Source organism: Macaca fascicularis, chromosome 16, assembly GCF_037993035.2.
Source record: "Macaca fascicularis isolate 582-1 chromosome 16, T2T-MFA8v1.1".
NCBI classification, from domain to species: Eukaryota; Metazoa; Chordata; class Mammalia; order Primates; family Cercopithecidae; genus Macaca; species Macaca fascicularis.
This window is the reverse complement of record NC_088390.1, coordinates 56,449,442-56,502,416: the sequence shown is the minus strand read 5'-3', so window position 1 is coordinate 56,502,416 and position 52,975 is coordinate 56,449,442. Positions and strand designations below refer to the sequence as shown.

The window sequence follows — 52,975 nt, the reverse complement described above, 5'->3', positions numbered from 1 at the left end:
AGGTCAGGAGATCGAGACCATCCTGGTGAACATGGTGAAACCCCGTCTCTACTAAAAAATACAAAAAACTAGCCAGGCGAGGTGGCGGCGCCTGTAGTCCCAGCTACTCGGGAGGCTGAGGCAGGAGAATGGCGTGAACCCGGGAGGCGGAGCTTGCAGTGAGCTGAGATCCGGCCACTGCAACTCCAGCCCGGGAGACAGAGCGAGACTCCGTCTCAAAAAAAAAAAAAAAATATATATATTCTTATCCTCATTTTACAGATGAGGAAACTGAGGCTCAGAGAGATTAAGTAATTTGCCCAAGGTCACACAGCTAGGAAGCTGCAGAGCTGAGATTTGAATGTAGGCTTTAACCACTGTGCTATGGCCCATTCTCTAATATTGATTGCATGCTACTCATTCAGTCAGTCATCAACTATTACTGACTACCGTGTTGTGCCCAACTCTGCACAGGCCCCTGGGAGGGCTCTTCCCTGCCCCCTCCTCCTGACCTAGCCTGGTGTGTGCCAAATGGTAGATGGGGGCTGTGCCTGCTGTCACTCTCCTTCTTTTCCAGAGGTTCTCCTCCTCCGCAAGCTGGCACATGTGGATACTGGCTCTGTTTGCCTTTGACCCCTAGTGAAAGAAAATACTGAGGTAACACCTGAATGGGGAGCATGGAGACAAGGAGATGCAAATGGGGTGCCAGATGGGGCCAGGGCAGGGATGGGGGATAGGGTAGGGGGTGAGGGGAGGTCTGGGAGCAGGAATCTCTCTTTGCTTCTGGCTGCATTTTAATCATATACCTATTCTTTTTCTTTTCTTTCTTTCTTTTTTATTTTTATTTTTTAGATGGAGTCTCATTCTGTCACCCAGGCTGGAGTGCAGTGGCTAGATCTCGGCTCACTGCAACCTTTGCCTCCCAGGTTCAAGCAATTCTCCTGTCTCAGCCTCCAGAGTAGCTGGGACTACAGGTGCGTGCCACCATGCCCGACTAATTTTTTGTATTTTTAGTAGAGATGGGACTTCCCCATGTTGGTCAGACTGGTCTCGAACCCCTGATCTCAGGTGATCCACCGGCTTCGGCCTCCGAAAGTGCTGGGATTACAGGCATGAGCCATCGCGCCCAGCCTCATATCTATTCTTTATCACTCCATTTCAGATCTTCTTCCATATATGGCTCTGCATGTCTCTATTTTTCTGTCTCCTGTCTTTCCCTGTCTCCTCACTGCTTTTCATCTGGGTATAGACCCCTGTGGGGACAACAAATCAGAGCATGGTCACCAATATGGACATCTATGTCTGAGCAGGGCCCACTCTCCGGTGGACCACCGGTCATCCTCAAGCCTTCTTCCCAGGCTCTCCTTGTCCCTGAATACTAATATCTAAAGGTCAGCCCAGCTACCACCAGTGGGCATGTAATATGTCCTGTCTCCCCTGCAGATTGGAGGAAGAAGCCGTGTCCCTCCCATCAGACAGAGGGGCTCCTTAAAGGTAGGCATTGCATCCACTTGTTCAGACAGAGAGCTCTCTGAAATCAGGGAGTGTGTCTCCCATACCAGATTGGGGTTCCTTGAGGGTAAAACATAGGTTTCCCCATCAGACTAGGAGCAGGCCTGTGTCACCTCCTTCCTCTAGATTCTCCTGGTCTCCAGCTGGGGCTCTGCTGGAAAGTAGAGGAAGTATTTAGCAAGGATGAAGGTATGATGCCCTCCCCACCATCCATCTCTCCCTCCAAACCTGTTCAAACTGGAACTTTAACATTCACCCCCAATCCAGTAAACTCAACTTCCTTAAGTCCCTCTTCAGTCCTGTCCCCTCTTTCCCAAATGCGTTCTTACTTCCCTGAGGCAGCCAGAGATAAGGAAAGACAGGAATATGAATATCCAGCATTCCACAAAGAATCCTACAGGGAGGGATATTGCCCAATCACCAATGCCTTGCATCCCAGTTCTACCCAAGATCCAAGCTTGATCTCCTCCCCAAAGACTTCCGGAATCAGGTCACCAACATGGACATCTGAACTTCCTGAATCAGGTCACCGTCTTTCTTCTCATCTCTGAACGTATTTGGAGCTCATTTGTCTGACGGTTTTTGAATGCTATTTTTTTTTTTAAATAAACTTTTACAATTTGGATTTAATAATGTTAGATTTACAGAAAAGTTGCAAAGGAAGTAAAGAAAGCTCCCATATATCCCTTATCCAGTTTCCTTAATGTTGACATCCTACATCATCATGGAACCTTTGCCAAAATGAAGACGTCAACACTGGTGCGTTACTGTGAGCTAAACTCCAGACTTTATTGGGATTTCACAAATTTTTCTCCTAAAGTCCCTTTTCTGTTCCAGCATTCCATCCAGGATATCACATTGCATTTGGTGTTTGTGTCTCCGTGGTCTCCTCTGGTTCTTGAGAGTTTCTCAGTGTCTCCTTGTTTTTCATGACTGAAGTTTCAAGGAGTACTGGTCAGGTATTCCACAGAATGTCCTGCTGTTAGTTTTCAGCAGTAAAAGCCTTTCCTCAAAACCTTCTGCAGAGCCCTAGTCTGTGAACAGAAAACAGTGGAGTTGCCCTGGTCACAGCAGGGATGAGAAATGATCCCCTGAATATGAATCTCCATGGAACCCCCTGAGAATTACGAGAAACTCCCAGGACACCATGGAACCCAGTTTGAAAACCATTAATTTAGGCCAAGCTCTGTTCAGTACTTGGTTTTGTGCTATAAAACTCTAGACGGGGAATTATAAACTAGGTCTTACATACTTCTGGTGAGAGGGCCACCACAATTTTTTTTTTTTTTTTTTTTTTTTTTTTTTTTTTTTTTTGAGACAGAGCCTCACTCTGTTGCCCAGGCTGGAGTGCAGTGGCACAGTCTCAGCTCACTGCAACCTCCGCCTCCCAGGCTCAAGTGATTCTCCTGTCTCAGCCTCCTGAGCGGCTGGGATTACAGGCATGCGCTACCATACCCAGCTAATTTTTGTATTTTTAGTAGAGATGGGGTTTCACCCTGTTGGCCAAGCTGATCTCGAACTCCTGACTTTAGGTAATCCACTCAACTTGGTCTCCCAAAGTGCTGGGATTACAGGCGTGAGCCACCACGCCCAGCCCACACATTTTCAAGAAGGCTACAGTGGCTGGAGAGATCTGTGAAATCTGCCTTTCTTCAGCCTGTATTGTGGGTGCCCCTGCAGGATGGCAACACCCATTTCCCCAGCTGAATGCTGGAGTTCGCTGCCTTGATATTCCTCCCCAAGTTTCACCCTCAGGCAAAGGGAGTCTGCAGGTCTCGCTCCCGCCCTGGGGGGCAGTCGTCCTAGGGCTGGTTGTTGTAAGGGTATAAAACCCTCAAGGCAGGGACAACTCCCAGGGGTTACCTCAGCTCCAGAATTCCTTGTGGGGTCGACTGAGGCCTTTGTTGTGAATCCACTGCAGTGAATTATCTGTCTCTGCCCAGTCCTACAGCAGTCACTACCCCCAAAATTTCTACACATAAAACTCCACCTGAGAGTCTGTTTCCCGGGACCTCACCTAAGACAGCTGGTGCCAGGAGTGGCCTAAAGAAGCCGACTGTGGGCTGGGCGCGGTGGCTCACACCTGTAATCCCAGTGTGAGATTTTGGGAGGCCAAGGCAGAAGGATAGCTTGAGCTCAAGAGTTTGAGACCGGCCCAAACAACATAGCGAGACCTCATCTCTATTAAAAAACAAAAACAAAAACAAAAACAAAAAACTGGGCATGGTGGCTCATGCCTGTGATCACAGAACTTTGGGAGGCCAAGGCAGGCAGATCACTTGAGCTCAGGAGTTCAAGATCAGCCTGGCCAACATGGTGAAACCCCGTCTCTACTAAAAACAAAAATTAGCTGAGCATAGTGGCACACACCTATAATCCCAACTACATGGGAGGCTGAGGTATGAGAACCTCTTGACCCAAGTGGCAGAGGTTGCAGTGAGCCAAGATGGTGCCACTGCACACCAGCCTGGGCAACAGAGTGAGACGCAGTCTTAAAAAAAAAAAAAAATTAGCCAGATGTGGTGGCACACACCTGTAGTCTCAGCTACTCAGGAGGCTGACGTAGGAGGAGCTTGGGAGAGCGAGGCTGTAGTGAGCCGTGATCATGCCACTGCACTCTAGCCTGGGTGACAGAGTAAGGTGCTGTCTCAAAAAAAAAAAAAAAAAAAAGAGAGAGAGAGAGAGAGAGAGAACAGGCTCTGAATCACCCACCAGCCAGCTTTACACTAAATACAGTAGAAATTCTAGAACTGTCATAGCAGACAGTAGAAGATAGGATCAAAAAGCTCAGAGAAGTGGGCATGCTAGAGTGGATATATTATGTAAAAACCAAACAATTCACCAAATAGTTTCTAGAGGATGACGGCGGACCAGTGCAAACACAACTGAGTATTAGCCCCAATGGCGGCTGCTGGACCAGGAGTCATACCTTTGCTAAAGCAGATGAACATGTCTCAGGTGCATAGTATGTAGGCATTGATCTGAAGAATGCATTCTTTTTCATCCTTATCAGAAAGAAATAGAAACAATTTGCATTCACTTGGAAAGGACAGCAATATACATTTAAGGTCTTGTCTTAGGGTATATTAACCCTCCCACTCTGTCATAAAAGTCTGAAGGCACCTGGATCATCTGGACATTCTGCAGAATAGTGCATTGGTCTACTCTTCTTTTTCTTCTTTTTCTTTTCTTCTTCTTCTCTTTTTTTTTTTTTTAGGTGGATTTTTCCTCTTCTTGCCCATGCTGGAGTGCAATCGTGTGGTCTTGGCTCAGTGTACCTCTGCCTTCCGGGTTCAAGTGATTCTCCTGCCTCAGACTCCCAAGTAGCTGAGATTACAGGCATGCACCACCATGCTTGGCTAATTTTTTTGTATTTTTAGTAGAGACAGGGTTTCACCATGTCAGTCAGGCTGTTCTCGAACTGCTGACCTCAGGTCATCCACCTGCCTCGGCCTCCCAAAGTGCTGGGATTACAGGCGTGAGCCATGGCGCCCAGCTGCATTGGTCTACTCTTCAGATGACATCATGTTAATTGGACCAGAAAAGTGCCAAGGAGCCTTGGTAAGTGCATGCATTCCAGGGGATGGGAAGAAAAAAACCCTACAAAGATTTAGGGTCTTATTAACATCAGTGAAATCTTTAGTGGTTTGGTAGTCGGAAGCATGACTAGACATCCACTCCAAAGAAAAGGAGAAATTCTTGCCCAACAGATAAGAAAGCACATCTGGTAGGCCTCCTTCGACTCTGGAGAAAACATGTTCTACATTTGGGAATATGTTTACAGGTGACATTAAAGGCTGTCAAATGTGAATGAGATGCAGAGCAACAAAGAGTTGTTCAACAGTTCTGGGTGTAGTGCAAATGGTCCTGCCACTTGGACCCTAAGACCCACAGATCCTATGGCATTGGAGGTATTTGTGGCATCAAAAAAGGCTGACAACGCAATAGGAGAATCACAATGCAGACCTCTAGAGTTCTGGAGGGTAATTCACTAGTCAAAAACAGCTTATGGCATGCTACAAGACCCTGGTAGAAACAGAACACTTAACCAGGGGGCATCAGGGGACCAGAGCCACTCATCATAAGCTGAGTCCTGACAGACCCTGCATCTTCCCATGAGTATCCTCCAGACTGAGCTGTCCAGGTTTCTGCTCATTACATGTCCTGAGTCTCTCTTGATGCCCCTTATGTGTCTATCAAGGTCCCTCCCACTTAACATGTCACTTGGCCAAGGATGCACTCTTCCAGCTCTAGGTGGCCAGAGACCAGGGTAACAGGATGATTCCCCCCACCCCACTACATTTCATGATTCAGACAACAGTTAATGGCTATAGAATTTTCCTAAAGTGTGGTTCATGGACCACTGGAGGGTCCCTAAAGGTATACAAGTGGTCCATAGGAAACCTCTAAGGCAAAAAAGGATGGAATTGCTCTACTCATAAATCTGAAATGCAAAATTGATTAACTAATTAAGATTCTTAGCCGGGCGCGGTGGCTCACGCCTGTAATCCCAGCACTTTGGGAGGCCGAGGCGGGCGGATCACGAGGTCAGGAGATCGAGACCATCCTGGCTAACACGGTGAAACCCCGTCTCTACTAAAAATGCAAAAAATTAGCCGGGCGAGGCGGCGGGCGCCTGTAGTCCCAGCTACTCGGGAGGCTGAGGCAGGAGAATGGCGTGAACCCGGGAGGCGGAGCTTGCAGTGAGCCGATCGCGCCATTGCACTCCAGCCTGGGCGATTAAGCGAGACTCTGTCTCAAAAAAAAAAAAAAAAAAAAAAAAAAAGATTCTTGCAACAATTCCCTCTTGTACATCTATCTATCTATCTATCTATCTATCTATCTATCTATCTCAGATACAAGGTCTCACTCTGTCACTCAGAGAGTGCATGGTGTGATCACAGCTCACTACAGTCTTGAACTGTGTTCAAATTACCCTCCTGCCTCAACCTCCTGAGTAGCTGGGACTACAGGCGCAGGCCACCATGCTCAGCTAATCCTTACATTTTTTTTTTTTTTTTTTTTTTTTTTTTGGAGATGAGCTCTCACTATGTTACCCAGGCTGGTCTTGAACTCTTGGGCTCAAGTAATCCTCCCGCCTCAGCTTCCCAAAGCACTGAGATTCCAGGCGTGAGCCCCTGTGCCCAGCCCCATTTTGTTCTTAATAACTGTCACATTCTCCAACATTGTGCATCCTCCAGTTTGAATTTGGCTGATCTAGCTTGGGCAGATCATCTCCAGAGATATATTTTCATGACACTTAAGGGTTTTTGGTTATTATTTTTGTGATGTGTAATATCCTCAACCCAAATAATAAGCCAATGATTCAAAAGTGGTTAATTAAAGCCTGAGAAGAGTGATGAAAATAGTAACCCAAATACTACAACTGAGAATGGTGTTATAAAAGTAAATGCGTAGTGTCCAGGCATATGGCTGGGCTAAAAAAGAAAAGGAAGAAAGAAGAAAAGTAAACACACAATGAACAAGCATCTAGTTCAAAAATCTGTAAAATCTCTAAGAACTGGGACACGTCTGACAATTTCACACAAGCAGCTGAAAAGTGTAAATAGTGAGTACGATGTTGAAGATCTGAAACTAAACTTTACTGGACTGGTGATCTATTCCATTTTAATCCCCAGTGAGTTGTATGTTATGAAACTTTGTCAAATAGTGGCATAAAGCCATCAAGATTTTCACATCATTTTCAAACACAGCACAGTGACCTTTCTGGTAAACCATCAGAGACTTTTCTTTTTTTTCCAGAACAAGAGCAAAATAAGCTTTCCAGGACAAAATTAATGGATTTTCCCCCAGTAAAGGCAGGAAGAAAAACAAAATGACAGAGGCAGCATTTAAAAGTACACTCCTCTTAGTAAAACACAGCTACAAAGTAATACTGTCTGAGAAGATTGTAACACAGCTGTGTTATTAACGATACACATTTCTCTCACAGAGAATGAAAAACCAACTTTTGGCAAATTTCCTTTATCAAATGACAGTGTTAGATATCACACAGTATCAATTGCAAATATGAGAAAATTGTTTGATTTTAATAAATCCGGCTATCATATCCTCCTCATTTAAAAATGTAAGTTTTTGCCCAGTGATAATTTGTCTAATACCAAAATTTTAAAAAAAGATAATGACATTTTATTCCTCTAAGATGAGGTTTGAACTGTCAGTTATTACATACGTTGTCATCTGAGCAAGCTGTTTAAGATCTTAGAACTGATCTTCAGTGGCCTAGTCAATGACTTAAGGAAATGGTTTCATTTCATCTCTTTTTTCAAACATTCTTGAGGCCCCATGTGAAGTTGGCTAAAAATCAATGATGTGCTGCTGGGTCTGGTGGCTCATGCCTGAAATTCCAGCATTTGGGAGGCCAAAGCGGGTAAATTGTTTGAGTCCAGGAGTTCAAGACCAATCAGGGCAACATGGCAAAACCTTGTCTCTACAAAAAGTTCAAACAAAATTATCCAGACATGGTGGTGCATGCCTGTGGTTCCAGCTACTGGGGTGGGGTGGTGGGGAGCTGAGGTGGGAGGATCACTTGAGCCTGGGAGGCGGAGGCTGCAGTGAGCTGAGATCATGCCACTTCTCTCCAGCCTGGGCAACAGAGTGAGACTCTCAAAAAACAAAACAAAACCAAAAAACCCCCCATTTCTTCTAAGGCCACTCAAGGCCACTTCTGAGATCCTGAGTGACTTGCTCAAATGGCAATATATTCAATATCTGTATTGTCCAGACATCATCAATTACAATGTTTATTGTTGAGGAGCAAGTTAGCAGAATTTTTTTTTTTTTTTGACACCAAGTCTCAATCTGTCTCCCAAGCTGGAGTGCAGTGGCACCATCTCGGCTCACTGCAAGCTCCGCCTCCCGGGTACCAGCGATTCTCCTGTCTCGCCCTCCCGAGTAGCTGGGACTACAGGCGCATGCCACCATGCCCGGGTGATTATTTTTATTTTTAGTAGAGACGGGGTTTCACCATGTTAGCCAGGATAGTCTCGATCTACTGACTTCGTGATCTGCCCACCTCAGCCTCCCAAAGTGCTGGGATAACAGGCATGAGCCACCATGCTGGCATTAGCAGAATTTCTTAAAACCAAACAGCAGTATGACTGCTCCATTTTGATTTTGATTCTTTTTCAGCACTTGGTGATTTTTGTTTCTGAGCAGGAGAAAGGAATCGGTGACATATTATTAAGACTATTTAAAAACCACATCCAAACATTACATCAGAACTTAAAGAATTCTTTCCGGAGTCAAATTCAACCAAAGAAAGGATTATGGCTCTGCTTGCTCCCCCCAACCCCCGCCCCCCGCTCCCTCAGTGAAATACTCAGTCTTCTGGCTTTTGGAAGCTTTGTACCTGTTGACCTAACGTCCGAGAGAGGTGAGAGCAGTCTTCAGGAAGAAACAGGTCTGTGATTTCTGAATCCTTGTTTGGTCTGAATCCAGAACCATCTGTCAGAGCCACCAAACACTTGCTGCCATTTCTAATAACCTATAATTGTGGTTTAGGATTTTTCTAATTTGGTACGAATAAGGAATAAGAAAAGAAACTGACAGGATATGAAAACTCCTTATGGCTCCTACTGTCACACAGGGCGCAGACGTACTAGCAGAAATTTTCAGAAGGTATCATCACCCTCCCTGATATGTAACAATTATCCTTCATGTTACTTTTTACACAGTTGCATTTCAAAAATGATTTTAGAAATGCACTGTTGTTTTTAAACTTATTTAAAGTGGGTGGTTGACGTGTGAGCTCAATGCCCAGTAAGGGCTGCTGATGTTGAATGTGAGAAACACTCCTGTTACTGCCGAGGCTGCATTCCATGGCAGATAAAGAAATCCCACAGGGAATCCAGGGAGGCCCCTAGGATCCTGTGAGCCCTGCTTGTCCAGCGCAGCCCTGCTGTGTCAACTGAGCTGACCCTTGTCACAGCCTTCTGGTGGGTCACTAGCTCTTGCTCACACAAAAGCAATGCTCTGCTCCATGTCCAACAGCTCTGTCCCAGCTGTTCTGCTCAAAGTCCAGTGAAGGAAATGCTAGTAGCCCCATTTTACAGATGAGAACCCAGAAGCTCAGAGAGCTTCTCCCCAAAGCCACCCGGCTTGGAGGGGAGAGGCTAGGAGAGGACCCAGAAACTTTTTATGCCCCTTGCCCCAAAGACCCTTTCCCCCAGACTTAGACGTCTGCAAAACGACCTAAAGGACAGTGTCCAGAAAGCTCTGGTTTACTTAGGACTTAGGTTCAGACGCCTGCTTACATTGTCTCAATCTTTACAGCAATCTTCACAATGAGATACATGGGTCATTAGCTCTGCTTTACAGATGAGGAAGCTGAGGTTCAGAGAGGTTAAGTCACTTGCCCTTGGTCCTATTGCAAATGAGTGGCGACTTCTGCTTCAAACTGAGGTCTGGCAGCCAAGTGTGGGCTTTTAACTCCCCGCTGCAAAATGGCCATCAAATGGGGTTCTCCCTGTAAAATCTCTCCACCCATGGATTCTCCCCAAGCGCCCTCTCCTTCCTCCTGCCTTGCAGTCTCTGCGAACTCCTGCCACAGCCTCCCAGCTCCTCTCCCTGCTCCCTCCCTCCTAGGGCCCAAATCTTTCTCCGAAAGGCAGCAGCCAGAGTGGTCTTGCCACCGGGTGCCTCATCCTTCCTCCCGACTCTGCCTCCTGCGCGGTGGTCCCCTCCCACTGGGGAGGACCCGAGCTCCCCCGTCACCCCCAGGCCCTGCCGATCAGGACGCTCAGGACTAGCTAACGTGCGGGCCAGGCATCGCGGCTGATGCTCTCACTGCCCTCTGGCCTTCTAGCCACCTCCATCTGCCTGCACTCGGCTCCTGGGGCCCGAGGCTCCGGGCATCCTGCCCAGCGCGGACCCTACTCTGCTCTGCCTGGAACAGGCCCTTCTCTGCCTACCATCCCACCCCCGGCTCTCCCCTAGGCGTTTCTGGCTACCCTTCTCTTCAAGGACTCGCCTTGGGTCCCTGGCCGCCCCGCTGCGGGGTCTCTCCCAGGCTCTGCTCTGTCCCTCCCAGCGCCCCGCTCTGCCTGGCTGCCCAATCCCATCCCACCCTCCTGAGGATCCTCTCTTGGAGGACTGGGGTACAACTGTCAGATTCATCCCGGCTCCTAGCACAGTGCCTGGCGCACAGAAGGAGCAGTGCAGTCGCGCTATGAGAGCTTGGCCTGCGGGCTCAGACTTCCAGTTCAAATCCCAGCCGCTCCTTTTCCCAGCGGTGTGACTGTGGACAAGTTACTTCCCTTCTCTGTGCCTCAGTTTCCTCATCTCTAAAATGGGGATCATAGATCTTGTTCATAAGCTTGTGAGAACCTAAAGTAGGTAGAACAGTGCCTGGTAGAAGTAAGCAAGTAGCATGAATTAGATCAATTATCATTCCTCAAGTAAACTTGTTAGTTTACTTTCCTTCTCAGCCCACTTCCCTCTCCTGAGGACCTCATGTGCCTCTGAAAGTCTGCCCCTACCCCTCCCCGCTCGCTCAAGAGAGGTTTCAAAACCCAAGGGGTGGATTCTGTCTTCCACCACATCCCCCATACCAGGGAAGCTGTGCCATCTCCCAGCTCTAGTTCAGACATTCTAAAACTCAGAGAGTTCTGGAAAGAGCTGTGGACTTGGAGAGAAAAGCCCTGTCTCCTGGTCCTGGCTCTGCCCGCCAAATAGCTATGTGACTTTGGACAGGTTGCTTTACCTCTCTGAGCCTTACTTTTTACTCTTGTGAAGTGGGAATAATCCCAGCCCCACCTCCCCCATAGGGTTGTCCTGATGCTCAATTGCACAATCTGGAGACAGGGTATTTTGTCAACCAAGGCAGGGTGAAGAAATGCAGGGTCTGGTAACCACAGGGTTGGAAGGGAAGACCAGGGACAGGCCTGCAGGCGTCTCTGGTCAGGGATGTGCCAAGGGCGTGGCCACTGGGCTCCGGGCTGGGTAGCAAACTGTTATGAGGCCGTGCTGATTGGGAATAAGCCTGGGTCCAGGCTTTGTCCAAAGTCACTCAAAGACTTCTGCTTGGTCACTGTCTCCCTGCCACCTGCTCTCGCCACTTCTCCAAAGCACCTTCAAATGCTTCTCAGGTCCCCAGAACGCCCACTGGATCCTGATACCCAGAGGCCCTGCCAAGTCTGACTGTCAGCCGCAGCTCTCCCCACCCCTTTCCCACTCTCAACTCCAGCTCAGCTGAATTAGGAATTTCCTAATATTAGTCATGATTTTTTCAGTTGCAAGTGCCAACAGCTTAACTCAAAGTTGCTTAAATAGAAAATTAAAGATATTTGGCTTATTTAACCAAAAAGGTCAGTATAGTTGGATGTATGGGCTGAAATAAGATCAAGAAGATTCAGTTTCTCTACCTCTTCTTTTGCTTTTCTCTGAAAGAGCTTTTTTCTTGGACAGCTTGGCTCTGTGTGGTGGTCTCAGGCAGCTGCCTCAGGCTTATTTTCTAAAAGCTAAGCAACCCCAGGAGAAAAACAGAACCTCTTTCACAATAGTTTCAAGGAGGGGAAAAAAATCCCAAGATTTGCCAGGCATGGTGGCTCACGCTTGTAATCCCAGCACTTTGGGAGGCCGAGGTGGGAAGATCACCTTAGGTCAGGAATTCAAAATCAGCCTGGCCAACATGGCGAAACCCCATATCTGCTTAATATACAAAAGTTAGCCGGGGGTGGTGGCAGGCGCCTGTAATCCCAGCTACTCGTGAGGCTGAGGCAGGAGAATTGCTTGAACCAGGGACGTGGAGGTTGCAATGAGGCGAGATTGTGCCACTGCATTTCAGCCTGGGTGACAGAGCATCTGTCTCAAAAAAAAAAAAAAAAAAAAAAAATCCCAAGATTGGCCTGTATTGGATGGACTTAAGTCATGTACCCTTCTCTAAACCAGTGACCATGGCCGGCGGATAAAATATGCTGGTTGACTTGGGCATGTGCCTACACCAGCAATGCATCGACCAAGAGTGGGGGAAGGGCAGTTCCCTAAAATAAAGTCTGGATGCTGTTTCTGGAAGAAGCAGAAACAAATGCTAAGGCAGGTAGAAACACTCAATGTCCAAAACATTCTACCCCTTGGCTGCTAGCATATATACACACACGTGCTTTTCCCATACACGTAATTTTTGTAAACTTTTTTGTTGCCATTTTTTTTCTTTTTATTTGGAAATAATTTCAAGTTTATAGAAAGGTTCCAAGAATAGTGCAAAGCAGTTTTGTTTCCTAAAACATTTGATGGTAATTGCCAACACGATGTTCCATCACCCACGAATACTCTGGTGTGTAAATCCTACAATAATGTTCTCTTAAGTAGCCACAATGCAACCATAAAAATATAAATACTTTGCTACAATTTATTTATGTTGTGCCATTTGTCCCAAATATCCTTTGTCACAAAAAGACCCAATCCGGTATCATACAGTGCATTTGTTTTCAGTCTTTCCTTGCTGTTCATGGCCTTGTAAATTTTGAAGATCGCAGGTCGTGATTTTGTAGAGTGTCTCTTGGTTTGGGTTTGTCTGATGTTTCCTCATGATTAGATTCAAGTTATGAACTTTGGGTAGGAATATCACAGAAGTGATGCCATGTTCTTCTCACTGCATCGTATTGGGTGGTGCATGATTTCGATTTGCCCCGTTACTGATGATGTTAACTTTGAACACTTGATTAAGGTGGCATCTACAAGGTCTAGCCACTGTAAAGTTACTCCTTTTCCCATTGTTTTCTGTGGGGAGGATCTCAGACTATATAAAGTCCCATTCCTTATCCAACCTGTACCCATTAGTTTAATTTAATTTTTTTTTTTTTTTTTTTTTGAGATGCAGTCTTACTCTGTTGCCCAGGCTGGAGTGCAGTGGCATGATCTTGGCTCGCTACAACCTCCACATCTCAGGTTCAAGCAATTCTCCTGACTCAGCCTCCTAAGTAAAGTAGCTGAGATTACAGGCACATGCCACAATGCCCAGCTAATTTTTGTATTTTTAGTAAAGATGAGGTTTCACCATGTTGGCAAGGCTGGTCTCGAACTCCTGACCTCAAGTGATCTGCCCATCTTGGCTTCCCAAAGTGCTGGGATTACAGGCATGAGCCACCACATCCAGCCTGCACCCATTAATTTTAGAATCCATTGAGGGCTCTTGCCTGAAATATTTTTTAAATTATATTTGTTGCTGTCTTAGTTTGGACTGCTACAACAAAGTGCCATAGACTGGGTGGCTTATAAATAATAGACATTTATGTCTCATGGTTCTGGAGTCATGGTGCCAGCACAGTCAGGTTCTGGTGAAGGCCCTTTTCTGGGTTGCAGATGGCTTCTTATTGCATCTTCACATAACAGAAAGAGAGCTTGAGAGCTATCTGGGGTCTCTTTTGTAAGGCACTAATCCCATTAATGAGAGCTCCACCCTCATGACCTAATGTATTAGTTCATTCTCTCACTGTTAATAAAGACACACACAAGACTGTGTAATTTATAAAGAAGAAGAGCTTTAATGGACTCACAGTTTCACATGGCTGGGGAGGCCTCACAGTCTTACATGGTAGCAGGCAAGACAGCATATGCAGGGGAACTTCCCTTTATAAAACCATCAGATCTCATGAGATTTATTCACTATCATGAGAATAGCATTGGGGAAAAACCTGCCCCCATGATTCAGTTACTTCCTACCGGGTCCCTCCCACAACATGAGGGGATTATGGGAACTACACTTCAAGATGAGATTTGGGTGGGGATACAGTCAAACCATATCATTCTTCCCCTTCCCCCTCCCAAATATCATGTCTTCACATTTCAAAACACAATCGTGCCTTTCCAACAGTCCCCCAAAGTCTTAACTCATTTTAGCATTAACCCAAAAGTCCAAGTCCAAAGTCTTATCTGAGACAAGGCAAGTCCCTTCTGCCTATGAGCCTGTAAAATTGAAAGCAAGTTAGTTGCTTCCTAGATACAATAGAGATACAGGCATTGGGTAAATATACCCATTCCAAATGGGAGAAATTGGCCAAAACAAAGGGAATACAGGCCCCATCCAAGTCTGAAATCCAATAGGGCAATCATTAAACCTTAAAGTTGCAAAATTATCTCCTTTGACTTGATGTCTCACATGAGGGTGTGCTGATGCAAGGGGTGGGCTCCCATGGCTTTGGGCCACTCCACCCCTGTAGCTTTGCAGGGTACAGCTGCCCTCCCAGCTGCTTTCATGGGCTGGCATTGAGTGCCTGCAGCTTTTCCAGGTGCATGGTGCAAGCTGTCAGTGGATCTACCATTCTGGGGTCTGGAGGTTGGTGGCCCTCTTCTCACAGCTCCACTAGGCACTGCCCAAGTGGTGACTCTGTGTGTTGTCTCCAACCCCACATTTTCCTTCTGCACTGCCCTAGCAGAGGTTCTCTATGAGGGCTCTGCCCCTGCAGCAAACTTTTGCCTGGACATCCAGGCATTTCCATACATCCTCTGAAATCTAGGCAGAGGTTCCAAAACATCAGTTCTTGACTTCTGTGCACCCGCAGGCACAACACCATGTGGAAGCTGCCAAGGCTTGGGGCTTGCACCCTCTGAAGCCACAGCCTGAGCTATACTTTGGCCCCTTTTAGCCACAGCTGGAGCAGCTGAGACACAGGGCACCAAGTCCCTAGGCTGCACACAGCAGAGCATCCTGGGCCCAAGAAAAGCATTTTTTCCTCCTCAGCCTCCAGACCTGTGATGGGAGGGACTGCTGCAAAAGTCTCTGACATGCCCTGGAAGCATCTTCCCCATTGTCTTGGTGATTAACATTCAGCTCCTTGTTACTTAAGCAAATTTCTGCAGCAGGCTCGAATTTCTTCCCAGAAAATGGGTTTTTATTTTCTATTGCTTAGTCAGGTTGCAAACTTTCCAAACTTGTAAGCTCTGCTTCCTCTTCAATGCTTTGCTGTTTAATAATTTCTTCCAGTAGATTCCCTAAATCATCTCTCTCACATTCAAAGTTCCACAGATCTCTAGGGCAGGGGCAAAATGCTGCCAGTCTCTTTGCTAAAACATAACAAGAGTCACCTTTGCTCCAGTTCCCAACAAGTTCCTTATCTCCCGCCACCTCAGCCTGGATTTTATTGTCCATATCAGCATTTTGGTCAAAGCTATTTCACAATTCCCTAGTTCTGCCCGCCAAAAAGGCTTCAAAGTAGTAACATCCCAATGAGCACCTAACACTTACATTTTGATTTCTAGGTATCATTTTCCACTAAAAGGAGGCAGAACTTTTCTGAGAAATGGTTGGTTTCAAAATGACATCTTATATATTGCCTGGGACATTTTGTGACAGAAAGTAAGGAACTGCTCAAAGAATGATGGTGACTATTTAAGTCATCTTAAGCTCCCATAATAAAACACCACAGATGGAAGGCTAACATAACAGTCATTTATTTTCTCACAGTTTTGAAGGCTAGAAGTCCAAGGTGAAGACGTTGAGAGGGTTGGGTTCTCTGAGGCCTCTCTCCTTGGCTTGCAGATGGTGGTCTTCTTGCTGTGTCTGCACATGACCTGTCTCTGTGCTTACATCCTCCTGGTGTCTCTTTCTCTTCTTATAAGGACACTAGTTCTATTGGACTGAGGTCATATACTTATGGCCTCTTTTAACCTTAATTACCTCTTTAAAGGCTATATCTTCAAATATAGTCAGATTGGGGATTAATCCTTCAACATAGGAATGCTGGAGGGAGGGGACATAATTCACTTCATAGCAGGGATGAATTAAAAAACACACAGAAGCCAGCTTGAAGAGGTCTCACTGGCTGCATCTGAACAACTTGAGCATTAAAATAATAACCTTAATACTGACAGAAAGAGAGAGAAGGAAAATAAAAGAAAAGAGAAGAAAGAAGGAAGGAAGGAGAAGAAGAAAAGGAAAGAAAGAAAGAAGAAAGGAAGGAAGGAAGGGAAGAAAGAAAGAAGAAAGAGAGAGAGGAAGGAAGGAAGGAAAGAAGGAAGGAAAGAAGAAAGGAAGGAAGGAAAGAAGGAAAGACAAAGCTTTTTCAGTAAGTAGAATGACAGAAGGAATGATGGAATTAGATAATTATCATATGGGACCAGGCACAGTGGCTCATGCCTGTAATCCCAGCACTTTGGGAGGCTGAGGTGGGTGTATCACCTGAGGTCAAAAGCTAACAGCCTGGCCAACATGACGAAAACCCGTCTCTACTAAAAACACAAAAATTGGCCAGGCGTGGTGGTGAGCGCCTGTAATCCCAGCTACTTGGAAGACTGAAGCAGGAGAATCACTTGAACCTGGGAGGCAGAGGTTGCAGTGAGCCAAGACTGCACCATTGCACTCCAGCCTGGGCAACAGAGCGAGATTCTGTCTCAAAAAAAAAAAAAAAAGATAATAATCATTTGGCATCTGTCATGGATTGAATATTAGTGCCCCCCTAATATCCATCTGTTAAAATGCCAGCTCCCAAAGTGATCATATTAGGAGGTGGGGCATTTGGGAGGTTATTAGGTGATATGGTTTGTCTGTGTCCTCACCCAAATCTCATCTTGAATTGTAGTTCCCATAATCCCCACATGTCGTGGAAGGGACCCAATGGGAGGTAATTGAATCATGGGGCAGGTTTTTCCTGTGCTGTTCTCATGATAGTGAACATATCTCACAAGATGGTTTTATAAAGGGCAGTTCCCCTGAGTACACCCTCTTGCCTGCCGCCATGTGAGATGTGCCTTCATTCCTCCTTCTCCTTCCACCATGATTATGACACCTTCCCAGCCATGTGGACTCTTGGACTTATACCAGTGGTTGGCAGGGGCTCTTGGGTCTTCAGCCACAGACTGAAGGCTACATTGTTGGCTTCCCTACTTTTGAGATTTTGGGACTTAGACTGGCTTCCTTTATCCTCAGCTCTCAGACAACCTATTGTGGAACTTCACCTTATGATCACGTGAGTCAGTTTGCCTTAATAAACTCCCTTTCATATATACATCTATCCTATTTGTCCTGTCCCTCTAGAGAGCCCTGACTAATACAGGAATACACAATCATACACATATTCACAGCTACATTTCTTTATTTACCTGTATATATTGAAAACTATGGATTCCTACAGATGACTCCAAATCCAGTCCAATACCACAGGGTTCATTCTAGTTTTCTCCATTTCCCTATTTGTAACATCTTTCTCCAACAATGAGAAACCTGGCTTCTATTATCCTTAATATATACACTTATTTGATGAATCCCCCTCTTTGTAACCACTCTCTACCACTGTCCATCTCTGCTGCCACTTCCTTTTCAGGTGGATGCCCTCCTTACTCTTCTTAGGCTCTGGTACCCCCAACGTGCCCACCCCAACCCCTACATGTAGAATCCTTTTTTTTTTTTTTTAAATGAGACTGAGTCTCACTCTGTCACCCAGGCTGGAGTGCGTGGTGCAATTTCGGCTCACTGCAACCTCTGCCTCCCAGGTCCAAGTGATTCTTGTGCCTCAGCCTCCTGAGTAGCTGGAATTACAGGCACATGCCACCATGCCCAGCTAATTTTTGTATTTTTGATAGAGACAAGGTTTTGCCATGATAGCCAGGCTGGTTTTGAACTCCTGGCATCAAGAAATTCACCTGCCTTGGCTTCCCAAAGTGCTGGGATTACTGGTGTGAGCCACTGTGCCTGGCCTAGAATCCTTCTTAACTCTCCTTTGGCTCTGATTTCCCATGCCAGGCCATCCCCACGTAGGGACGCTCTCCTCAATTACAAGGGTCTGATAAACTGCATGGGACCGTTCCAATGCGTGGATGCCTTCATCGCAGTCAAGTTGACTGATCATACCAGCTATCCCCTCCCCCTCCCTCCCACTCTCTTCACCATGGGTGCCGACCTGGCTCTGGCCTACCTAATGACTTCAGGGCTGAACTGTTCCAGTAAGGAAAGATAGGAAAGAGTATGCAAAGGAAGGAAAGGGAAGGGAGGGGAAGAAGGAAGGAGAAAAAGAGAGGAAGAACAATTTTTATGTGGATATATATTATACTTACTATAAAGTATACAAATCTTAAGTGTATATTAAGTTCATACCTCAACAAACCTTTACAAAGTGAACAATCCATGTGACAGCCAACCGGATGAAGATATGGAACATTACCCACACCTCAGATGTCTCCCTCATACCCCATCCAGTTCCTGCCCTCTCCCAGATAACCAGCTTCTATCACTATGGAATACGTTGGCTTATTTTTAACTTGACATAAATGGAAACATATAGTATATTCTTGTGGCTTTGCGGTATTTGTGAGATCCATCCATGCCATTGCATGTGGCAGTGCCTTGCCCTTTGCCTTTGCCACATCCTATTCCACAGAATGAATATACCACAACTTCTATATGCCCACTCTATTACTGATGGTCCATTTGTTTGTTCGAGTTTTTGTTTTGTTTGTTTTTTGATAGACAGGGTCTTGCTCTGTGGCCAAGACTGGAGTGCAGTGGTGCAATCATATCTCACTGCAGCCTCAACCTTCCAGCCTCAAATGATCCTCCCACCTCAGCCTCCTGGGTAGAAGAGACCACAGGTGCATGCCACCACATCTGGCTAATTTTTTTTTTTTTTTTTGGTAAAAACAGGAGTCTCACTGTGTTGCCCAGGCTGGTCTCAAACTCCTGGCTCAAGTGACCTTCCCACCTCAACCTTTCAAGGTGTTGGGATTATAGGCATAAGCCACCGTGACTGGCCCTCTTCAAGTTTTTTTTTTACCATTAGAAGTAACATGGTTACAAACACACTTGCACATGCTCCTTTAATGCATATATAGGTGCACTTCTATTTGGCATATACTTGAAAGTGAAATTGCTGGGTTGCAGAGAATGCATATTCAGCTTTAGTAGTTATTGCCACAGTTTTTTCTAAAGTGGTTGCACAAATTTACACTCCTCCCATCCATATGAGAGTCCCAGTGGCCCCATCCTTATTAATAGCATTGTCTGTCTTTTAATTTTTAGCCATTCTAGTGAATATGTAGTAGTATTTCATTGTGGTATTATATTTGCATTTTCTGATAAATATGTTGAATACCTTTTCATATGTTTATTAGCCAATTAGATATCTTATTTTGTGAAAAGCATATTGAGTCTTTTGCCCATTTTCTTAAAAAATTGGATTGTCAAAGTTTTTTATTTTATAATATATTTTAAATATATTCTGGACACAAGTCCTTTGCTAAATACATACATTGAAAATATCTACAGGGCGCGGTGACTCATGTCTGTAATCCCAGTGCTTTGGGAGGCCAAGGCGGGCATATTGCTTGAGTCCAGGAGTTCAAGACCAGTCTGGGCAACACAGCGAAACCCTGTCTCTACTAAAAATAAAACAATTATTTAGGTATGGTGGTGTGTGCCTGTGGTTCCAGCTACTCAGGAGGAGACTGAGGTGGGAGAATCACCTGAGTCCAGAAAGTTGAGGCTGCAGTGAGCTGTGTACTCCAGCCTGGGCAACAGAGCGAGACCTTGTCTCAAAAAGAAAGAAGGGAGGAAGGAAGGAAGGAAGGAAGAAAGGAAGCAAAGAAGGAAGGAAGGAAGGAAGGAAGGAAGGAAGGAAGGAAGGGAGAGGAAGGAGGGAGGGGAGAGAGAGAGAAAGAAGAAAGAAAAAGATATAGAAGAAAGAAAGAAAAAGAAAGAAAAGGAAGGAAGGAAAGAAAGAAGGAAGGAAAAAAGGAAGGGAGGGAGGAAGGAAGGAGAGAAAGAAAGAAACTGAAGGAAAGAAAGAAAAAAGGAACAGAAGGAAGGATAAAAGGAAGGGAGGGAGGAAGGAAGGGAAGGAGGAAAGAAGGAAGGACAGAAAGATAAAAAGAAAGAAAAAGAAAGAAAGAAAGAAAAGAAGAAAGAGAAAGAAAGAAAGAAAGAAAAAGAAAGAAAAGAAGGAAGCAAGAAAAGAAGGAAGAAGAAATGAAGGAAGGAAGGAAGGAAGGAAACATCTTTCACTCTGTGGCTTGCCTTTTCACTCAGTGATGTCTTTTGATGAACAGATGTCCTAATTTTACAGAAATCCAATTTATTAGTGTTTTCCTTGTGGTTAGTTGTGTGTGTACGTGGGTCTTGTTTAAGAATTATGTGTCTAATACCAACATCATGAACATATTCCCCTTTGTTAGTCTCTGTATTCTTTTGCAATTCACAATTACTTTTTAAAAATGTACTTCTAATTTTTACCAAAGGTGTATGTGTGCATAATTTAATTTAGACGCCAGGAATCTATGGGGCAGGTTAAAAAAGGGCAGCTGTCCCGTTCTTCATACTGTCTCCTTCTCCCCAGTGCCAGTGATCTTCAATGCAATCAGCTATTTTTTATATAGATATTCTCTAAATAACTTGCTTTCATTATGACTTCTTGATATTTCAGTTTAGGAAATCATCTTTTGACTTCCCAGTATGGAAGATGAGGATTTAGTTCTCTCTCAATCTCTCTCTCTCTCTCTCTCTGTGTCTCTCTCTCTCTCTCTCTCTTTTTTAAGACAGAATCTTGCTCTGTCACCCAGGCTGGAATGCAGTGGCGCAATCCAGGCTCACTGCAACCTCTGCCTCCCAGGTTCAAGTGATTCTCATGTCTCAGCCTCCCAAGTAGCTGGGATTACAGGCAAATGCCACCATGCCCAGCTAATTTTTGTATTTTTAGTAGAGACGGGGTTTTGCCATGTTGGCCAGGCTGGGCTCGAACTCCCAGCCTCAGGTGATCTGCCTGCCTCAGCCTCCCAAAGTGCTGAGATTACAGGTGTGAGCCACTGTGCCTGGCCAATTTAGTTCTCTTTGACTCCTCACCTTTACCACATTCAGTCACACTTCCAGTCATACCAGCCTCCCAATGTGGTTGCATGATAATTTTGTTTAGCCAATATTCAATGTGGACCTTACTATAACTACATAATAGTCATTCTTATCTGAGCTGTGTCATGTGCTATGATCACTTTTGCTCTTTGTTCTTCTGGAGTTCATGCTTATCTTGTGTTGTTGCTGATGTTCATTTAGTCTTCCATGTAATTACCACCATGTCAATCCCAGTGGTCCAAATCCCCTGTTAGGATATTCAGACACATCAAGAATTCTGTTCGTTTCCTTTTCTTGAAATAATCTCTTCTGAAGGCTTTCCATCCATCCTAATCCCAATTGGTTGCTCTCCAGCCCAGGTGAACAGCCCTCAAGCTGTAATCTCCTGCACCATCCTTCCAAGATTGGATTCCCCCATTTCCTGAAGCCCACGTCTTCCTCTTTTGTGTTTTATTCTCTTGTTTTTTTAGGAGCTCATCTTCCAATAGATTTGTGAGAAGGTGTACATCTGAAAATGTCTTTAAGCTACCCTTACATTTGAATGATAAATTTACTGGGTATAAAAATTTAGGTGACAAATGCTTTTTTTTTCAGAATTTAGAAGTCTGTTTCCATTGTTCTTCACATTTTGATTAATAATCTACCTAGAACGAACTTTTCTATATGGTCTAAGGTAGTAGTCAAAGTTCACTTTTTCCCACATAAATATTAAATGTATGCAGTATCATTTGTTGAAAAGGTCATTCTTTCCTTATGTCATTTCACTGGACCGTATAGATGTGGGTCTGTTTCTGAACTCTTTGTTGTGTCGCATTGGTCTATTTGTCTGTAAGTTTGCCGATACCAACTGTTTTCACTACTAGAGTTTTGTAATAAGTCTCACTAACAGGTAGTTTAAGTCCTTCATTTTTGTACTTATTTATGATGATTAGTTTTGGCCTTTTGCATTTCCCTATACATTTTAGAATCAGCTTGTCGATTTCCACCAAAATGTAATCCCAGCACTTTGGGAGGCTGACGCAGGTGGATCACTTCAGGTCAGGAGTTGGAGACCAGGCTGGCCAACATGGTGAAACCCTGTCTCTACTAAAAATACAAAAACTAGCTGGGCATGGTGGTGGATGCTGGTAATCCAAGCTACACGGAAGGCTGAGGTGGGAGAATCACTTGAACCTGGCAGGTGGAGGTTGCAGTGAGCCAAGATTCTGCACTGCACTCCAGCCTGGGTGACAGAGGGAGACTCCATCTCAATAAATAAATAAACAAACAAATAAATAAATAAACAAACACAGAAAAGAAAAGAAAAGAAAAGAAAAAGAAAAGAACCTTCAAGGATTAAAAACTTTTTTACAAAATAGATTTATTGAGATGTAATTCACATACCACATAATTCACCCATGTAAATAAGTGTATAATTCAATAGATTTTTGATATATTTACAGAGTTGTACAGCTGTCACCACAATCAATTTTACAATATTTTCATCACCCTCTAAGAAAACCTCCATATCCATCAATAGTCACTCCGTTTTCTCTCCCACTCTACCCCCAAGCCTAGACAATCACTAATTCTATTTTTCTGTCTTTATAGATAAGCTTGTTCTGGATATTTCATATAAATGGAATCATAAACATGTGGTCTTTTTAAAATTTTTTTTTGGAGATGGAGTCTCACCTCGTTGCCCAGGCTGGAGTGCAGTGGTGTGATCTTGGCTCACTGCAAGCTCCGCCTACCAGGTTCACATCATTCTCCTGCCTCAGCCTCCTGAGTAGCTGGGACTACAGGCACCCGCCACCATGCCCTGCTAATGTTTTGTATTTTTAGTAGAGACGGAGTGTCACCGTGTTAGCCAGGGTGGTTTCGATCTCCTGACCTCATAATCTGCCCGCCTAGGCCTCCCAAAGTGCTGGGATTACAGGCGTGAGCCACTGCGCCCGGCCAAACATGTGGTCTTTTGTGAGTAGCTTCTTTCATGTGGCATAATGTTTGCAAAGTTGATCTATGTTGTAGCTCCTGTCAGTACTTCAATCTTGCTCACGATTGAGTAATATTTCATTCCATGGATATACCACATTTCTTTATCTATTCATCTGTTTTTTCCACATTTGGGCTATTATGCATAATGCTACTTTGAACATTCATGCACAAATTTTTGTATGAACATGTTTTCCTCGAATATATACCTAGGATTAGAATTGTTGGGCCACAAGTAACCTTATGTTTATCCTTTGTAGAAAATGTACAACTGTTTTCCAAAGAAGTTATACCATTTCACATTCCTACCAGCAGGAAATGAGGTTATATTAGGTTGTATTGAATCTGTAGGTCAATTGAGGTGAGAATTGGCCACGTTATAATATGACACTAGCAATCTATGAACACAGTGTATCTCTCTGTATTTTTTAAAAGGTCTTTGTCCTCTTTCATTAATATTCTATAGTTTTCTTATAAAATCATGAGCATAGGCCAGGTGTGGTGGGTCGTGCTTGTAATCCCGGCACTTTGGAAGGCCGAGGCTGGGAAGATTGCTTGAACCCAGGAATCTGAGATCAGCTGGGCAACATAGTGAGACCTCATCTCTAGTTAAAAAAAAAAAAAAAAATATGAGAATATTTTGTCAGATTTATTCCTAGGTGTTTGGGATTTGATTTTTTTTCATTGACTTTTTTTTCATTCTCTAATTGCTATTGCCCACTTATGGAAATTTTTCAATGTCAACCTTGTTTCCAGGAACCTTGCTAAATTTATTAACTTATAGCATATCTGTAGTTTTAGGGTTTTGTTTGTTTGTTTTTTGAGACAAAGTCTTGCTTTGTTGTCCAGGCTGGAGTTCAGTGGTGCAATCACGGCTCACTGCAGCCTCAACCTCCTGGGCCCAAGTGATCCTCCCACCTCAGTCTCCCAAGTAGCTAGGATCACAGGCATGCAACCACCACCCTTGGCGAATTTTTTAATTTTTTGTAGTCTCCCTATATTGCACAGGCTGGTCTAAAATTCCTGGCTACAAGTGATTATCCTGCCTTGGCCTCTCAAAGCACCGAGATTTCAGGCGTGAGTCACTGGACCCGGCACTTAGTTTTTAAAAATGTTCTACCTACACAATCATGTTATCAATGAAGAGCCACAGTTTTATTTTTTTCTTTTCAAACTTTACCCTTTTTACTTCTTTTTCTTGCCTTATTGCACTGGCTAGGACTCCCATACAATATGGAACAGAAATGGTGGTGGTGGACATCCTCAATTTGTTCCAGTCTCAAAGGGATCATTTTTAATACTTTATGCCATAAAATGTAAAGTTTGCTGTGTTTTTAAAATTTACTATCAGATTAAGAAAATTTCCTTTTATTCTTACCTTGCTAAGAATTCTTATCATGAATAAATGTTGAATTGTTATGAATTGCTTTTTAAACATCTACTGAAATATGATTTTGCTCCTTTATACTTTTAATGCAGTGACTTATATAACTGATTTTCAAATGTGAAGTCAACCTTACATTTCTGGAATGAATTAAAATTTGTCATGATGCATTATCATTTTTTATTTAGTACTGAATTTGATTTGCTATTATTTTTGTTTAGGATTTTGTGTCTACGTTTTGACAGAAATTGTTCCGCAATTATCATTTTGTGTAATGTCCTAGTTCAGTTTTAATATCAAGGTTATGCTGCCCTCATCCAAAAAGTTAGGAAGTGTTCTTTCTATTCTCTGAAGGAGTTTGTGTTAAACTGGTGTTATTTCTTTATTTAATGTTCGGAAGAATTAAGCAGCTAAACCATCTGGAAGTGTTTTTTGTAGGAAAATGTTTAATTGCTGATACAATTTTTCTAATAGATAGAGGATTATACATAGTGTTCCATAAGATTTGTTGTGTTTTTCAAAAATGTTGACCACTTTATCCAAAATTTCTAATTTATTAGCACAGAGTCATTATAGTGTCATAATATCTCAATTGCCTGTAGGATGTACACTGGATAGATTCACAGCAAAACTGAGCAGAAGGGTTCTTCTGCCCCTCCTGGTGCTGCTTGTGTGCTCATTTGGTGAGGATCTGGTACCTCTTTTGTGAAGCAGCAGCTGAGGACACTCCGGCGCTCGCCATGGCCGATGAAAAGCCCGAGGAAGGAGTCAAGACTGAGAACAAATGATTATATTAATTTGAAGGTGGTGGGGCAGGATGGTTCTGTGGTGAAGTTTAAGATTAAGACGCATATACCACTCAGTAAACTAATAAAAGCCTATTGTGAACGACAGGGTTTGTCAATGAGGCAGATCAGATTCTGATCTGACGGGCAACCAATCAATGAAACAGACACACCTGCACAGTTGGAACTGGAGGCTGAAGATACAGTTGATGTGTTCCAGCAGCAGACGGGAGGTATCTACTGAGAAGGGAAACTGCTTTTTTTTTTTTTTTTTTTTTGATGGAGTTTTGCTCTTATTGCTCAGGCTAGAGTGCAGTGGCGCAATCTCGGCTTACTGCAACCTCCACCTTCCAGTTTCAAGCAATTCTCCTGCCTCAGCCTCCCAAGTCGCTGGGATTACAGGCGTGTGCCACCACGCCCAGCTAATTTTTTTGTATTTTTAGTAGAGACGGGGTTTCATCATGTTGTCCAGGCTGGTCTCGAACTACTGACCTCGTGATCCACCCACCTCGGCCTCCCAAAGTGCTGGGATTACAGGCGTGAGCCACCGCACCTGGCCCGAATCTGCTTCTTTACTCCAGCACTCAGTTCTTTAAAGACCAAGATTACAAGATTACATTCTGAATTAGAAAATTGCAATTTGGTTCCACCGAATCCTGACTATTACAATACAGTTTTCTCTATTCTTTGATTTCCCCCTTCCCCATTCCTTTATGTACATAAAGTAACTGATATATGTGCACAAGCGTGCTGCATTTTAAAAAACTGAACAGCCAATGGTATGTTTTGATTGGCATCAAGTGGAGACGGGATGGGGAAAAATACGGATTCTGTGAAAATATCCCCTTTCTCCATTAGTTGCATGTTCATTCAACTTCTACCTTTATATTCCAGTAAGTTATTTTGCTCTCACTGTTTTAACAACAACAACAACAAACAAAAAAAAACACACACACACATAAAAATCCTTGCATACCTTGTTCAGTTGGAGAATTTTAATGTTTTTCATTTGTCATTATAAAGCCAAGGACAATTTTATAACTTTTTTGTACATAGCTGTTACATGTAGGGCAATCTATCTTTAAGTAGGGAGAAATTACTCTAAAAAAAAAAAAAAAAAAGGAATCCTCGATAGTTTTCCCTTCAAGTGTCTTGTTGTTTAAATAAACTTATTGTTTTTTTTAAAAAAAAACTAAGCAGAAGGCATAGAGATTTCCATAAACCCCTTGTCCCCACATAGTCTCTGCTACTATCAAAATAGTACATTTGGGCCGGGAGCAGTGGCTCACACCTGTAATCCCAGAACTTTGGGAGGCTGAGGTGTGTGGATCACCTGAGGTCGGGAGTTCAAGACCAGCCTGGCCAATGTGGTGAAACCCCATCTCTACTAATAATACAAAAATTAGCTGGGCGTAGTGGTGCATGCCCATAATCCCAGCTACTTGGGAGGCTGAGGCAGGAGAATCACTTGAACCCAGGAGACGGAGGTGGCAGCAAGCTGAGATGGTGCCGTTGCACTCCTGGGCAACAAGAGCGAAACTCTGTCTTTGAAAAAAAAAAAAAAAGGTACATTTGTTGCAACAGATGAACTTACATTGATACATTATTATCACCCAAAGACCATAGTTTACATTAGGGTTCACTCTTGGTGTTGAGTATTCTGAGTTTGGACAAATGTATATGATATAATCCACCATTGTAGCATCATACAGAATAGTGTCACTGCCCTAAAAATCCTCTGTGCTCTGCCTGTTCATCCTTCTCTCTCTCCACCCCTGGCAACCACTGATCTTTTACTATCCTCAAAGTTTTGCCTTTGCCAGAATGCCATGTAGTTGGAATCATACAGTAGGTAGCTTTTCCAGATTGGCTTCTTTCATCTAGAAATATGCATTTAAGTTTCCTTCATGTCTTTTCACGGCCTGATAGCTCATCTCTCTTTAGCACTGAATAACATTCCATTGTATGAATGCACTGCAATTTATTTATCCATTCACCTACAGAAAAACATCCTAATTGCTTCCACGTTTTGGCAATCACAAATAAAGCTGCTATAAACATTCATGTGCAGGTTTTTTCTGTGTAGACATAAGTTTTAAACTCATTTGGATAAATACCAAGGGACAAAATTGCTAGATTGCATGATAAGAATGCCTTTAGTTTTGTAAGAAACCGCCAAACTGTCTTTCAAAGTCGCTGTACCATTTTGCATTCCCATCAGCAACAAATGAAAGTTCCTGTTCCACATCCTTGCCAACATTTGGTCTTGTGAGTGTTTTGGATTTGGGCCATCCTAATATGTATGTAGTGGTATCTCATTGTTGTTTTAATTTGTAATTCCCTAATGACATATGATGTTAAGCATCTTTTCTTATATATAATTGCCATCTGTATGTCTTCTTGGTGAAGTGTGTGTTTAGATCTTTTGCCCATTTTTTAATTGGATTGTTTGTTTTCTTATGGTTGTGTGTTAAGAGTTCTTTGTGTATTTTGGATAAGTCGTTTATCAAATGTGTCTTTTGCAAATATTTTCTCCCCGTCTGTCGATTGTCTTCTCATTCTCTTAACAGTGTCTTTTGCAGAGCAGAAGTTTTTCATTTTAATTAAGTCCCTCTTATCAATCTTTTCGTCCATGAATCAAGGCTTCGGTGTTTTATCTAAAAAGTAATCCCAAGGTCATCTAGGCTTTCTCCCGTGTTATCTTCTGTGAATTGAAGATATATAGTTTTGCATTTTATTTTTTCTTCACTTTTGAAGGATAATTTCACAGGTCCCAGAATTCCAGGTAGGTGGCTTTTCCTCTCACAACACTTTTTAAATACAATCATGCATCACTTAGCAACAGGGATAATTTGAAGAAATGCATCATTGGGTGATTTCATCGTTGTGCAAACATCATAGAGGGAACTTACACAGAGCTAAATAACAGAGCCTACTATACACCCAGGCTGTGTGAGATAGCCTGTTGCTCCTGGGCTACGAACCCGTACAGCATGTTATCATACTGAATGCTGTAGGTGACTGTAACACAATGCAAGTGTTTGTGTATCTAAACATATCTCAATGTAGAATACCTACAGTGAAGGTATGGTGTGATAATCTTATGGGACCACCGTACGATTGTATGTGGTCCATCATTGACCGAAATATCTTTATGCAGTGCATGATTCTATTTTACTCCACTCTGTTCTTGCTTACGTGGTTTTTGAGGAGATGCCAGATGTAATTGTTATCTTTGCTCCTCTATGAGGAAGTTGTTTTTTTTCCTCTGGTTTCTCTCAAGATTTTGCATTTATCTTTGATTTTCTGCAGCTTGCCTAGGATATGCCTAGATGTAATTTTTTTTTTTCTTTTATCCTGCCTCGTATTCTCAAATTCTTCCCGGATCTGTAGATTGGTGTCTGACTTTAAGTTGGGAAATTCTCAGTCATTGTGGCTTCAAATATTTCTTCTGTTCCTTTATTGCTTCTCCTTCTGGTATTCCCATTATGTGTATGTTACACCCTTTGCAATTGTCCCACAGTTCTTGGATATTCTGTTATGGGCTTTTTGTGCGCGTGTGGTGTGTGTGTGTGCGCGCACGTGCATGTGTGTGTGTGTTTTCAGTCTTCAGAAAGAAGAGTGTTTTCTCTTCTGTTTTGGGGGGTTTCTGTTGACATATTCTCAAGCTCAGAGATTCTCTCCTCAGCTGTGTCCAGCCTACTGACGAGCCCATCAAAGGCATTCACCGTTTCTGTTATGGTGTTTTTGATCTCTAACATTTTCTTCTGGTTCTTTCTTAGAATTCCCATCTTTCTGTCTACATTATCCATCTGGCCTTGCATGCTGTACGCTTTATCCATTAGCACCCTTAGCATATATATATATATATATATTTTTTTTTTTTTTGAGACCAGAGTCTAGCTCTGTCGCCCAGGCTGGAGTGCAGTGGCACAATCTCATCAGCTCACTGCAACCTCTGCCTCCCAGGTTCAAGCAATTCTCCTGGCTTAGCCTCCCAAGTAGCTGGGATTACAGGTACCCACCACCACGCCCAGCTAATTTTTGTATTTTTAGTAGAGACGGGGGTTTCACTGTGTTGGGCAGGCTGGTCTCAAACTCCTGACCTCAGGTGATCCGCCTGCCTCTGCCTCCCAAAGTGCTGGGATTACAAGCGTGAGCTACCGTGCCCGACCCACTTAGCATTAATCATAGTTATTTTTAAATTCCTGGCCTGATGATTCTAACATCCCAGCCATATTTGAGCCTGGCTCTCATGCTTGCTCTGTCCTTTCAAATTACCTTCTCTTGTCCTTTAGTATGTATGTCTCATAATTTTTTTTTTTTTTTTGATAGCGAGACATGATTGATGTGCTGAACAAAAGAAACTGCAGTTTCTTTAGTAATGTGTTGGTAAAGTGTGGGAGAGGGGAAGTGCTCTCCAAACCTATGATTGTCTCAATCTTTCAAAGAGCCTGTGAAATTGTAGGCTCTGAAAACAAAACAAAACAAAACAAAACGAAACAATACTTTAGGCTCTGGTAAAATAGTTCCTCTTGAGGGCAGGCCTTGTGAAGCTGAACAGAATGCTCTGGCATATTTCATATGAGAACCTGGTTAACCTCCTGGAGGTAAGTAAAACTCACAAAAGTGTGTGTGTGTTGGGGGGGGGGTCCCTCCTGTAACTAGGTCCCCCTGGAATTTTTTTTTTCTTTGAGATGGAGTCTCACTCTGTCACCCAGGCTGGAGTGCAGTAGTGCAATCTTGGCTCACTGCAACCTCTGCCTCCTGGGTTCAAGTGATTCTCATGCCTCAGCTTCCTGAGTAGCTGGGATTACAGACATGTGCCACCACACTCAGTTAATTTTTGTGGGTTTTTTTAGTAGAAATGGGGTTTCACCATGTTGGCCAGGCTGGTCTTGAACTTCTGGCCTCAGGTGATCCACCCAGCTCAGCCTCCCAATCTGCTGGGATTACAGGCGTGAGCCACCACACCTGACCTCCACCTAGAATGTTTAACTCTCAGACTTGTTCACATTAAGCCTCCAACAATTCATCAGTTACAGTTCAGGTCTGGTTCCCAGGGATATTTTTGCTCATGGGTTTCTTCTGCTGTGGTAAATTGTGATTCTCTATATCCACCTGTCTTCTTCTCCAGTGTTGAGTACAGCAGCTTGCCCTGTGATGAATCCAAGAGGAAGCTGTTGATTTTTTCAGTTGGTTCAGCTTTTTGCTTGTTGGCAGAGTAACAACTTACTTCCAAGCTTCTTACATGTCAGAATGGAATCTTCTCCTTCTCCTTCTTAACAGAGTCTCACTATGTTGTCCAAGCTGGCTTCAAACTCTTGGGCTCAAGCAGTCCTCCTGCCTCAGCCTCCGAAGTAGCTAGAACTACAGGTACATGGCACCACGCCCAGCCTCTTCATCTTTTAGGGAATATTTTCACTTGTCTAGTTTGCCAGTTATTTTACAGCATTTCAAATATATAATTATTTTTTTAGACCGAATCTTACTCTATCACCCAGGCTGGAGTGCGGTGGTGTGATCTTGGCTCACTGCAACCCCCACCTCCCAGGTTCAAGCAATTCTTGTGCCTCAGGCTCCCAAGTAGCTGGGATTACAGGTGCCCGCCACCATGCCTGGCTAATTTTTGTATTTTTAGCAGAGTTGAAGTTTCACCATGTTGGCCAGGCTGGTCTCAAACTCCTGGCCTCATGTGATCCTCCCACCTTGGCCTCCCAAAGTCTGGGATTACAGGCATGAGCCACCGTGCCTGGCCTTCAAATACATCGTTTAATTGTCTCCTGGTTTCCATCATTTCTCTGAAATTATTAGGTGCCAATCTTACATATTAAAGATAGCATAAAGTTGAGTCTTGTTCTTTGTTTTATTTTATCCAGTTTGATAATTAGGTTTTAGAATATGTAGATTATTTACTTCTAATGTAATTGTGTCAACATCATTGGGCTCAAATCTACCATCTTGTTATTTGTTTTCTATTCTCCCCATATATACTTTATTTCTTTTTCCTATTTTCCTGCCTTCTTTTGAATTAATTGAATATTTTAAAATATTTATTTTATCTCTACTAATGTCTAATTACCTATATTGCTTTAAAATTTGTTAGTACTTGTTCTAAGGCAGTAGTAAGCATATGCCCCGTGACCTGTTTTTTATGCCCCATGAGCTATGAATGTTGGGGTTTTTTAGTTATAAACTTTATTTTTAGAACAGTTTTAGATATACAGAAAATCATGAACATAGTACAGCATTTTCATACATCTTGTATCCAGTTTTCCTTATTATTAGCATAGTACATTAGTTATAATTAATGGATCAGTGATACCTTATTATTAACTAAAGTTCATACTCTATTCAAATTTTCTTAGTACTTTGTTTGTTTGCTTTTTGAGATGGGATCTCACTCTGTCACCCAGGCTGAAGTGCAGTGCCATGATCTCAGCTTATTTGCAACCTCTGCCTCCTGGGTTCAAACGATTCTCCTTCCTCAGCCTCCTGAGTAGCTGAGATTACAGGTGCCCACCACAGTGCCTGGCTAATTTTTGTATTTTTAGTAGAGATGGTGTTTCATCATGTTGGCCAGGCTAGTCTCAAACTCCTGGCCTCAAGTGATCCACCCACCTCAGCCTTCCAAAGTGCTGGGATTACAGTCCTGAACCCCTGTGCCCAGGCGCCTTCTTAACACTGAATAACATTCCGTTGTATGGATATCACACATTTTGTTTACCCCCTCATCTGTCAATGAGTGGACACTTGGGAGATTGCCTTAGTTTTAACCTAATGTCCATTTTCTGACCCAGGATCCCATCCAAGATATCACATTTATTTAGTCATCATATCTCCTCTGGCTCCTCAAGCCTGTGACAGTTTCTCAGACTATCCTTTTTTTAATGACCTTGATGGTTTTGAGGAGTATTGGTCAGGCATTTTATAGAATGTCCCTCTATTGGGATTTACCTAATGTTTTTCTCATGGTTAAACTGAGGTTATCGGTTTTACAAAGGAAGACTACAAAGGTAAAAGTGCCGTTTTCATCACATCAGGTCAAGAATACATACCATCAGGCCGGGCACAGTGGCTCACACCTGTACTCCCAGCACTTTGGGAAGCCAAGGCGGGTGGATTACTTGAGGTCAGTAGTTTAGGACCAGCCTGGCCAACATGATGAAACTCTGTCTTCACTAAAAATACAAAATCAGCTGGGCGTGGTGGAGTTGGACTGTAGTCCCAGCTACTCAGGAGGCTGAGGCAGAAGAATCACTTGAACCTGGGAGGCAGAGGTTGCCCAGTGGTGCGATCTCGGCTCACTGCAACTTCCGTGCCCGGCCTGACTTATCATTATTGATATCGACTTTGATCACCCAGCTGAGGTTAGCATTTGCCAGGTTTCTCTAAATTTACTCATTTTTCTCCCTTTCCACACTGTAATCTTTGGAAGGAAGTCTTTATGCCAGCTCACATTTAAGGAGTGGGGAGTTATGCTCCACAGGTTGAGGGCAGACTATCTATGTAAATTACTTGAAATTCTTCTGGCTGAGAGATTTGTTAAGAATAGGTTTTATGGCCGGGCGCGGTGGCTCACGCCTGTAATCCCAGCACTTTGGGAGGCCGAGACGGGCGGATCACGAGGTCAGGAGATCGAGACCATCCTGGCTAACACGGTGAAACCCCGTCTCTACTAAAAAGAAGTACAAAAAACTAGCCGGGCGAGGTGGCGGGCGCCTGTAGTCCCAGCTACTCGGGAGGCTGCGGCGGGAGAATGGCGTAAACCCGGGAGGCGGAGCTTGCAGTGAGCGGAGATCCGGCCACTGCACTCCAGCCTGGGCGACAGAGCGAGACTCCGTCTCAAAAAAAAAAAAAAAAAAAAAAAAAAAGAATAGGTTTTATGGCCAGGCAGGGTGGCTCACGCCTGTAATCCCAGCACTTTGGGAGGCTGAGGCAGGTGGATCATGAGGTCAAAAGATCGAGACCAGCCTGGCCAACATGGTGAAGCTCTGTCTCTACTAAAAATACAAAATTTAGCCGGGCATAGTGGCTCGTGCCTGTAGTCCCAGCTACTCGGGAGGCTGAGGCAGGAGAATCGATTGAACCCAGGAGGCAGAGGTTGCAGTAAGCCAAGATCACACCACTGCACTCCAGCCTGGCGACACAGCAACATTCCATCTCTAAAAAAAAGAATAATTTTTACTTTTTTTTTTTGAGACAGAGTTTCACTCTTGTTGCCCAGGCTGGAGTGAAGTGGCACGATCTCGGCTTACTGCAACCTCCATCCCCCAGGGTTCAAGCAATTCTCCTGCCTCAGCCTCCCGAGTAGCTAGGATGACAGGCACCCGCTACCATGCCTGGCTAATTTTTTTGTATTTTTCGTAGAGACAGGGTTTCGCCATTTTGGCCAAGCTGGTCTCGAACTCCTGACCTCAGGTGATCCACCTGCCTCAGCCTCCCAAACTGCTGGGATTACAGACATGAGCCACCGCTCCCGGCCTACTTTTTACTTTTTTTCCCTCACGTCAGATCATCAAATGGGTAAAGTGCTGACATCCACATGGTAACAAGGTTGGAGGGAGGCACATCTTACACATGACCATGAATACGCAAAAGAATCTCTGTCTGTTTTTGAGACAAAGTCTTACTCTCTCACTCTGAGTGAAGTGCTGAAGAGCCATCATAACTCGCCACAGCCTCAAACTCTTGTCCTCAAGCAGTCCTTTCACCTTGGCTTCCTAAAATGCTTTACCTTTTTTAAAAGTTGAAATGGGCAGGGACACAGTGGCTCACGCCTGTAATCCCAGCACTCTGGGAGGCCAAGGCAGGCGGATCCCTTGAGGCCAGGAGTTTGAGACCATCCTGGCCAACATGGTGAAACCGTGTCTCTACTAAAAATACAAAAATTAGCAGGTATGGGGGTGCACACCTTTGTCCCAGCTACTCGGCAGGCTAAAGCATGAAAATCACTTGAAGCTGGGAGGCGGAGGTTGCAGTGAGCTGAGATTGTAGCACTGCACTCCAGCCTGGGCAACAGAGCAAGGCTCTGTCTCAAAAAAAAATTCTTTTAAGTTGAAATGATTCAAAAGAGTAATATTTTGGGGATACATGAAAATGGCATAAAATTCAAAGTTCAGAGTCCACAAATAAAGTTTTATTGGAACACAACCATGCTCACTCATTTGAATATTGTCTACAGCTGCTTTCTTGATAAAACAGCAGAGTTAATTAGTTGCAAAAGAGATTGTATGGCCTTCAACACCTGACATATTTACTATCTGGCCCTTTACAGGAAGTTTGCCAATCCCTGCTCTAAGGTTTACAATATGCATCTTTAGTTTATCAGTTTTCCTCCAAATAACCTTATATCACATCATGTAAAAGTTAGAAGCTTAAACTAGCGTATTTTCTTTTTGCCCCCATGCTTCGTGGTATTGTTATCATACATTTTATTTCTACATATGTTATAAACCCCATAATAAGTGGTTATTCTTTTTTCTTTAGGTAGTCGATGATCTTTTAAACAAAATTTTAAATGAAAAAAATATATTTTACATTTACTCACATATTTTTCATTTCTTGTTCTATTTATTCCTTTGTGTAGCTCCAAGTTTCCATCTGGTATCATGTTCCCTCTGCCTGAAAAAACTTTAACTTTTTTTGTTTTTGTTTTTGTTTTTGAGACAGAGTCTCACTCTGCACCCCAGGCTGGAATGCAGTAACGTGATATTGGCCCACTGCAACCTCCGCCTCCCAGGTTCAAGCAATTCTCCTGCCTCAGCCTCCCTAGTAGTTGGTATTACAGGCGCCTGCTACCATGCCTGGCTAATTTTTGTGTTTTAGTACAGATGGGGTTTCACCATGTTGGGCAGGCTGGTCTAGAACTCCTGACCTCAAGTGATCCACCCGCCTTGGCCTCCCAAAGTGCTGGGATTACAGGAGTGAGCCACCAGGTCTAGCCTCTTTAACATTCTTATAGTGTAGGTCGACTGATGGCGAAGTCTCTCATTCTTTTTTTTTTTTTTTTTTTTTTTTTTTTTTTTTTGAGACGGAGTCTCGCTGTGTCACCCAGGCTGGAGTGCAGTGGCGCGATCTCGGCTCACTGCAAGCTCCGCCTCCCGGGTTTACGCCATTCTCCTGCCTCAGCCTCCGAGTAGCTGGGACTACAGGCGCCCGCCACCACGCCCAGCTAGTTTTTTGTATTTTTAGTAGAGACGGGGTTTCACCATGTTAGCCAGGATGGTCTCGATCTCCTGACTTCGTGATCCACCCGCCTCGGCCTCCCAAAGTACTGGGATTACAGGCTTGAGCCACCGCGCCCGGCCTGAAGTCTCTCATTCTTTGTGCATGTGAAAAAGTCTTTATTTCACCATCATTGTAAAGATATTTTCACTTGGTTTAGAGATCTACGTTGAGAGTACTTTTTTCCTCCACAACTTAAAAAATTGTGTTCTCTTATCTTCTGGCTTATGTTGTCTCTGACAATAAGTCCATGATCATTGTTATCTTTGTCCCTCTATATGCAATGTCTCTTTTTCCCTCTGGCTTCTTTTCAGATTTTCTCATCATCTCTGATTTTCAGCAGTTTGATTATAATGAATCTTGCTGTCATTTACTATCTTTATAGTTGGTATTGAGATTCTTGGATCTTTGAGTTTCTAGTTTTCATCAAAGTTGGAAAACTTTTGGTCATTATTTCTTCAAAAAATTTTCTGTTTTCTTGTTTCTCCACTCTTTCTGGACTTCAACAACAAGTATGTCAGAGCACTTGATATTATCCCGGGATAACCATGGCTCTGTTATGTTTTTGGTTCTTTCTTTCCAGGTTCTTCCTTTCAGAAACTTTCTGCTGATAATGTCTTCATATATCTTCACGTTTACTGACCTTTTCTTCTGTGATATTTCATCTGCTGTTAATCCCATCCATTCAAAATACATTCAAATTATATTTAGGGTCAGGCACAGTGGCTCATGCCTGTAATCCCAGCATTTTGGGAGGCCAAGGCAGGTAGATCACCTGAGGTCAGGAGTTTGAGACCAGCTGGGCCAACATGGTGAAGCCCTGTCTCTACTAAAAATACAAAAATTACAAATATAAAAATTAGCCAGGCTTGGTGGCAGGCACCAGTAATCCTAGCTACTCAGGAGGCTGAGGCACGAGAATCACTTGAACCCGGGAGGTGGAAGTTTCAGTGAGCCAAGATCACACCACTGCACTTCAACCTGGCTATGTTTTTTTTAAAAAATCTATATTTAGGCCGGTGCGGTGGCTCAAGCCTGTAATCCCAGCACTTTGGGAGGCCAAGACGGGCAGATCACGAGGTCAGGAGATTGAGACCATCCTGGCTAACACGGTGAAACCCCGTCTCTACTAAAAAAATACAAAAAACTAGCCAGGTGTGGTAGCAGGTGCCTGTAGTCCCAGCTACTCAGGAGGCTGAGGCAGGAGAATGGCGTAAACCCGGGAGGCGGAGCCTGCAGTGAGCTGAGATCCGGCCATTGCACTCCAGCCTGGGCAACAGAGCGAGACTCCGTCTCAAAAAAAAAAAAAATCTATATTTAGATTTTGCGATTTTCATCTCAAATATAATTTCAATTTGTCAGTCTATGGTTGTTTCTTTGGAGGAATGTGCTTTTGTTTTCTTGGTGCTTTCTAGATTTTTCCCTTTGAATTTAACATTTTACAGTTTAAGTACAACGTGTCCAAGTATGATTTCTTTGTATTAAACCTGTTTAGCTTGATGTCTTGTGTTAGTTATAGAAAAAACACATATGACATAACTTTTTATTGTGTTGCATATAATATTAATGGCATTTTTGTGTTCTCTATCCTTTTTCTGTCTATGCTACGATCAAAGTATTTTTTACTGACCTGTCTTCCAATTCACTAATTCCCTCTTCTGCTCTATCTAATCTGCCTTTAGTCCTGTGAAATAAATTCTCAATTTCAGTTAGTATATTTTTTTCCACTCTAGGACTCCACATGATTCTTCATTTTTTATTAATTCCAATTATCTAGTGAAACTATCCTGCTATTCGTCTATTTTCTTATACAAAGTAATGATAATTAGTTCAAAACTCCAACTGATTACTCCAGTATCTGGATCTCCTGTGAGGCTGTATTTTCTATGGTTTGCTTTTCTCTTGGTTTTCAGGTATTAGTCCAGTTTCTTCCTCACATGCATGGATTTTTTTTTCAATCCCTTCCAAGCCATAGTAGAATTTTTTTTTAACTTTGAAGCAGTCTCAAATGTACAGAAAGATCACAACTATAGTACAAAGAACATTTTTCCTGAAATCATTTGAGATTAAGTTGCCATCACCACTCAAACACTTCAATGTATAATTCCTATGAACAAGGACATCCTCCTAGATAAACATAAAACCACCATCAAAATCAGGAAATTAACACTGGCAGATTACTGCCAGCTAATCCACAGCAAAGACTCTATTCAAATTTCACCAGTGTGCCCAATAATGTTTTTATGACAAAAGGATTCAGCACAGAATCACATATTCCATTTAGTTCTCAGTTATCTCTGGTCTTTTAAAATCTGACAGTTCTTCAATCTGTTCTTAATTTCAATGACATTTTTATAGATTATGAGCCAGTTATTATCTAGAACACCCCTTAAATTGGGCTCATTCAGTGTTTCTTCATTATTAGATTCAGGTTATGTATTGTGTGCAGGAATATCACAGAAGTGATCCTGTCTTTCTCACTGCATCCTATAGGTGGTACACAATTCTCATTTATCCCATTGCTGTTGATGTCCACTTTGTTCATTTGATTAAGGTGGTGTCTGCTAGTTTTCTCCACTGCAAAGTTACTGATTTTCTCTTTGTAATTAATAAGCATTTTGTGGAAAGGTGCTTTGAGAATATGTAAATAGCCCATTCCTCAACAAACATCCCACGTATTCATTTATATACAACAGTATAGAGTCATGGATTCCTATTTTATTCTGTAAGTTATAATCCATTGATATTATTACTTATTCTGATGCTCAAACTTTCCAGCTCCAGCCAGTGGAAGCCCTTTCTAGCTGGCTTCCATGTTGTTTTGACATGTCTCCATCGCTCATTTGAGCACTTTTCTTTTCTTTTCTTTTTTTTTTAAACAGCTTTACTGAGGTACAATTCACATATGTTACAACTCACCAATTTAAAGTATACAATTCAACGATTTTAAGCGTATTCACAGATATGTGCCACCGTCACCACAGTCAATTTTAGAACACTTTCATTATCTCTAAAACAAGCCTTGTAACCTTCAGCTATCATCCCCCTATCCTCACACCCACTCCAGCCCCTGGCAGCTACTAATCTGCTTTCTATCTCTGTAGATTTCCTTATTCTACATAGTTAATATAAATGGAATCATACAATATGTAGTCTTTGGTAACTGGCTTCTTTCACTGAGCATAATGTTTTTGAGGTTTATCCAGGTTGTAGCTTGTACAATTACTTCATTCTTTTTTATGGCTGAACAATATTCCATTGTAAGGCTGTACTACATTTTGTTTATCCATCCATTGCTGGGCATTTGGGTTGTTTCTAACTTGTGGGTATTATGAATAATGTTATAAAAATTCACATACAGGCATATCTCAGAGCTATTGCCAGTTCAGTTCCAGACTGCCACAATAAAGCAAACATTGCAATAATGTGAGTCACACAAACACTTTGGTTTCCCAGTGCATATAATACTTTGGTTTGCCAAGCACAGCGGCTCACTCTTGTAATCCCAGCACTTTGGGAAGCCAAGGCTGGCAGATCACTTGAGGCCAGGAGTTCGAGACCAGCCTGGCCAACATGGTGAAAACCCGTCTCTACTAAAAATAGAAAAATTAGATAGGTGTGGTGATGTGCGCCGACCATCCCAGCTACTCAGGAGGCTGAGGCTGGACAATCGCTTGAACCCAGGAGGCGAAGGTCGCAGTGAGCCGAAATCGTGACACTGCACTCCAGCCTGGGCGACAGAGTGAGACTCTGTCTCAAAAAAAAAAAAAAAGTAATGTGGGAGGATCACTTGAGCTCATGAAATCAAGACCACCCTGGGCAACATAGTGAGAACTCATCTCTATTAAAAAGAAAGAAAGAAAGAAAGGAAAGAAAGAAAGAAAGAAAGAAAGAAAGAAAGAAAGAAAGAAAGAAAGAAAGAAAGAAAGAAAGAAAGAAAGAAAGAAAGATTATTGCTAAAAATAAAAATAAAAATAAAAAAAAGTTAACAATGTTAACAATCACCTGAGCCTTCAGCAAGTCATAATCTTTTTGCTGATGAAGAGTCTTACCTCCATGGTGATAGCTGCTGGCTGGTCAGGGTGGTGGCTGCTGAAGGTTGGGGTGGCTGTGGCAATTTCTTAAAATAAAACAACAGCGAAGTTTGCTACATCGATTGACTCTTTCAAGAAAGATTTTTCTATAGCATGTGATACTATTTGAAAGCATTTTACACCAGTAGAACTTCTTTCAAAATTGTAGTCAATTCTCCAAACCCTGCTGCTGCTTTATCAGCTAAGTTTATGAAATATTCTAAATCCTTTGTTGTTGTTTCCACAATGTTCACAGCATCTTCACCAGGAATAGATTCCATCTCAAAAACCCACTTTCTTGGCTCATGCATAAGAAGCATTTCCTCATCTGTTCAAGTTTTACCATGAGATTGCAGCAATTCAGTCACATCATCAGGTTCCACTACCAATTCTAGTTCCTTGCTGTTTCTACAACTGCAGTTACTTCCTCTACTGGTGTTGAATTCCCTCAAAGTCATTCATTAGGATTGGAATCAACTTCTTCCAAACTCCTATTAATGTTAATGTTTTGACCTTGTCCCATGAATCATAAATGTTCTCAATGGTATCTAAAATGGTGAATCCTTTCCAGAAGCTTTTCAATTTACCTTGCCCAGATCCGGTAGAGGAATCAGGATCTCTGGCATTTCCTATAGCTTTAGGAAATGGGCTGCAAGATGGATGCTATGTTCGCAGGCAGGAAAACAACATTAATCTCCATGTACATCTCCATCGGAGCTCTTGGGTGATCAGGTACATTGTCAATGAGCAATAATATCTTGAAAGAAATCTTATTCTAAACAGTAGGTCTCAACAGTGGGCTTAAAATATTCAGTAAACCATTCTGTAAACAGATATGCTGTCATCCAGGCTTTGTTGTTCAATTCCTAGACCACAGGCAAAGTAGATATAGCATCATTCTTAACAAGCCTAGGGCTTGTTAAGGGTTTTTTTGTTTTTTGTTTTGAGACAAGGTCTTACTCTATTGCCCAGGCTGGTGTGATGTTGGCTTACTGCAACTTCTGCCTCTCAGGTTCAAGAGATCCTACCACCTCAACCTCCCCAGTAGCTGGGACTATAGGTGCAGGCCACCACGCCCAGCTAATTTTTGTATTTTTTGGTAGAGATGGGGTTTTACCATGTTGGCCAGGCTGGTCTCAAACTCCTGACCTCAGGCAATCCGCCTGCCTTGGCCTTTCGAAGTGCTGGGTTTACAGGCACTGCACCCAGCCAACAATCCTAGGGTTTTTGCAAAGGTTAATGAGCACTGGCTTCAACTTAAAGTCATCGGCTGCATTAGTTCCTAACAAGAGAGTCAGCCTGTCCTTTGAAGCTTTGAAACCAAGTATTGCCTTCTCCGCTCTAGCTCTGAAAGTCCTAGATGGCATCTTCTTCCAAGAGAAGGCTGTTTTATCTACATTGAAAGTCTGGAGACCAGTCGCAGTGGCTCATGCCTGTAATCGCAGCACTTTGGGAGGCTGAGGTAGGCCAATCATGAGGTCGAAAGATTGAGACTATCCTGGCCAACATGGTGAAACAAACCCCACCTCTACTAAAAATACAAAAATTAGCTGGGCGTGGTGGCGTGCACCTGTAGTCCCAGCTACTTGGGAGGCTGAGGCAGGAGAATCGCTTGAACCCAGAAGGTGGAGGTTGCAGTGAGCTGAGATCGTGCCACTGCACTCCAGCCTGACGACAGAGTGAGACTTTGTCTCAAAAAAAAAAAAGTCTGTTGTTTAGTGTAGCCACCTTCATCAATTACCTTAGCAAGATCTGAATAACTTGCTGCAGCTTCTCCATTAGCAGTTGCTACTTCACCTTGTACTTTTATGTTTTGGAGACAGCTTGTTTCCTTAAACCTCATGAACTAACCTCTGGTAACTTCTAACTTTTCTTCTGCAGCTTCCTCACTTCTCTCAGCCTTCATAGAATTGAAGAGGCCTTGCCCTGGATTAGGCTTTGGCTTAAGGGAATGTCGTGGTTGTTTGATCTATCCAGACCACTAAACCTTTCTCTATATCAGCAGCATAAGGCTATTTCAGTTTCTTATCATTCGTGTATTCACTGCAGTAGTACTTTTAATTTTCTTCAAGAACTCTTTCTTTGCATTCACAACTTAGCTAACCATTTGGCACAAGAGGCCTAGCTGTTGGCTTGTCTCGGCTTTCAACATGCCTTTCTTAATGAGTTTAATAATTTTTAACTTTGATTTAAAGTGAGAGATGTGTGATTCTTCCTTTCACTTCAACATTTACAGGTTATTGTAAGGTTATTAACTGGCCTGATTTCAAGAGTGTTATGTCTCAGGGAACAGGGAGAGAGATGGAAAAATGGCTGGTTGATGGAGCAATCAGAACACATACAACATTGATTAAGCTCACCATCTTCTATGGGCATGGTTCATGGAATTCCAAAACAATTGCAATAGTAACATCAAAGATCACTGGCCACAGATCATCATAACGGATAGATACAGTACTAATGAAAAAGTTTGAAATATTCTGAAAATTACCAGAAGTGACAGAGACACAAAGTAAGCACATGCTGTTGGAAAAACGAAGTCAATAGGCTTGCTCAAAGCAATGTTGGCACTAACCTTTGATTTGTGAAAACTGCATTATCTGTGAAGCACACTAAAATGAAGTGTAATGAAACAAAGTAAACCTGCACAAGTTTTGTACAAACATATGTTTTCATTTCTCTTGGGTATCCTTAGGAATGGAATTGCTGGTTCCTGGGATCACTCTATTTAATCATTTCTGAACTTTATTTTCTGGCACAAGAGGATTCAGGCTTATCTTGTACTTTCCCTGCCCTATCCCTATAATTAGCCGTTTCGCCAAGGAGCCCTGGTTTCTTCCAGTGGACGGTGGTATTTAGACATTAAGACTTGGGTGCTATTGGCTGGGTAAGGTGGCTCACGCCTATAATCCTAGCACTTTGGGAGGCTAAGGTAGGCAGATCACCTGAGGTCGGGAGTTCGAGACCAGCCCGACCAATATGGTGAAACCCTGTCTCTACTAAACATACAAAATTAGCCGGACGTGGTGGCGCATGCCTGTAATCCAAGCTACTCTGGATGCTGAGGCAGGAGAATCGCTTGAGCCCGGGAGGCGGAGGTTGAAGTGAGCCAAGGTCATGCCATTGCACTCCAGCCTGGGCAACAACAGTGAAACTCCTTCTCAAAAAAAAAAAAAAAAAAAAAAGACTTAGGTGCTATCAAAGCATGATGTAGGCTGATTAAAAAAAAAAAAAAAAAGGCTTGGGTGCTAGCTATACTCATTATTATTAACGTGTCATGGCTCCCAGGCCCTCTCAATGGATAAAGCCGGGAAATATCTGTATGTATACACATAAGTATACATACATTGACGCATGCACACACAACATAAACACATACATACATGCATTTGCATCAATATTTATTTCTACAACTGGCTATTTTGTTTATTCTTGTTGTGTAGAGATGGGATCTCACCATGTTACCCAAGAGGGTCTCAAATGCCTGGCCTCAAGTGATCCTCCCACCTTGGCCTCCCAAAGTGTTGGGATTATAGGCGCGAGCCACTGCACCCAACCTCTACATCTCTCCATGTATTACCTCCAATTCCAATCCAGGTGTATAGGATTACATGTGAGACCATCAGAGGATTCATTTCCCTTCCCCTTCCCCTTCCCCTTCCCCTTCCCCTTCCCTTCCTTTCCTTTCCTTTCCTTTCGAGATAGGGTCTCACTCTCTCACCCAGGATGGAATGCAGTGGCCTGATCATGCCTCACCTCAGCTTTGACCTCTTGGGCTCAAGTGATCCTCCCACCTCAGCCTTCTGAGTAGCTGAGACTACAGGCACGTACCCCTGCATCCAGCAAATTTTTTGTATTGTTTGTAGAGACGAGGTCTCACCACATTGCCCAGGCTGGTCTTGAACCCTTAGGCTCAAATGATCCGCCCATCCTGGCCTCCCACAGTGATGGGATTACAGGCACAAGCCGCTGCACCCAGGCTACTTTTGCATATTATAATCCTCTTTGCCGACAGTGAGAAACCTAGCTCACTTTTTCTCATTGGGTCAGTCCCACTGTATATAACTGTTCTGCAGTGGGCAGGTCCAGGCAAACCTATCCCCAAAGGCTGAGGAAGCTGAGAGGCTAAAGAAAGAGGCTGACAAACCCAGTTCCTCAGAAAGAAACATTTAATAAGGAATTAAAAAGAGAAATCATGTCTGACATCGGTGAGCAAAATGGCGGATCCCCACACTATTGCTCCCAACTCCAGGGCTTGTATACCCAATGTTAAGACAGTTGAAATTGGCCCCTCGGGGGAAGGCAAAAATGCTATGTAATATGCCTAAGGGCAAGATTTAGTTAACAGTAGTTAAAGTAGAAATCTTAGAGGCATCCCTGGAACTGGGGTTACTCAGAAGTCAACATGGCGGATTAGTATCCAAGATGGATTTGCTTTAACTTCCACAGCAACCGATATCCCATGCCCTCCACCTCACCCAGACCCTCCTCAGCAATCCTGGGCTCTGACACCCCGCCCTGGGCCAGCCCACCACATGGATGCCTCTTCGTCTCTCAGACTCCAGCATGCCACGTCTCTCCCCACACGGAAGCCACCCTCAGCCTTCATGGGCTCCGACACTCTGCCTGGGGCCACCCTACCCCCGCCTCCCCTCATGGACGTGCTCCTCCACTCAACAGGCTCTGAGGTCCCACATCAAGCTCCCCCTGGATGCCCTGCCCACTCCTGCAGGAATGCCCTTCTCATCCCCCCTGAATTCCCCTTCTTTGGGCTTGGTCACTACCCTGGTCAGATGCCCTCTTCACCTTTCTCATGACTTACTCTCCCTTGCTGAGCTGGGACCCAAGTGGACATCCTCCTTACCTTGCTTGAGTTTTGACATCCCACACTGGACTGCCCTCCCAGTTGGATGTCCTCCTTTGCCCCTCTTTCTCCTGCTCTGGCCACCCCCCACATCGGAAACACCCTCCTCACTTCACTTGAGCTCCAGAACCGTTTGCTGAGCCACTGCATCTCCCATCCACCCTACCCCTGGGGACCCCCGCTTGGGCCGGGAGGTCAGTTCAGTCTTCTGGACTGAATAGGAGGAAGAGGAGGAGGGGAAGAAGAGGAGGAGAAAGAAGAAGGAAAAGGAAGAAGAAATAGAGAAGAAAGCGAAGGAGGAGAGGAGGAAGAAGGTGAGGAAGAAAGAGAAGAGGAGGAGGAGGAGGAGGAAGAGGAAGAGAGCTGCCTGGCCAAATTTTGTGGAATGGCGGATGCTGCCGGTGACAGATTGTAGAGGCTGTGGCTGATATCATCTTCTTTCAGGGAGAATTTGATTGCCTTCTGGTAGCCAGACAGCGTACAGGGAAGCCATCTTGATGCAGTGAAGCTGGTCTAGGTCCAGTTTGCCCTTATTCCTGGGTGTGGCTCTTTCCAGGGTCTCACCTGTAAGCCACATTGATGGAAGTAGAGACCGTGCTTGTAAAAAAATTGAAGCTGGGGTGAGGAGGAGAGAGCCCAGAGGTGATTTGGAGGCTCAGGAGTGCAGGATGGTGGGGGACACTAGTGTGTGTTTGTGGGTGGATGGGAAGGAAGTTCAAGTCGGAGGTGAGGACAGCCCAAGGAGAACAGGGGACTGTGGGTGGTGGAGCAGGAGGGTAGGGCCCTCTGAGCCTAGGGGAGAGCAGGGGTTGCGGGTAGGGGTGCGGGGAAGCCAGCAAGCTTGCTTGTTGGGGGTATGGGATTGTGGTAGGAACCTGCCTGCCTCCCTGTGGAGTCTCTGGAGAGGGGCAGGGCAGCCGGGGTGGTGTGGGCAGATGGAGAAGGGATGTAGTGAGGGACTGGGGCTCAGGAGGAGGAGGGGGCCAAATGTGGGGAAGAGGCTTAGTGAAGGGAGGGACCCTTGGTAGGGAAAGAGTTCAGTGAGAAGAGAGGGAGGCGTCATGGAGGCCCCATCTCTTTATCTAGCTGGGGCCATCTGAGAGCAGTGACCGCACTCCCATCCAACTCTGTCCCTCCCCCGCAACATGGAGGCCCCAGCCCAGGACTTGCAGTGGGGAGTGAGGGGGCAGCCTCCAGTGCTTGTTCTTGTCCAAGGCTGGGGTGGGGAGCAATAAGCCCAGGCCCCAGACTTTCCGCCTCTTGGTGGGTGTGGGTCAGTGAGGTCCCGCACCCGCTGCCCGCCCCCCAACCCGGGGGCTGACACCTTCCCCCCTGGGTGCTGGTGCCTAGGAATGGAGGCAGGGAAGGGGCTGGGGGCTTACTCTCCCCTCCCTCCATGCACTGCAGGGGCAGGCAGCGGGACAGGCAGTCAGACTGGATTTGTTTCTCATTTGCTCTTGGCTCCTCTGGTGGAAAAATCGAAGCTCTCCCCCTGGTACTGCTGAGGCGGAGAGGGTGAGCGTGGCTGGGAGGCCGTCCTGGCAGGGAAGTCCAGGGGCAGGCGGGGCCTGGCTGGGGAGAGGCTGCCCCCTGCTCACACCCCCCTCCCAGCCCCCTTGCTTCGACGTGGCTCTCCAGGCCCAGTGGGAAGTCCTGCCTCAGCTGAGGTGGAGGGGCCAGTCCAGGGAGGAGGTCAGACTGGGCTTGGGTTCAGCTTCAGGCTTGTAACACCCTCCCTCCCTGGGCCTGTCTCTAGAGCAGTCTCCCAAGGGTGATTTAAAATCCCCCGAGGGTCCTCCAAGAAAGCGCTGTCAAGCTGCAGCAGGAGGGGGCTGAGTCAGACCTGTGACAGGCTTTCTCAGCATTCGGACTTGGCCTAAGTGGGAGGTGAGCTGTGTGCTAGGAGGGGAGGTTTCCACAGGCAGCTGCTGGATATTTCCTGAACATCCAGGGACATGAGAAGCCTTTTCTGTACTTCATCTCATGTGGCCCTCACAGACACCCCAAGGTCAGTATTAGCCATCCCATTAAAAAAAATTGTTTTAATACACAGGGTTTTGCTCTGTTGCCCAGGCTCCAGTGCAGTGGTGCAGTCATAATTCAAGGCACCCTCTAACTCCTAGGCTCAAGCAATCCTCCTGCCTCAGCCTCCCAAGTAGCTAAGACCACAGGTACAAGCCACCACACCTAGCTCATTTATTTTTGTGAAGAAGGGTCTCATTATGTCGTCCAGGCTAGTTTCAAATTCCTGGCCTCAAGTGATCCACTCACCTCGGCCTCCCAAAGTGCTGGGATTACAGGGGTGAGCCACCACACCTGGCTCCATCCCATTTTACAGGTGAGGTTCCATGAAGTCAGGTGCCCCACTCAAGGGGCTACACAGCCTCTACGTGGCAGGGCTGAGATTTGAACCCAGTTGTGTCTGGCTCTTTTCCAAACACTGGAAAAAGCAGGCCTTTTTCCCCTCCACCCCAGGGCCCAGGAGCCCCTGAACAGCTCCTGGGTGGGGCTGCCCCACAGGGAACCCAGGCGGTCTTTGGGCTGTGTGGCACAGTGGAGTGCCTCAGGAGATCTCCCCTCCACCAACCCTACTCTTGTGGAGTTGGACCCACCCCCACCCCGTTTTTTCAGAGGGCCCTCACCCCAGCCCTCTCCATCCCGGTGGAAAGAGGAGCCCAACCTCTTTCCCTCTGGAATCCGCTGCCTCGGCTCTCCGATGGAGAGACCATCTGGAGTGCATTATGGGCAGAGGAGAAAGCCGAGAGCAGGAAAATGTGAGTTGGCCCCAGCAGCTCCCGTCTGCAGGGGGGCGGCGGGGGCTCAGCACTCTTCAGGGGATGGGCCAACTGCTGCCTCCACCTCCCCAGTCCCTAGAAGGGGCAGATAAGAGATGTGCTTAGGAGAGGGTGGCCAGGAGAGGGCAGGGCCCAGGCCACCAACACCTCTGCAGAGCCCAGTTTGAACCTGCTAATCTTACCAACCTGCCCATTTCACAGAGGAGAAGACGGAGGTCCAGAGAGGGGGAGTAACTTCCCTAAGGCCACACAGCAAACCCTTTCACAAACATGCACATGTCAGCGGGCACCAAAAGTCTCCAGTGTTGGGGGCAGGCGGAGTTAGCCCTGGGAGTGGGAAAGAGGCCGGGGTCAGCCTCCAGAGTAAAGTGAAGGCGCAAAGGCCGATGCAAACATCGAGGAATGCCTTTATTGTTTCGAGGTCTCTCTTCCTGGCCTCCCAAGCCCACTCGCTGCCCCAAGCGCCACCCTTCCCTGGCGCCTGATCCCTGAGGATGTTGAGTCCTGGGGTGGGGGCCTCTGGGCTCTTCCTCTGGGCCCCAAGAGCCCCCTCCCCACTCCGTGGCCCCAGCTCCAGACGTGGCAAGGCAAGCCGGAGTGAGGTTTCTCTACTCCCTCCCAAGTGCTGCGCTGGCGGCTCCCGAAATAAAAATCAAATGTGGGCTTGGCAAAGGGAGCGGGGTGGGAGAAGCAGCGGCAGCAGGGCTGGGGCTTCATTCTTTCCATTGTAACTTCACCTCCTAACCTCTGGCATTTTAATTATGTCTCCTACCCCCCTCGCTCTGCCTGGGCCAGGGGGTGAGCTCACCCTTTCCTCTAGCCTGGGAGGGGGCAGCCGCTGCCTGGACCCCCAGTTCCCGGCCTGCTCGGGGCGGGGGGCAATCTGGGTGGGGGCCATGCTGGGGGTGTCGGCCTCAGGCTCCCTCCAGCTTCTCCAGTCTCAGAGGGGCCTGGAGAGGGCCCAGCCCCCAGGCAGCTGGGTCGACACCTCAAGTTCCATATGCGAATCATTAGTCTTCACACCCACTGCTCCATTTAATGGTGGCCACCGTCCTCAGGCGAGGCAACGGCAGGCTCACCAGCCCATTCTATGGATGACTTAGCTGGGGCAAGAATAGCTCAGGCCTGATAATTTGCCTCATCTCTTTGAGTGTCCGTTTTTTTCCAATGGTAAGTGATGGAAAGCATTATTTTGATACTAAAACATACAAGGACATAGCATGGGGTAGGAAGTAAAATGCCTGTGCATGTTCAAGGTAGAAAACAAATCCTTAAGGAAGATCAGTGGGGCTGTCTGCAGGCAGGCCCCAGGGAGTAGCATCCTTCTCCTTGGCATGGCTGTGGACTGGAGTGAGATGCAGTCATATGTGTTTGTAACCAGTTTGTGCAGACCCAAGGCTGCTGCGGAAGATGCCAGTGGGTGCTGGGTGCTGGCAGACAGCCTTGGCCCACCCCGGGATGCAGAGGCCTTCTTTGCCTCCAAGGCCTACAGTGGGAGTCCTGCCGACTCTCTCTGTCTCCTGGGGAGGAAAACCTCCACAGGACAAGCAGCCTGCGTGGGGGTGGGTGCTGCCTCCACGGATAGTGCAGGCACAGGGCAACCTTGACTGTGAGCCCAGCGCCAGCACCCCAACCACCCCAACTGAGGCTTCCTCTCCGTCCCCTGGGAGCTTCCCGACTGCACTGCCTTAGAGGCCCAGCCCCTCAAGGAAGCCCTCAGTTTTCTTCTCTCTCGCCCTCCCAGTCTCCCTGAATGCATGTTCCATCAGCAAACTCTGCCTCAGGCCTTGCTACGGCCTCTGCTGCAGTGGAACTTCCAGATGAAGAGGGGGAAGTCCTATTTACCATGCTGGGTGCTGTGATGGGGGAGATTAAGGTGACAGCAGCTCCTGGAAGGAGACTCCTGACCCAACCTCGGGTGTGAAGAGCATAGAGAAGGCTTCCCAGAGTGAGGGGTGACCAGCAGGAGCCCAGGAGGAAGAGCATGGAGGGCGGAGGGAGCAGCATCTGCAAGGCCCAGAGGTGACAGAGTGCCTAGGGCAGGGCCACGGGAGCATCAGGTCTGGAGGGAGCAGCCAGGACCCCGGGAGCTGTGCAAGCTGTTAGGGTGCATCTTAGGAAGATTTCTGGGCAGGCTGTGGAGGATGAGTTGGAAGGTGCTCAGAACGGAGGTGGGGTGGCCTCTTAGAAGGCTGCCACGGAGGCCCAGGTGAGAGGTGATGGTGGCCAGGCCCAGGACAGTGGCAGCCAGGTGGAAAGAGGTGGCCAGACTGATAAGAGATTTAAAAGGCAGAAGCCAGAGGACTTGGTGACTGATGGGCAGAAGGATGGGAGCCAGTGATCTGCTCAGGCTGGCTCCTGGGTTTCTGATGAATGAATGAATGAATGAATGGATGGATGGATGGATGGATGGATGGATGGATGGATGGATGGATGAATGAAGGAATGAATGGATGGATGGATGAATGAATGAATGAATGAATGAACGAACTGGGAAACAGCACCAGATCTGAAAGCCCCAGGTTTCAGTTTGGCCATCTGGCTAGGAGTTTGCTGCTGCACTTGCATTTGGTACACCTGCAGAGCATCCAAGTGGAGGTGCCCATGAGACGGCTGGATGCATGGCGGTGCCCTGGAGAAGGTGGAGAGAGAGGAAGCTGGCACAGCCTGCAAAGAGGCCAGAGAATGAGTAGCCAGAGCCCCTGAAGCCTCACAGTAGGAGGTCTTAGACAAAGCACAGCCAACAGTGCCAATGGCTAGAGATGAAGCAGGTGAGGCCCAAGAAGGGACATGTGTTCAAGGGACCCAGAGGCTTCTCCCTGTCCCCCAGCCTTTCCTTCTCTCTGTCCCCCAGCCTTTGCCCACCCCTCTACGCCCCCTCCCCTGGGCTTTCTCCTATAGTACTCTTCCTTTTGATCTCCTCCTCGTCTCTCAGACCAGAAGGCTCGACATCTTTCTAAGGGAAACTTCGTGCTACCCCTACCCAACTGGTTGCCCTCCCTGGATTCTCTTTTTTTTTTTTTTTTTTGAGACGGAGTCTTGCTCTGTCGCCCAGGCTAGAATGCCGGGGCGCTATCTCAGCTCACTGCAAGCTCCACCTCCTGGGCTCACGCCATTCTCCTGCCTCAGCCTCCCGAGTAGCTGGGACTGTAGGCACCTGCCACCACACCTGGCTAATTTTTTGTATTTTTAGTAGAGACAAGGTTTCACCATGTTAGCCAGGATGGTCTCAATCTCCTGACCTCATGATCCACCTGCCTCAGCCTCCCAAAGTGCTGGGATTACAAGCATGAGCCACCGTGCCCGGCCCCTCCCTGGCTTCTGAAATCACCCCCCACACCCCCCAAAACCACCACGTTCACCTTTCACCATAGAGCACTGGCTGCCCTGGTGTCAGCCCCAGTTCCCACCTCCAGCACTTCCAGAAGCTGGGGCAGAGAGGAGCACACATAACCACCTGCCTACTGGGCAGCTCACACTTCCTCCAATGGAGCCCCCTCAAGGTACTGGCCTCCAGGGCAACTGTAGGCAATCCTGGCTCCCAGGGCCTTATGGCCTAAAATGGAGAGAAGCCATGACCCCAGCAGGCCTATGCAGACAGAGTGAGAGAAGAGGCCCAGAGAAAAAGCTATGGACATTTAGATCCAGTGGAGGGACCTGAGCAGGCTTCCTGGAGGTGACTCTGTGTAGGGCCTTGAAGGACTGGCAGGATTAAGTCATGTGGCAATGGGAGCAAAGGCAGTTGCAGGAGGAGGGAGTGTAGTGAGGAAAGGGGTGGAGGTGGGAACTGGGGCTGACACTGGGGCAGCCAGTACTCATAGCAGCTGGTGGCTGAAGAGTGTGGCCAGAGGGGTGGGAGGCGGCAAGGTGGAGGGCCACATGACACAGGCTGGAATGTGGAAGAACTTTAGAGTTTGTCCACTGCTGCCTCTTGACGTGTGGCTTTCAGATCTGATGCTGTTTCCCAGTTCATTCATTCATTCATTCATTCATTCATTCATTCATTCATTCATGAAATATTGCCCGCTTGGTGCTAGGCAAGTGCCGAAGATGCTGTGAGAGGCAGCTAGAAGTCCCTGCTGTCATGGATCTTAAGTTCCAGTAAGAGACACAGATATAGAGTCAGGAACAAGTAAAAACTAAAAATTAATATCATGGTGGGGGCTGCCATCATGACTGGCCACTCTGAAGGCTGGGCTTGTGTCCTGTCTCCCCTCAGACTGAGGGCACCCTGAGGGCAGAGCCTGTGCCCCCTCCATCAGACAAAGGTAGAACCAGCTTCTCCATCGGGCTGGAAGCACCCTGAGGCTCAGGGAGAGGCATGGAGCATCTGGGAACAACAGCTGAGGTGTCCTAGAAACCTCCCAGGAACGGACCCAGGCATAGAAGTTGGCAGGCAACGGGGGAAGGACTCCCTTCCCAGCCAGGCCAAATGTGGGAGGGCTTCCCTCTCCTCCTCCCCATCCAGTCCTTGACCCTATTAAACCTTTAAATTAACTTCAGCTCCACCCCGAGCTAGAGAGAGTGCCCCAAAATAAATCCTAAATTACATGCTGCTTGGGGGCAACCACAGTTCTCCTTCCTCCCTCTCCAGCAAGCAGACCCGCCTGACACCATGCTGGGGGGGCTCCCCCAAATAGCAAAATGGGCTATTTATACAGCTCCTGCTCCCCTGTTCGCTCTCTGGCCCTGTTGTCCTTGAGTGAGGCCAAAGCAGGCTATACAGCTCTCCTAGGAGGATAAAGGGAGTGAGAGAGGCTGTGAGCTTTGCCAGGGTCTGACTGGCCATGGGGGATATAATTTCTAGTCCAAACTAGGATACTGTGGGGTGCTCGTAGCAGTTACATCCAGGCAATGGCATGGATCTGAACTGTCCTGGGCACACGGGGTAGCTGGTCACCCAGCGATGGGGCTCAGACTCCAGCCTCTCAGCCACCCAGAGCATTGCCTTCTTGGGGATGAGAGAGAGAGAGAGAAAGAAAGAGAGAAAGAGAGAAGAGAGAGAGAGATCTGCCTTCATCCCCGTTGCTGAGACAAGCAGTTCTGAATATGGGAGCACTGGGGCTCCCATACCACCTGGCAAGGCAGAATAGGCTCTGGCTTCAAGGACTCCCAGACACAGAGAGGTCCTGTAGGAGGGTCTGGGCAAAGAAGTGGGGAGCCGGATGTGGCTGTTTTGAGACCACGGGCTTGGGTCAGGGGCCTCCCTCTCCCTGGACAAAGCCACCTTCCATTCTGGGAAGCTGGCCCCAGATACTGGATCTGCTCCCCTTGGGGGAAAAGAGAGAGGGGAGGGAAACTGCAGGAGAGGAGAAAAGGGAGAAGAGAGTGGGAGATAAAGACAGGCACACTGGCCGGGCGCGGTGGCTCAAGCCTGTAATCCCAGCACTTTGGGAGGCCGAGACGGGCGGATCACGAGGTCAGGAGATCGAGACCATCCTGGCTAACACGGCGAAACCCCGTCTCTACTAAAAACACAAAAAATTAGCCGGGCGAGGTGGCGGCGCCTGTGGTCCCAGCTGCTCGGGAGGCTGAGGCAGGAGAATGGCGGGAACCCGGGAGGCGGAGCTTGCAGTGAGCTGAGATCTGG

The 52,975-nt window shown here is 45.5% G+C and overlaps 1 long non-coding RNA gene and 2 pseudogenes across 1 annotated transcript; 2 read left to right on the top strand and 1 right to left on the bottom strand.

Moving 5' to 3' along the window:
* Positions 1-829: 829 nt before the first annotated feature.
* On the top strand, positions 830-2,397 carry LOC135967667 (uncharacterized). Its single transcript, XR_010581835.1, has 4 exons — positions 830-953; positions 1,423-1,473; positions 1,583-1,680; positions 1,834-2,397. It is a non-coding gene; the product is annotated as an uncharacterized lncRNA (long non-coding RNA).
* Positions 2,398-25,381: 22,984 nt separating this feature from the next.
* LOC102129892 (small ubiquitin-related modifier 2-like) lies at positions 25,382-25,670 on the top strand (annotated as a pseudogene).
* Positions 25,671-33,942: 8,272 nt separating this feature from the next.
* LOC123569658 (small nucleolar RNA U13) lies at positions 33,943-34,030 on the bottom strand (annotated as a pseudogene).
* Positions 34,031-52,975: the final 18,945 nt, after the last annotated feature.